The sequence below is a fragment of the Hakea prostrata genome, chromosome 3 (genome assembly GCF_041222555.1).
Source record: "Hakea prostrata isolate BN-2017 chromosome 3, UWA_Hpros_2, whole genome shotgun sequence".
Lineage (NCBI taxonomy): Eukaryota > Viridiplantae > Streptophyta > Magnoliopsida > Proteales > Proteaceae > Hakea > Hakea prostrata.
Window position 1 is genome coordinate 69031217 of NC_142602.1, and position 57694 is coordinate 69088910.

Here is a 57694-nt window from a genome sequence, read left to right on the forward strand (position 1 = left end):
TCCCTTGGGTAACATTTACCCGAGGGGCTTCTGTCACGCCCTCCCAGCCGGTACCCTATCTGGCATACCCGAGAGTGTGATCCACAGCCCGAAGATCAGGTATCGAGTGATCAACCTCCCACATAAACAATAACATAATCATGAACAATCAAAACAAGAGTGCGGAAGATAAATCATAGATCCAATAAAGAAAGAATGAATCATAAATGAATCAGAATAATAGATATAATCAGAGTATCAAACAGATAAGTAAAGTGAGGCAAAAATTCCACTTTACATCCAGCGGAAAAGTAGCTCTAAAGAATAAACTAGACAAAATCTAATCCCAGTAGCAAGTACATTGGGTAACTAAATTGTTCTCCACTTTATAGACAACATCCTTGTAAGTGTAAATCTCATAAATGGCACAAGGACGCTTCCACTCAATGGTCGGACTAAGCATCGTACGGAGCATAACCACTCGTGGGATCTTCGAGTAATTGTGGTAACCGCAATCACCTTCCCGGAGATATGCCTCTTCGCCTTGCGCTTCTTCATAGGGACCGTCATAGTACTCAAGGCAGGATAGTCTAACAACATTGTACAATAAAGGAATGAGTTTCAAAGAAACTCGGTAAGGCGATTAAAAATCCATAATAACATAAATGGCGGGATTCCGGAATAAACATAAATGCAATATGATATGAGACAAACAATGAATGAATGAATCTAACTCTATGTATGCTGGTCTCTATTGGCGGACATGCTTTAAGTCATAGCACCGTACTTCTTTAGGAAAGTCCACTCACATCCTCAACCATTTAAGATATCTTGGATTCTCTCACGGATCATTTCACCGGTCTTGAGCAGCCGATTGGTAATGGGTCCTTCATCCCTCGAGACAAACCTTGGCGGGGGGTTAAGTCAACACACTCTCTCACAACCATTTGGTATAAGTACTGGCGCATGTCGGGGTAAAACCTAGCCAAATGCAAGTCTTCTACTTAGTTACATCAAGTCAGATCCAGATACGTCCATTCCTCATCCCCGACGATCCTTTCCGGTATCCTTCACACTAGAGTCGGCGTATCCTATGGCACCGACCAACTCGGACTACGGACTCATCAACCCTATTGGTTATCCACATATGGTAAACGGGAAGCTCTCACGTCCTCTCACGGGTTGGTTACCGGTCTTAAGCGCCCGTGAGCCCAAGTCTAACCATATGCAACCCTACCAATAAATGGCCCCCACAATGTGATTCCTGTCCTCTCACGGGTTGGTTACCGGTCTTGAGCGCCCATGAATCCCCATTGCTACCACGGGTCGTTCGGTCTCAATACCCCTCCGATTAGGGTCCGACATAACAGGACATCCTAGCCAAACACTACTAGACAAATCCTAGATATGTCATCCAACAGGTTTAGGAAGGTGTCCGAGAGGGCATCTCCGGAAACATCCCATAATATTCCCGTAGTAGTCCAAGGACAGAAGTGTCAAAAGGACACCTCTCCTTTCCAAACCATACTTAAGCATACACATGCATCAAATCATATCATCACATATATGGTAACTTCATATATGGAAAGAAATCAATAATTACAATCACTTGTATAACATTGGTAAGTAAATCATACATGAATCAATTTAATATGAATAAGTAATGCTACTGTAATCAAAGTTATGCAATAGTAGTATATCATTGTAAGAATCTAATTTAGGAATCATATCTATGATATTCAAATATAGAAACTAGATTCATGCTATCTATGTAATTAAGGAAATAACCATCCTTACCTTTTATAACTCGCAAAGGAATCCTAAGAAATCAAGTAAGATCTTGGCAAACTTGAGAAGAAGGTCCTAAACAAGTATATACAACATATTAGGAAAGATCCCTAACAGAAAAGATACCAAAACATTCAACATAGACCAATTCTGGAGTTGCTGTACTCATTGGTCGAGTGGATTGGACGAGTGGTCCAGTCGACCAATCAGTCGACCAATGCAGACAGTAGCCTAAAAAAAAACAGAGTTTTAAGATATGAAATCCGAATTTGGTGGTTCAAAAGGGTACTAATCAAGGGGTAGACTACATCAGTAGTATTCTAACATATAGGGGACCTCAAAACACTAATCCAATCAAGATATCAAGATCCAAATTAGGAAACAAAAGTTACCATAATTAAATCAATCATGGATCTTGATGAATTTGAAATAGAAAACAAAGACAAGAACAATAGGAGGATGGATCATTGCTTTCGGTAATGGTATCATGAAAACATACATAGATCTTCATGGAATAAGGCTTAGAAGCATAAATCTAAATAAGGAAATAAAACCTACCATATATGTAACTACCATGCATCATGAAGAACACATAGTATGGTAGAAGAGAACAACTAGAAATCTATAGATTATGGATCATGGAAAGAAAACACAGTAATTAACTACTAACATGATCAACAAAGAAGATCCAAAGAGATCAGAATTCAGATTAGAAGTTTAATCAAAGATTAGATCATGGTTTGATCATGATTCCTTCAAAAGCTTGCAATGATCATGGTTAAGATCATTGTTCTAGCCTCAAATCCTTAGGATGATCATGAGAACATGTTCAGAGATGTTTGCAACAGAGAATGCAGCATCTCTTCTACTGTCTCAACTCAAAAAGGAAAGAAAAACAAAGATGGAGGAGAAGAAGAGAGAGTAGACATACCTTTTGATGCAAAAAGAAGAGTTTCGACGAAGATCCGTCAAGAAAACACCAAGGATGCAAGAGAGATGACTTGCAGAGGTCTTTGGTCTGTTCCAGAGGGTTTGGAGGCAGCAAATACGAAGTGGACTCGAGATTGGACTTAAATAGAGCAAGAACAACCTAATTGCCAAAGACAAGACTCATTGGTCGAGTGGATTGGTCGATCGGCCCAGCCGACCAATCGACGACCAATGCCGACAAAGAAGACCAAAACAGGGAATTGAAGGTCCAGATCAAATCCAATCCTAAAGGGGTTTTGCACACAAGTCAAGTGACTTACCTAATAGGTAGAAATGCCTTCAAACCAAGATAGAGAGCACTCCAAGTCCATCAACTAATCAGATCTTCATCAGGATTCAATTTCCATAAATAGAACCTCATCATCAACTTTCATGGATTCAAAGCCAGACACCAAGTCCTCTACTAGGATGGCCCAAAGCTGACTTCTTACTTTACTTCGGGTCATCGGACCTACAAATAACAAGGTTTCCGGGTCAAGGTTAGGGCTGGGTTTTACAGCTTCGGAGAAAGGCTTGAACCGAATTGATATAGAAGAAGCATTCCAAACTTTCGAGAAGCCAATTACATGGAATGGGGGGGCTCTGTTGTGGATGGTAGTCAACCCGAGAGCCCCCTCGAGAAGAATCCCTTATACCTCCTTGGGGAGTTGGGGAGACCTTTTGGAAGAATCCCTTACACCCACTCGGGGAGTTGGAGAGCCTTTCAGGAAGAATTTCTTACACCCCCCTTGGGGAGTTGGAGAGCGCCTCGTGAAGATCCACACACACACCCTCGGGGCAACTCGAGAGCCCCTCATGAAGAATCCCTTACACCCCCTTGAGGAGTTGGAGAGCCCCCCGTGAAGAGCCACATACACCCCCTCGAGGTAATGAAAAGTCCCTCAGGAAGAATCACTTACACCCCCCTCAGTGAATATGCAAAGTACTCCCTCGAGAATTTGGAGAACCTCTCCCCTAGAGAATCCCTTGAGAATCACTCGGGATATGCTCAGGCAATGAGAGAACGCCTAATACTAAGTCTAAAGAGGAACGTTGAAGACAACCAAGTCAAAAGGGTCAGTTAGAGAAAACCACCCATCATGCCCACTCCGAACGTGGGGAACTGGATGATGGAATAACAGCGCCATTAGTCCCACTAAGAAAATGAAAGTGCGTCCTAAGGCAACACGCCCCACTCTTCAATCAATGGGCGAAATAGACAGAGGGACCGTGTCACACCCCACCCGTCGGTCTCGGTTACCTGCCCAACAACCCGTGGGAGTGATCCATCACAGGACCCACGATTTCAGTCTATCAATAATAATAAATGCAAGTAAAGACAATCATGAGCAAGAATAAGTTCAATAATTAAATAAAAGGATTACAGGAGTCCAAATACTCCAATAAAATAATCAAGGAAAGAATAAATAATCAAAATGAATACGAGTTCAGTGGAAGCAATCAAAAAGAATTAAATAAGTTTCTTTCTGATTTCTTTCTCTAAAGCTAAAAAACTTAGACTCAAGTTTATCAAGATGAGGGGTTCTCCTATTCATCTCCAGACGATATGCAAACTGTCTGGCAACCTGTCTCCTCCACCCATCAATGGGTGCTATAAGCACATTCCATGCACTCGCAGGAGCTCCCGCACAAGCTATCTCCATTTTCCATTGCCGGTGCCACATCTTCTTCATACGTGAAGGTTCCTTCATGGGAAACCAATCCATCTTCCGGCGTATATCCTCCATCTGTACAAGCTAATAAAACATAGACAAATAAAGGAATGAGTTCTGGAGAACTCAGTAAGAACAAACAATGATTCCCATCCATATGTCAAACCAATCAGAAATGCATATATGATATGTATGAATGCAAAGTATGAATACCACTAAGATCTAACCATGCAAGTCTCTAACAGTTGACATGCTTTAAGATATACATCAGCCCTCCTCTAGGTAGGTCTTGTCACTCTGATCCGGCAAGGACTGATTACCTCTGTAGGGATCTTGGGTAAAATGGATAGTCTACACTTGTCTCTCAAACCATGGCTGGGGTTAAGTCAACACTCTCTCACCACGACCATTGGCATGAGTATTGGCGCATGTCGGGGTTTCTAATCCAATGCAAGTCACTACATGAAGTCCAGATACATCCCCTATGGCACCAACCAACTCGGTTCAATATCCTTCGCAACCTAGGAATGAGAACCCTCACAGACTGGCTACGACTATTGGACTCCATTCCGTAACCCTATGGTCATCCACATATTGTTGGGGCGGAATGCTCCCATGACTCCTCACGACACCCGGTCCGTTCCTTGGACGTCCATGAGCCCAACCCTAACATATGCAACCCTACCATTTATATGACCAACAGTGGACGATCGTCACATCACTGTCATCACGGGTCATCTAGCTTCAATTCCCCTACTGAAAGGCTAGTAGCATGTGGGGTACCTAGCCATGCAACTCTAGACTTTACCTAGGTGTGTCATTCAGTAGTTATGATAGTGCTAGAGACATCAGCGAGCATGTGTCCCATACCATAACCCTCTGATATCCCAAGCTAGGATATCCCAATGGAATACCCCTTCCATCAAAACAACAAACCAATCAACATCAGTAAAACACATTCATGATCAACGAAGTATAAGTAATGACAGTACAAACAACAAGCATATAACAAGATCAGCATGCTAAACAAGGTTACAACAGTATATGAAATGAAAGAACAGTAATAACAAACACTGGACTAGCATGTTTAAGCCATTTCATAAAGATAGGATTGTATGTCCTTACCTGTAATTATGCAGAATTCCTCTAATTTGCAATCCATAAACTATTATAAAACTTTCATTTGAAACAGAGAACACCTATATACAGGGTTACAATAAGGTATAAGTCGAATGAATCAAATCGGATCAAAGCCAAAAGTCATTTGGTCACTGGAAACCAGCCGGTCGCTCGGGCCGGTCGCTTAAGTTGAGCCACCGCCACTAGTGACCGCCCCAAAAACAGAGAGTTTTCAATCCAAAACTCAGGCTTCTGATCATCCAATTTCAATCCGAATTTTGAATGATCATAGTCTGAATCTCAAATCTATCACTCCCATAACCACGGGTGATACTAAACCTAACCAATGACATCAAATTGGTCATCCAGAATCCTCCCTCTTGTTTAGATCAACCCTTTTCACGAAAGCAGGGTTTCATTTTTGGATCTAATCTCACCAAGATCATCAAAAAAGGTAGACAGTGTACTAGAAGGATCAAGAACAACCAAAGGGAAACACTAATCTACTTTTATCATAGCTAAAAGTGAAGTAAGAGTGAATAGGGAATCACTTACCTCAACCAGATCAACTATGAATGACAGTAGAACCTTCTAGGACTCTAACAACACTTCAGATCTGCTTCCAGCACATCTCCACAGCCGTCTAACCTCCAAAAACAGTGATCCCGAATATAATATTCGTAAAATAGGCAAGGGTTACTATTTATAAGAGTCGGGGAGGAAAATAGAGCAAAACCCCGCAACCAGGACCAGGCGGTCGCTTGGTTTAATCAATTGCCACTAATAACCGCCCCCAAGTATATTGCTATACAAGGGTGCTTTGCTCAGGGGGTTGATGTCCAAGTACAACCTAACCCTAATGAACACATGGGGGAGATCTTACCTTCATTCTAGACATCTCCAGACATCACTTGCCTTCCCAAAGTCCAACTACCATGCAAGGCAGGCTCTTCATCAAAAGAAACCAGATCCATGGGTTCGGGGTATGGATCATGGATTTCTATCAGGACACTCCACAAATTTACCTGGCTAGACCTTCGGGTTCTCAGACCTGCAATACGGATTTCGGGTTAGAAATACGGGGGTTGTTACAGGCTGCCCCTAGGTAACCACTATATAAACTCCATCCTAAGATGGACAATGTACAAGACTCTACTCACTATCATTATCTACGCTTTGAGAACCCTCTCAGAGCCTTTTATTGTTGCCTAGACTAACTTGGGCATTGGAGGCGGTCCCCCTGACCTACATAAGGTTAAACCGCTCTAATTTCCTTTGTGAGTGCACAGACATCACACCTACTCGTATCACATTGGAGAAGCCCTCAAGAGATCGTCCAACTACTCGGCTGACGTGAAGAAGGTCTAGACACAACACAACCTTTGTTCGTTAAGCCATGCTTAGTTATCAAATGATTGGTTTGATTCTAGTTTTGCATCATTGTCTCTTCTTGTTAGGGTTGTTGGTCGCCATATGTAGATCATCGGTCTAACCAAGCCAATTATGGTTGGGGGGGGCCCCCCCCTTTGTTTTCCAAGGGGGTTTTAGAAAGGGGGCCCGGTCCCTTTTATATTACAAAGAGTTGTTGGGGGGGGGGGGTAAACGGACCGGATTCGGATCGGATAGTGGTATATCCATATCCGCATCCTATTATATTCGGATGGATTCGGATAATATCCTATCGGTTTTCGGACAGATTCTGTCGGATTCGGATGATAATCGGATAGTTATTTTCTTAAGTAGATTCTTCTAAATGGGCATGAATATAGATTGAATACAAGTTTTCAACTACATATTTACATCTTTACCTTTTTATTTGTGAGGGCTAAGTTTGAAATTTAAGAATTTAACAACTTTGGTAGCTATTTTAGTAGAAACTCTAGAAAAATAGTCACATATCATAGGTAAAATTTATAAAAATAAGAATAATAAATCTAAATAAGTAACTTAATCGGATAATTTTATCGGACGGATAATATTCGGTAAGAAAGGGGTATACCATATCCGCATCCTATTAATAATCGGACGGATTCGGATACCCCTAAATGGATGCGGATGCGAATTCGGAAGCGGATTTCGGTTATCCATTTACACCCCTAATGGTGGGTTTCCCCCTTTAGATGTTCTAGATCTACGACCAACAAAAGTTATGAGGCTGTTGTACCCAAAAAAGTAAGTTTTGAGGCACAAGAGTCGTGGAGATCCTTTAAATCTAAGCCTGTCTCTCAATATACCACTTATATTGTTACATTCATTTAGATTAGTGGGGATTCACATTGTCCTTCTCTGATATGGATAGATTCTGTGAGAGAGGGGCCCACGCTCATGTAAGTCTGTATGTATTGAAGGGCAGGCTTGGTGGAGCAAATCCGAATTTGGCGCAAAAGTCTGATTTTACAGGCGTATACGATCAAAATTATCATCAGACGGTCACTATCACTTTAGCTCAAAAGTCAATATCACTGATGGAATGTACTAACTTCGACGTACACGGAGTTCTTTTCCGGCTCAAACAAGAGTAGAATATTCGGTTTATGCTTCTCCAGCGTCCAGGCTTCAACTGCTAGAGCATCTACATAGCTGGAGCAAAGAGTGGCGGCAATGTTTAATCTGGTTTTGATATGATCCAAGTGCATTAGAGCTTAAACGGTTGGGATTAATGGAGGACTGTAAGTGTAAGCTATGGTCAGCTCTGTTCATGGTTTCTTTCTTCCTGTCAGGTACTCTATTAGTGTTTGTGAAGGCAATCCCAACAACCCTTGAAGGACCATTTGAACCAGTGACTAAACGCTTCGATTCATCTTTGCGTCAAGGGAGCGATGACATACCAATGACTGATTCTCGGTTGTCCAAGAAAGTTAACTCTACCTTCCCTGAACAGATCTCTCTTGCCATTTCCACTCCAACTTCAATGTGGGTTTCTTGGGTAACTGGTAAATTTGAATCCTTTCTTCACTATCCACTGCGTTTTTAACTGTTTCATTCAGGGGTTACACAGGATTGCAGAGATGGGTTTACTAGGTTGCTTGTGAATTTCACAGGTGATGCTCAGATTGGTACCAACATCAAACCTCTTGATCCTTCGACCGTGGCCAGCGAGGTCTGGTATGGAAATAAGAGTGGGAAATATCCATTTGTTCAAAAAGGGACGTCGACGGTGTACAGTCAACTTTATCCATACAAGGGGCTTTTGAACTACACATCAGGCATAATTCACCATGTAAGACTTGAAGGTAAGCGAATCAGATCTCTCGATTACTAGTTAGTGACACTTGTTTCTTTGCAGATAATCATCTACCCGGAAGCTACACTACAAGTTTTTACCTATATTAAAGTGCTACCTAGGTAGGAAACTAGATTTTCAAATCTAGGTAGGGAATTTAGATTTTCAAATCTAATTTGGTGATATCAATTATAGAAAACCCTAGCTGGAGAAGTTCATGTTAATCAACACATTATTGCTAGAAGTCTAATCTATGTTAAATGCCTACAAGCAGATAGATTCTGTCATTTGCTGGAGGAAATTTTTTATCTTTGGTCCTGTATAATCTCTTTAGGGAAAATACAAGTAATACTGTATTCAATTTAAAAGAAAAAAGAAGATTTGTCTTGAATCTTTGCAACTAACGAAATGGCAATGATGGTTCAGAACTGAAAATGCTATCACAAAATAAGGATGGCTTGCTTGTTAAAGATTGTGGTATTCATTCCTTAAATGAGTTTCAGTCTATAGGAATAAGTAAAGTAACACTGATTGTAATAGGAAAAAAGAAGAGGTTGCTTGTCAACTTTTCATAAATGTCGCCTTTTATGTTGACTAGTGATTGATGAGTTACTAATTTTATTTCTTGTAGGTCTTAAACCTGGGGTTCGCTACTACTTCAAGTGTGGGGATAGTTCATTATCGACAATGAGTGAAGAACATACGTTTGAGACCTTTCCATTGCCTGGTCCAAATAGTTATCCTCGTCGAATTGCTGTTGTTGGAGATTTGGGCCTAACAAGCAATACATCAACTACTCTGGCTCATATGATTCAGAATGACCCGTCAATGTTATTAATGGTTGGGGACTTAACTTATGCAAATCAGTACCTTACAACAGGTGGTAAAGGAGCTTCGTGCTATTCCTGTTCTTTTCCAAATGCACCCATCAGAGAGACATATCAACCCCGCTGGGATGGGTGGGGAAGGTAGTTCCCTCTCAGAACTTCTTGTTATCGGTGTTCCCTGAGTAGCTGTGTAGTTTTGACTGGAAATGGCCTTGAAATAGATGACTAATGAAGCTTTATTCAGTTATCTGATTATTGCTGCACATTAGGAAATCCATTTCTCTTCTGCAAAAATGATTCTAATTCATTTTATCTCATGAATTTTTCTTTTTCTATTTCAATATACATGAAATTTTTGGTTTCAGTTTTGGTTCTTTTCTTACTTTGTTATCATGATTGCTGACATATATAAAAGGTATAACTTGGTTTACACTGAGCCATGGAGATAAGTTTCAATGATCCACTATTTGAGACACTTGGTGATTCTCAATGTTGCATAAACATGTATAGGTTTGGATCAGCTCCATTTCAAAATTTAGAACCTATCCAATCAAATACTATTGTGTGTTTTGGCATTCATCCTTGTGTCTTTCACCCATCCATGTATGCCATGCACCCTACCATAGTCCCTTGATTTTAAAAGTTTTATTTATCACTTGGAAATATCTGTTTTGGGGTGAAACTTGGCATGTAGGCAGGGGACATTGGGTCTACCCTCCACAACATTTGGGACTCATCAAGGTTTCCACATGGCAGATATTTGGGCTGTTGAGATAAGTTTTGTCCTACACGAAGTCACTCATTAAAAACATTGAGATAAACTGAACTTCAGGTAGTTTTCTGAAACATTGCTGTAGGCAGGGGTTAAAATATTTATATGTTTCCTTGATGAGAGTCAAATTTATACCCATTTTCCAATGATGCAGAGGTTTCCAATTCAGTACTGTATAGCATCATTCTTATGGGGTTGGGGTTTTTGGGGGTAATAAATTTTTTTTTCGGGGGTGGTCCATTTTTTGGGGGTTTTAAAGAGGGGGGGTTTTTGGGGGTGTTTTTTTGGTTTGGGAAAATGGGCTACTTAACAAGGTGGAATAACTCAAGAAGAAAAAAGGGACTTTGAATAAAAGTTGAATAAGAAACAATACATTCTACCAGCAGTAGGTGATTCCTACGGCTACCCAAGAGCAATAGCTCTCACATAAATTTTCTCAATGCTCAAAACATGTCTCTTCTACTCTTCCTTCCCCCTATTTATAGCAATTACGTTCCTACAGTATTAATTAACAGAATCATCCCAATTCGAATAGGACTCTTCAAAAGTAACCTGAATTCGAATAGGACTCTTCAAAAGTAACCTGAATGTAATATGACTCTTCAATCTAATCCTAAAAAGTAACCTGAATACAATAGGACTCTTCAAATCTGCCAATCGTTTCCTTCCCTAGAATTTAGGGATTTACTTTCCCTGTCGAGTGTAGACTTGTGTTACTAGGGACCTATCAATACTCCCCTCCAACAGTTTCACCTTGTCCTCAAGGTGAAAATCTGAAAATCTCTTCTGCTGGGGTTTAATTGAGTGGGCTTGACCCAAGGGGGTTTCTTTGGGGGTCTAGCGGCCCAGTCTTTGTGTTGGGTTTGTTTGGGCCTTAAGTTTGAGACGAAACATAACTGATTGAGGCCCAAATAACACAATCTTTGGCTCATAGGGATTGGACCAAACCCATGAAGCGGTTTGAGGTGAACCGAACCAACCCCAAAAACCCTAATACTCCATCGTCTTCTTCTTCCTTTCCTGCGACGATTTGCTACAACCCTAGCTGCCGCCTGAGGTTTTCTGTCGGCAGCGACTGAGCTCTTCTTCTTCGATTCAGTGGCAAGAGTCCTTGCAGCCCCGACGTTAACCCGGTAGGCATCGACACCCGAAACTCTCATTCGAATCGACTTGGATTTTTCAACGTGTACTTTCAAATCGACTTCGGCTACGTTTGTCTCAACCACCATACTGTGGTTGTCCAAAGCTGAGATGGATTTCTTATCGCTCTCATCTCTGAACTCCATTCTTAAGGCCTCCGTGAAGTTCGCCCAATCCAGTTTCGGCCAGCGTCTCCGGTAGACCCAATCTAACGCATCATCTTCCAGATGTTCGAGTGCTACTCCAAGCCAGTGTTCTTGCTGAATCTGATGTTGCCAGCAAAGAGCTTGACTTCAATCAACCATTCCTCCGCTCGTTCTTCGCCTGGAAAGATCGACAATGTCATCTCACTTCCCTGGGATCGTGAATGCTCTGATACCATTTGTTAGGTACCTGAATGAGGCTACTTAACAAGGTGGAATAACTCAAGAAGAAAAAAGGGACTTTGAATAAAAGTTGAATAAGAAACAATACATTCTACCAGCAGTAGGTGATTCCTACGGCTACCCAAGAGCAATAGCTCTCACATAAATTTTCTCAATGCTCAAAACATGTCTCTTCTACTCTTCCTTCCCCCTATTTATAGCAATTACGTTCCTACAGTATTAATTAACAGAATCATCCCAATTCGAATAGGACTCTTCAAAAGTAACCTAAATTCGAATAGGACTCTTCAAAAGTAACCTGAATGTAATATGACTCTTCAATCTAATCCTAAAAAGTAACCTGAATACAATAGGACTCTTCAAATCTGCCAATCGTTTCCTTCCCTAGAATTTAGGGATTTACTTTCCCTGTCGAGTGTAGACTTGTGTTACTAGGGACCTATCAAACTGAAAGTCCCTTCAAAAGGGGTTAGAAAATGGGTTCTTGGGGGGGGGGGGGGGGGGGGGGGGTTGGGGAGGAAGGGGGGGGGTGTTTTTGGGGGGAAAATTTAAAATGGGGGGGGGGGGGGGGGGGGGGGGGGGGTGTGGGCGGGCGGGGTGTTATTAATTTTTAATAAAAATTGGGGGGGTGTGTTTTGTTTGTTTGGATAGGAAAGATATGTTTGCCAAAACAACTAAAGTGTTTGTTGAGTTCATTGCTTACAAGATCATTTTGCAGAAACTTAGTAGGGTTTCAACAACTGCTATATCATAGTGGTAATTAGATTTGCAGATGCATGATCATCGGGTTTTGACATTATTTAATTCCCGTCTAGGTTTATGGAGCCACTGATTTCAAAAGTGCCGATGATGGTGATTGAAGGCAACCATGAGATTGAGCCTCAAGCTAATGGCATCACATTTAAATCATACGAGACACGATTCTCTGTTCCTTCACAGGAGTCAGGCTCCAATAGTAGTTTCTACTACTCATTCAATGCAGGGGGAATACATTTTATCATGTTGGGAGGATATATTGACTACAACAGTACTGGTGATTGCTATTATCTCTTTAATTCAATATATATGTAAACTGTAGTTGTATTAGGCTTTTGGGTGCATTTTTAGTTCACCAATTGGTGGAATATTTTAGGTGCCACTGCTCCCAGTTGTAATATTTCCTTTTACAACTCTAAAATAAGTCCTCGTTCGCAGGTGCTCAATATGCTTGGCTAAAGAAAGACTTACATCAGGTAGATCGCAGTGTGACCCCTTGGCTGGTGGCTACTTGGCATCCACCTTGGTACAATAGCTATTCATCACATTATCAAGAATTTGAGTGCATGCGGCAGGAGATGGAAGCACTTCTTTATCAATACAACGTTGATGTTGTCTTCACTGGTCATGTAAGTTTCAGCTTGCTTAAATTCACTAAATATTGATCTTATCTGGTTGTTCAGGCATTGACCAAACTTTTTTCCTATCTGACATTAAACAATAGATGCATAGCATCTGCCATTTTTACTTGTAGCTCTCTCTAATACTGCTATGCAACAGACTCTGTGGTTGATTTGTACTTTTGGCTAACACAAATAGAGATTTTCTAGCATACACCATTGGTGCTGATCTGGTGTAAAAGAATTTTATGTGCCACTGACAGGTTCATGCTTATGAGCGGATGAATAGGGTGTACAACTACACATTGGATCCATGTGGGCCTCTCTACATAACAGTAGGAGATGGTGGTAATATTGAGAAAGTGGATGTTGACTTTGCAGATGACCCTGGAAAGTGTCCTTCACAGGGAGATAACATACCTGAATTTGGAGGGATATGCCATTTGAATTTCTCCTCAGGACCTGCAAAGGGAAAATTTTGTTGGGACAAACAACCAGAGTGGAGTGCTTACCGGGAGAGCAGCTTTGGACATGGAATACTTGAGGTAAGCCCTTCAAATCCACAACTCAATCTACTCTGTTGCACACTTACCAGAGTCTCTTGGGAATATATAAAAGTCAATACTTTGATATAGTAACTTCACTGGCACCGGTGTACTAGTATATATGTGAACACAAATGAGCAACAAATTAAACTTATCTTTGACTAGCCTTAAAAAAATTATTCAATATATTGAAGTCTCCTGCAAGTCTGCTTGATGGTGCATCTATTGGCCTGTATATAGCTCTTATTTTGGTGGATGGATGTTTCCTTTGCAGGTGGTGAACTCCACACATGCCTTGTGGACTTGGCACAGGAATCAGGACAACTACAACGACAGCTTTGGGGATCAAATATACATAGTTCGCCAGCCTCAATTGTGCTTGACAAATACCAGCAACTCAGCCACATCAAGCTCCAAGAATACTAGCACGTCGGCCACATCAAGCGCCGGGAATACCAGAAATCCGGTCACATCGAGTGTTGGTTTTTACGGCCTGAAAGGGGATTTTGCATTTTTTTCCAGATTCATTTCTTCATTATTTTACATTGTAATAACAATTGCATCTTTATTACTTTAAGATAATTACAGCGAGATTCACCTTCCCATTGTGAAACTTTTTGTGGGTTCAACCATTTTTACTTTCCTAACTAATAGCCTAAATCTAACTGTTACTAGTGTATGTAGAAAAGAAAGAAAACCTGCCATTTAAACTAGTTCTAAGGGACTTGAAGTAGTAATTAGATCTAGATTGATTAATTGATGGAATAATGGAGCTGGTGCTGGGCAGATATTATACAACTAGAAGGACAAGAGAACAAAATCCAGGGGGGACAGTTTCGGCTTGGATTGGTGTGGAATGTTTTATACCACTACTTTGTTCATTTCTAGATCTGCTGACATTGCACATCCAAAATAGACCTGAGAAACATGCCTCCCTGTCTAATGTTATCTGTTCCTCTTTCCACGTTATGGGTCTTACCATTTTATCATACATTCAAGCTAGACCTTCAGACATGTCTGACACCTCTGTGTAATATTATCTTCTAAAAAAAACAATAAAAACAAAGAAGACTTTTCATTCCTCATATCATTGTGAGCTGGGTAGAGGCCCATAAAGCCCACCATAACAAAACGGCTCCATTGTGTGGTTGGAGTCTTACAGAACCTGACCAAACACTTTTAAGGCATACAGAAAACTGAAAATCATTTAAGTTTCCAGTTATGGCTCCTTTATCTTTTAAAGTAAATGCTAATATCTCTGGTTCAAACTGTTTTGAGCATTAGCAATAGAAAGTCAAATCCAAATTAGAGAAAAAAATACAGTGAAGAAGTCTCCAACTGCTGAAGAAATATTCATTCATTTCTAACTCTTCTTCTTCACGAGTCTCTGTTTCTCCAATGTTTATAAATGCAAAGTCAGATCAAGCTTCTTTTCATCATCCTTATCACCCATCTCAAGGCTTTGGTTCTCATTATCTGCTAAAGAATTGGATGAGACACCGACATTGAATGGGCGTTTTTGAAAGTTCCTCTGCCACGTAAGGATGCTGCTATCTTTATCCTCCTTATATGGGTAAGAAGAAGAAGATGAAGAGCCACCTCCATTACAGACCACAGGACCAAATCTTGGTGCACCATTGGGTCCAAACTGATCAGAGTAACGATGACCGGGGAAATAGCCAATGCTTCCTGCATGTGCAGCGACGTACATGGAAGGGTTAAAGAAGCCAACATGAGGGTTTGGAGCCAAAATTAATGCCGGTGACAAAGGTAGGTGAGGTTGGGGAGATGAAGCCAAACTGCATAGTCTGTACTCTGCAGCCCTCTGAGCCTTTCTTGCTGCTGTTCTCTCTTTCTTGTGGGCATTTTGATGGCCTCCCAAAGCTTGAGAACTGCAAAATTTTCTGGAACAAAAGAGGCAAGGGAACATTTTTGTTGAGACCTCATCGTCACAACTGCCTTGCATGGACATGTCTGCTTCACCTTGTATTCCTTTCTCTTCATCTCCCATCTCTGTTATCATGTAAACAACACTTCCAGATTAACAAAACAACAAAACCCATTTGATAAAAAAAGGAAACCCATATGAGAAAGCCATCGGACTTAACTGTTGTTCACAGTTCAAGGAGAACTCCTTTCCAAGAGTTGTGTCTGCGAAGGCTAAACAGATGCCGCTAAGCTTGGAGTAAAAACTGAGGAAGAGAGGAAAAGGAAGAACATGGAGGAAGAGAGAATGGAAAGAAACAAAAGATAGCGAGAGTAAGTTTCGTGCAAAACGTTTTGCATGAGAAGTGAAGGGATTGATGGGAAGAGATGTGGCGGTGAAGTGAAATGGGCACCTTCTTCTTGGAAACATTTATTGGTTCAATGGAAACTTTGGGTTTCCCCTTTGCAGGCGTTTTGGTTTTTCTGTCTCTCTGTCTCTTTGTCTCTCTTTCTTACTTTCTTTCTTTGTTTACTTGGTTAAGTAATTGAATTAAATTTAATTCTGGTTAGTAACAGTTATTATGACTTGTGAGGGGTTGGTGTGCATGGATGACAGAGCTTCAGCAGCTGCTCCTGCACACAGAGAGAGAGAGAGATGACAGGTTCATTATCTCCATGGCCAATGTGGAAGGATTAGCTGACTTAAAAGCCAGCCCAAAGACAGTCCCCCCACCCCCCACCCCCCTCACTCCCATCGCCCACTCCCCATTTGGGACCAAGTGGTTGGCTCCTTATTCCTCTTTCTGTCTCTCTCTGTTTCTGTCTCTCTCTCTCTTACTATGTGTCTGCATGTAATGGCTCTGGCAATCTGCCTTCTCCACCGCCAATCCAAGCAATTGGCTGTTTGTCAATGCATTCTATCTTGCTTTGCATGCACTGAACCTCATGACCTTATAAATAGTCCAGAATCACTTTACAGTGGACCTATACTAGTACAATACACGCTCTTCAAACAACCCCTGACACCTGCATTGGTCTCTTCTCTGTATGAACGTGTCAAGGTCTGATTGAAGCCCAAGATGGATACGACTCCCATCTCAGAAGTGAACATCGAAAATTTGATCAACACGGCTTCCTCTCCTCTCCCCTCCCCAATAATCCATTCCCATTTCCATCCAACTGTTCAGAATGAATATAGTATATTAAATTCTTCAAATATTTTCAAATTTTCTTATAAGGAAGTAGCAGAGGATTTAATTCTTTTAATAATAGGTGAGGTAATCAAAGCAAGCGCCAAGCGGTATGGGTGATGCATCAGTGAAATGCTATACAACATTATAATGAAATACAAAAGATGGATAACTCAAGAATCTTTATTATTACCTTCAATTTTTTTTTTTAAACCCGGAATAAAACTTCCTTGATTTATCCCCCTTATCCACTAGGACTACAATAGGGTTGGGCTGGGTCAGGCTTTTGCAATCCTAAACCCAGCCTTATATATTTTAATCTAAGGCCATTCCTATCCTGACCTTCATTCAAGGTCAATGATTATCATCCCTGACCTTAAGCCCTATAGGACCAAGCCAAATCCATTTTCGCCCTAATTGACCATGTCCCTGCCTTGATTGGTCCCTAACCTTGATTGGCCCTATCCCTAATTGGCCCTATACTTGGCACTGTCCCTAGCCCTAATTGACCCTCTCATTGGCCCTAGCCCTGATTGACCCTATACTTGACCCTGTCCCTAGCCCTAATTGACCCCACCCTTGTCCCTATTCCTAATTTATTGAGATCAAGTATCAGAGACAAAATTAGGGTCAAGATTAGAGTCAAAATTAAGATCAGTGTCAGGGCAAAAAATCATGAATGAGCAGAGACAGGCCTGGTGGGCCAAAGAGTAATCTCAAACCTACCCTTGGCCTAGTCAGGTCCAAGAATATTTTGACCCTAACCCGCCCTCAAGGCCAAAATCTTGAGCCCAAGCCCAATTCGGGCTTAGGGTGGGCTTTGGGCTGTTAGGGTCAAACTTGCACCGCTATTATCCACTATCTTGATATATCATCTTTTTTCCTTTCTAAATGTTTCTTCATCCTCTTTTTGATATATTCTTTTTGATATATCCACCTTTAATTTAGTGTTTTATTAGAAGTAGGAGTGTCAATTTGTAGCCCGAACCTTTAAAACCGAACCACACTGGCCGTTATAGTCCAAACTGGCCCAAACCAAACCTTAATGGGCTGTAATTGGGCTGAGGGTGGTGGAGCCTGCACCAACCCGAAACCAAACCGCAACCCGTTTTGTAATTTTACATTAAATAATATTTGAATTGTTATATTATCATTAGGTAGTTGGTATAGACAATTAAAAAAAATTAAGCATGAATTCAAAGATCAAATAGTCATTTTACTACTTAAGATTTAGGTTCTTGATTTCTATAGAATGGGTGGATTTTTTTAATGGAAATTGACCAATAGCAACTTTGCTTTTCATATAGTTTTCGCTTTTGTTGTAGGATACTCAATTGTTTCTTCTTGTTCTTTTTCTTACATACGATAAAGCGTTAAGTCAACCCGAGTTTTAACCGTTAACCAAAACCGTTAGTTAGCCCAAACCCAAACCGCACCAAACCGAAACTGGCCCGAAACCGTTATTTTGCTAATAGACAGTGTTTGGGCTAGGTGTTTTTCAGTCCGAAATCGCTCCAAACCGCACTATTGACACCCCTAATTAAAAAGAAGGAATAAAAGCCCCTTCACACATGCAAGTTTGACCCTAGTGATCTTGATTAGTTCCACATCGAAAGAGAATTTGGGCTTTAAGATTTTAACCATTAGATAGATAAGGGTCAAAGTATTCTAGCCCTGAATCAAGGCCAAGGCAAAGCATGGAATTAGTATTTGTCCCACCTGACCCATCACAACCTATCCTTAATCTTTCAACCCTAATTTTGATCAGGATCCCAAATGAACGTGAAAGCAACTTGCAAGGGATCGAGAAATGTATCATTGCTAACATATTAAAGATTAATGCTACCTAGATTTGTAAGTTCTTATGCGTTCAAACAGATGATTTTTCATATCAAATTTATTAGGCCTCGTGTCAAGGCCAAGGTCAAGAAGAAGACTAATCAACAATAAGGATACCAACAGAACCAATCAAGGACAAGGTAATTATGACAAGGAATATGCTAAAAGCAGGTCGCATTGGCGTACTATGACCACAACAAATCAACAAACATACACTCCACAACTTGCTCAGAACGATTTGACTCTTTACCATTGGCTATTATTGTAGCAAGATTTGTACAAGAGAATACTGACAAACCAATCCCATTCCCACACAACACCAACTCCACAAAACCCCCCACTCCCACAACCATACTCTGAGAGTGTGTGTGTGAGAGAGAGACCCTCATGAACAGAACTAGAGCAATTCCATTGCTTCCAACCCCAAAAAGCACAATATTTAGAGAGGCAATGATCCCAGTTGCTTGTTTACGACCAAACAGCTTCAATACAGTTTTGTGTTTTCCTGTATGAAATACCAACCACATGACAATGCTACTAATATTTTGCAGATTCTAGAATAGTAGAATCCAATCTCACTAGTTTAGAAGGGGAGGGGGAAATCAAGAAAAGAAAATAAAAAATAAGCCTTGGTTAGCAAGTGAGTTTGCTCTCAAATGTCTTACCTGGAATATGAGAGAGCCATATCTATAACACTATACATGCTGAGTAGATGATCATCAAGATGCATGCAGCTTGTCTGTTATCAGTTCAATAAAGGGGGATCCCATGTCTCATCTGGAAATAGTTCTAGTGATAAAAGCCAACAATTAATCAAGTTATTTTGCATCCCTTGAATGGCATGCTGCTACTGTGATGCAGGTAGAAGTCTTTAGCCTTTTGGACAAGGATCAAGAACCCTATTTCAAGGCCAGTTTCAACCAGCCTGCAACAAAAATGACTGAGCTGTCCAGAAACCCGTTCAGAATCAAGGATTTTTTTTTCACCATAATCTCAAGATGGTGCCTTCCACATCTAATTTATTCACTTATTTTCTTTTGACGTTTGGATGCTTTTTATGACCACAAGAAATTTTCTCTAGAAAATCACTCAAAATAATAATGTTGAACCAACACAAAGAGTAAATAAGTACAACAATGTAGATACAAAATTGAACCACGCAAACCTAAACCAAAGAAGCAAAAGAAATGATCCTCAATCCACCTTAGAATGCTCTTTGCTGCACCTAATAGGGAAGAGATAGAGGATTTCTAAGCACCATGACTCTGACATATTTCACCACTGGTTCAGTTCGTAGATAACAAGGAATCCCTATTACCAAAAAAGTAATACCAGTGAACTCATTATCAATGTTCAATTAAAACAAAATTTCTTGAATGACTTCGTCGATTTAACCACTTCAAAAACAACAGTTCATGGACACATTTCCTACCAATTCTACAAAAACTACTTGGAGCATCACCCTTTTTGCCTTCAAAATCCTTTGGAAGAGCAAGTCAGTCAACGCTAGATTGCTGCAGATAAAATCGGCAGAATTTATTGTTCGAAATGCTTCATCTACTCATCGGTCACACAGCCCCTCGAAGCTGGTTGCACATTCTTGATATACTGACAAAGACAATTTTCTTTCAATAAAATATGTACATACATAATGACAAAATAAATGTTGCTCAAAGAAATACAAGTCCTTACAGACCTTGTGGAGAACTCCTCTGGTGGCTTTGTATGCTGGTGGAGTCCATTTTTTCCTTCTATTGGCCATCTCCTCATCTGTTAACTGAACATCCATTCTTCTCTTCAAAACATCAATAGTGATGATATCTCCATTTTCAACCAGGCCAATTGGACCACCTTCCTGAAAACACATTATAATCCATTTCGTTAAAATTTTCTCAAAAGATGTGATCGGCCTGAATTTTTTGTTGTGTTGTTATTCTCCAACATGGACTCCCTCATTCAACAAAATTAACATAATGCATCCAACAGAGACACAAAAGAAATCCTTGATATTTAAATACACTCCCTCTTCAAGAATATGAGAGCTTGTAATAAGCCAAAATGCAAAGCATTTACAAGGACAGCCTAAATGGAGCACTAAGAGGACTCTGTGTATGAGAAAGATCATCCAGATTAACACAGGAATGAAAGGCATCCAACATCGAAACAGAGTTGATTTTTAATGTCCACCAAGCAATTATGGATTTCATTTCCAGACAGATCTAGAATAATTGGACCAGATTTCCATTCAAAGGCTCTTTGAAGTTCATTTCATCAAATGTTCTGCTTCTATGTGTCATGTTACTATGTAATATACCAAGCTGGGTACAGTTAGCTGATGTGATTAAATCTTGTAACCATACACAGCTAGGGCCTAGGGCCCATGCTTGTAACCCTTTCTTTACCAGTGCCCACTTAAAACCAAACAAATGTCACAAACTAACAAAGGTACAGAAGAACCCTGTTTTATCCAGCAATCTGGTAGACAGCCAGATCTCCAACCAACCCCATGAACACCTTGCCAAACTACTACTACCAAATACCCGTGCAAGAGGTTATCCAAATGTGGTTGTATAGGAAGGATAAATACCAAGATATGGAGGCTCTACAGGTTTTTGCAAAAGAGGTGACAGTTTTATCTGTGTAATTTCTCATAAGATTTCAGAGAAAACTGAATTTCTCCCCACAGGACTTCAATGCCGTCCCTCATTTCAGTAGAATCAGTACAACTTGTCCAATTGAAAGCCAAAGTGAAGAAATCAGAAGCAGATGAAGGATACAATTCATACTGATAATAAGGAACAATTAACCAGCAACGGTCACCAGTGAAGTAGAACAGTTGCCAAGTTCAATTCATAGTCCATGCAGAGAATCATCCCAGTCGGTTACTGAAAGTCTACCCACCTCATTATATGCCTTTGATGAATACTCTTGGGTAATACCACACAGCTTGTTTGTTATATGTTGGTTTCTCATTAAGTTATTAATAGCACAGTTGTATCATGTTGCACTGATATGACTTCCATACAGAATTGCCAGACAACGCTTGGTCAGCTAGATGCCCCTCTGATGCCTTGGTTTGCCTCATCATCCTGACAACTCTAATTCCCATCTCCAAGTGAGAGGACATGGATAGGGTTGAAAGTACAAAGCAAGTCTTGGTTTGCCTCGTCACCCTGACAACTGTAATTCCATCTCTAAATGAGAGGATATAGATAGGGTTGAAATTATAAAGAAAGTCTAAAGTCTTCATCTCTCATCAGTGTCATTGTGAAGTGTCCCCGAAGCAGTTAAAGTAGTATAACTCAACACAAGCCGTAGATATGGGCAAAAAAGATGAAGCAGAGAATATTTTAAATCAGAAAAGGTAAAGAACCTGTGCTTCAGGGCATATGTGGCCAACAACATATCCATGTGACCCCCCTGAAAATCTACCATCTGTCAGTAAAGCAACATCCTGCATGGTTAAATTTAAAAAGTAGACAAGATGTCAGAACCTCAAATGAAACAAGAATTGCACCACTGACTAAACAAAGAAAACACTCTCCAGCACAAGAATTAAGAAATATGCAATGACACCCATGACCACTGAGTTCCACTTCCACATAAGAGTATTTGAGTGCTTCCACATATACAAAAAGGTATTATTCAATCACAAGTTATTCAACAGTAAGTCATTAAGGAATCCAAATGAAAAATTCTTGAATTACTTCTATAACAACAATAACAACAACCAACCAACCCAACCCCTCCCCTCCCCCCCCCCAAAAAAAAAAAAAAAAACCTTCCTCTTTTTGTTTTCATTTTCAAGTTTCATACTTCACTTGTATAAAACCAAAAAGGGTCTCCTTGATTTTATGCAAAGAAGATCCACAACAAACTATTTAGTTATTAGGAGACTCATGGAAAGGTTTAGAGGCAGTAAGAAGAATCTTCATATGGTCTTTGTTGACATAGATCAATAGGTCCCTAGAGGGTTAATTTGGGAAAGTACCAGAAAAAAAAATGTTTCAAGTAAATAAGTGGACATGGATAAAGGCATGCATGATTAGAATGTAATGACAAGTGTAACAACAGTTCCATTTTCTTTTTCTTGCTTTATTTATTTACTTTTTTTTTTATTCTTTTTTTCCTTTTTTTTTTTTTTTTAAGGGGGGGGGGGGGGGGGGGTCGATGTTGCCCCACGTTGAATAGGATTAAGTAGGGGCCAGCCTCCCAGGATCTCAATTCAAAGTAAGGGCTTAGGGTTATGATTTTCAGGCGTCGATTGGAAGCACAAGAACATAGGTCCTGTTGATTGGATAACCCTAGAGAAACAGGTGTATGATGGATGTGGCAGGTTCTTGAGATATGGGATGACAATGATTGGAGGTTCTTTTTTTTGTTTGGGGGGGGGGGGGGTTGAAACTTGTAGATGAGTAATGATATATAGTGATTTCAAAAGTTTGGGATAGTTCTAATTGTCACTTTTTGGGCATGCAAAATTAGAAATAAAGAAGAACATTTAGGGCTTGGGAATTTAAAAGGTTAAAAGAAGGATTGTGGATGAGCATGACTCAACTTACAGTTTCAGACAGAGAACAGTAGGTTAAATTGCTGATAAAAAAAATTACTCTTGTTAGAAGAAATTCAAGTAACAAGGAGAAGAAACTGCATGAGAGAGAGAGATAGAGAAGAACATGTGTAGGTGCTATATCATTGTACCCAAGAATGAATGGCTGACCTATTCACAAAGGGGCTAAAAGAGTGAATTATATTTGTAACAAGCTGGGAATGTTTAATATTTATTCTCCAGCTTGAGGGGGAGTGTTGAAGATAATTTTGGAAAGAGAAAAAGGGCTCGAGAGTTAGCGGCTTAGCGCCATGTAGGACTCTTTACTAAGAGTTTCCATACGATTGTACTTCCTATTAATTTTCTTATAAATAAAAGAGTCTCTTCATGGAGTTTCTCATACCAATAATGAGAACTCTATGTTAGGGGTCATCTTCTTACTTATCATTGACAAAGGTACTATCTTAAGAAGGTTCAGATATCACCTAAAAACACTTGTGAGATGCAAGAACTAAGAAGCAAGAACACCATATTCTAAGAGAAAGTAGCCAAAAAGACACCATAACCAGCAGATTAACTAGTCGTCAACAATCTTATGGGCATGCAACACATTATGGATGGCCAAGATCATCTTTAATAATTTCTTCTATAATGAAAATTATGAAACTACTCAAAATTAACTAGCGTCAATACATAATAGCAATATATTTTTTTCAGGATTTTTAGCTTTACATTTTCCACCAAGCACTCTAATGTTTTTCCAGTTTGATTTGTTTTATTTTAATTGTTTAAATCAAAACAGCCTCTCAGAAAAAGTTGCCAGGCAAGGCTGCAATAACAACTACTTTCCCATTAATTCTACATCAAAATAGTTCTCTTTAAGCAAAGAAAGCAACAAGTGTACCTTTCCAAGACCTGCCCCCATTATTGCACTGGTTGGTGTTAACATCTCAGGCATGCCTGGTCCCCCTTTGGGTCCCTCTCCTCTAATAACAACTACTTTCCCCTGCAAAATAGTTAAATAATATAAGCAATAACTCAGTAATTTCTATAAACGGAATCCCTGAACTGCATAAAACAAGGGATACATCGCTTGTGAGTTGTGACATAATGGCTTATGGTTAAGATCTTGATGAAAAAGATTTCACAGGTAAAAAGGATGACTATATACAGAATCTTGATGAAGGGGGACCACATACAACATCAAAACAAGCAAGTGAAATATGTGCATAAATGAAGGTCGAAGAAGAAACTAATTAAGACTGGAGAATTTTAATAGCAGGAGGAGAAGTCATGTGCTCCTGATTGAAGGAGCCAAAAAAGCATTATGGGCAGGGATCCACATAGCAGACCCCACTGAATTGAGAAAATCCAACTTTGAAGGGCTGATCTTCTCTCCTCTTACTTTCATCTCTCTCATTCATTTTTCTTCTATTTTCCATCTTGCAGTTGTTACTTTCTTTTGTGCCTTGATCTTCTTTTATTTCCCCTGGACCCATATAGGAGACACCATTTACTTGGGATCAGGCAGAGATTGTTTCTGTTGGAGCATCCTCATGGCAAAAACCCCAAATGGAACCTTAACAGGAATTACAGTTAGCCTCAAATTCCTGGCCCCAGTTAACATCTTAAAAGAAAGCAACAAGAAATCACTCATGATGCTTTATCATTACCAGTAGAAAACTCCCAGTAGCTGGCTTTGACATCAAAATGTTAGCATATTGAAATCCACGACTTCGTTTCTCTTAACCGATTCACTTCTTGACAGAAATAATCTGTCAGATATGGTAAGATTGTCTATTAGCATTGTTTGTTTGTAAATTAGTGGTTTTATCTGCCATTTTGAATCCTCAGTAGTCCAGCATTCTAGGAAACTCCAATCTGGTAGATTGACTCCCTATAACTTTTGCAATTCCTATATTGAAGACAATGTGCTGCCAAGTTTGATTATGCAAGACAGTGCTCAAATAATGCTTCAGTTTTAGAGCACCCGACCCCACAATGTCCATGGTTTTAGGAGTTTTGAAATAATTTTTCACACATGCCAGTGACAACTTATTGACGAAAAATAAGCATTCCTCATTCTTACCTTAAAACTCATAGGATTCTCTGAAATGGCTGCTATCATAGATTCTTCACCTTCAAAAACAAGAGCAGGACCTGCCAAACACATAGATCTAAATTTGAGAGCATTGCACATGTAAACATACAAACAATTATGGAGGAAAAAAGAATTCAGAAATTATGTAGAAAACAACACCAGAGAAATATAGCCCTTCTTTTCCAGTAATTTTTGCTACAGAACCCTCGGGTGCTAGATTGCCATACAATATCTGTAAGTGACCAGTTTGCTTGATGGGATTTTCTAGCGGTCTTATAATTTTCTGGAGAAAAAGAGGTGAAAAAGATAAAAGTTAGAATCTTGTATTTACTCAAGAAGAACCGCATGAAAGAAAGAAATTATTATGCTTTTACTATTTTTACCTGCCCTTCAGCCAAAGAAGGGAATAGTTTTGCATTTTCTGCCAGTGTCTTCCCAGTTACTAGACAAAAGAGATATTTTAAGTCAATATTACAGTCGGGAAGAGCTGAACCCCCCATCTTAAGATGTACTTACCAGTCACGCAGTCCCCATCTAACAGCCCTTGATCCAAAAGGTAGCGTATAACTGCTGGTGTCCCCCCAACCTGTACAAACAAATATTAATTTCAACCATCAAACAATTTCTTTCTTTCAGATTTTGTTTTTTCTTTTCTTTTTTTTTTTTGGGCGGAGGTGGATGGGTGAGGGTGATGCAAGGAGTAGATGTTTATATTTATTTAAAACAGCAATCAAAGTTCATACTTAAAACCAGCACAATAACAGAAAAATATTCTCCCTTACTCAACCAAGCAATTGCATGAGTTCCTCAAGTAAACTTATAAATGAAACCAGATTATGTCCGTAGACCATTTCCATTCAGCGCACCTTGTGTAAATCCTCCATGACATACTTGCCACTTGGCTTAAGATCAGCAAGGAAGGGAACCTTATCACTGACCTTCTGAAAATCATCAAGAGTCAACTGCAGACCAACGGACCTGCCAAGGAAGGTTCAGTACTTCAAGATGCAATTACTGGTACATATGAGAAATGGCAAAACATGTTCCCTCACCTAGCTATAGCAATCAGATGTAAGACAGCATTGGTTGAGCCACCAAGAGCCATAACAATAACCATTGCATTGCGTAATGATTTGGGAGTGATAATATCTCGTGGTTTCAGGTCCATTCTGATTAAATCCAAAAGATACTTTCCAGCTAAACGGCACTCGTCCAACTTCAGTGGATCTTCTGCTGGTGTGGAAGAGCTTTGCCAGATATACAGAAAAAAGGATCAATTGAAAGATAGGTAGTAGCAGAAAATGACAGTCTCAAGTGGAGGGGCCGGAAAGCAACAATTTTCTACTTCTTGAACTTTTTTGCATGAGGAACCAATTTCTACCTGTATGGCAGTGACATGCCCATTGTCTCAATAGCAGAAGCCATGGTATTTGCCGTATACATTCCCCCACAAGCACCTGCTCCTGGGCATGAATTGCGGATGACATTCATTCTCTGGTCATCAGAGATGGAGCCACTAACATACTCCCCATAACACTACAAAAAGCATAAATAGTGGCAGGAAGGATAAGTTGTGTAGCTCTAGAATATTGCAATTATGCAATAAAAAAAAAATTAAACAGGAAGGCTTAAGCAGCAAATTACAAAGACGTCGGAAAAATCATAATTGTATATAGACAATGAGCATATATGTATGCAACCAGAGGTCCAGAAGCACTAGGTAACACACCCCACCATGGTGTTATGAAGTTGAAAAACAACTGAGCAAAACTGAAGAGATATATGGTAGGGAGCAGTAAGAGCTCACGGCATTCAGCAAAGAAAGAACACGAGGAATAAGAGTATTGAGCACATCAGCTGTGAAGTAAGTCAATGGAAAAGCACTAAATAACTACTCTATGCAAGTGGAAAACCAGTAATAGAAAATAATCAAGTATACCTGAAAAGCAGATATTATATCATAAGTATTGTCCTGAAAATGACCAGGCTGCACAAAAATGACAAAAAACAAGTAAGTGATTGCAAAAATATGTAAATATATCAACCAATGAACACCATGAAATCACTTAAAAGTGTGGAACTTGTAAATCTAAATCATTTAAAAAACTTGCACGCTCATGATTGTTCTATGAATAGGAGAAACATAAACCTCCTAACAAAAGAGACGCAATGAGTCTGACAGAATAATACAAATTGAATTAGTAACAGATTCAAAAACATTCTGAACTTCAGAACAATTAATAACCATATTGGAAGAGATAAACAAGGATTAGGACAAGTAATTAAATTAATAAACGGAATGAAAACAAAACGTGATTTCAATTGAGAGCAAGAATCCCTTCATAAAATCCAAGAACTTCTGAATAACGGACCGTTCTGTCCTTACATGTAAATTATGCAAGTATCGTATTCAACCTCATGAAACACTCCCAAGCAGAAAATCCTCCCATATTTTAACTGCATGATTCTAATTGTTGCCGATAGAACAGAATGCCTCTTGCTTGGTCTCTTCCTTGCCACTATCATTTCAATCCGCTACTTCCATGATCAATGTGGCAGGGTAAGCTTCCTTGATCAGTAGTATAGCTTGCTTTGCTCACTCACAAGGGCTGGAGGGTGGGAGTGGAATGGTATAGTAAGACCCATGGCTAGGTATGCTTTCTCACTGATGCTAGGGAGAAGTAGTTGGATGCAGTGACAGAGCAATCAGGATCCGTACTTGTTTAAGTTTTCTTAATGAATCTATAGACTGGAATGGTTGGGGTGTGCAGAATCCTCCTGACAGATTCGCCGATCTGCATGTGGTATTTCAATTCCTATAGGATTTGGACAACATCCTTAGAGTGTTCTCTGGTGGTGCTTCTAAATTGAAGAAGAGTCACACTGGTACTTGACTTGATCAATGCAAGTAGCCTTCCAGTTCTCAATTGGATCTAATAAAAGCCAGCGACCGACAAAGAGTGCCTTATTCACTTTCGGGTATGACCAGTACATGTCTTGTCTGGCAGACTAGGGTCACCCACCCTCTGAACCATGGCAATCCTTCAGTAGCCTTCCCCATGCTCTACAGAGCTGTTTCTTCTGACTGATTCCTTTTCATAACCAGACTACATCAACTACACAGAAAAATGGATTAGGAGGAGCAAGAGTCATATTCTGCTTCATACAAGTGATCAATAAGTGCATCACCTGAGGTATGGGAGGTCCGGAGCTCTTCTCATGAGATCAATCCAAGGAGTAAACAAACTTAAGAAACCAATTAGCCAAGTGGCTATGCCAGACCAGCGTCAAAAGCAGCCTGGCTGGACCAACATAATCCACTTTGGTGACCCAAATCAAGGATAGGTCCTAAACTGGTTTCTGGTCTGGCAAGGGCTGGTAGTCTGCTTATTTAGGATGCAATATCTCATTTATATTCTTTTGGGAAGATTACAGTAGTTCTAATTTCTTAGCATCAATTTTGCTAGTTTCCTATTTCAGTTGGTTCCTATTTTAGACACATTTCCATTTCAATACAAGGCAAATTCCTCTTTATTCATTGATAACATAGGAGTGACCTCAGTTATGGAGCTTTAATTATTGAGATTTTGGTACTCTGTGTGAGTGTGTGGAAATGTGAGTTTTCCCTTTCCCATTATTCTTCATTTTATCCGCATTTCTCTCTGTAAAGGCCACAATAGCAGATCACCTCCGATGCCTGTGCCACTAACTCAAGTGGAACCCAACCCAGCTGAACTCTGACCTTAGTTGGTTCTCAACTGAAAATCCTTTAGAAGTCCAACCAACAATTACATGAGTTCACAACCTGGAAGTTAAGTAAGATTTTCTGAAACAAAACTTAATACGAGAGCATGACCAAGCTTTGACCCAGAGGTAAGGACTAGTTCTCTCAGAGAAATTGCTTCCTGGTCCTGAATTCACTATTAGATTTGCACCTTAATTTATAACAACTCTACAGAATCTCAAGTTGAAAGATTAATTTATAAGGGAAACCACACTAATTTAGTGGCTGCCATGACTACCAGCAGCAGGGTACAACAGATAAAATTTTGAAATTATAACTATGAAAAAGGAAAAGACAAATAAATCAGTAAAACAAGAGTAAGAAGCAAGTACAATAGACAAGAGGACAGTTTGAAAAGCAAACCAGGAATGGAAGATAGTTATGCTCAAAGAGAGGAAGTGGCACTTCCTTTGTCAGCCAACAGTACCAGACTCCAAAGTCACAGAAATTATTTTAAAAAGAAAAAATCCAATGCAATCTGAATATGCAACGGTTTGCATACATGCGTTTAAGATCTGTACAGAAACTAACCTATTCAAATACGATGACTGAAGTAGAAATAAACACAATCTACAAGCCATACCATGACATCTATCAACATTAATAAGACAATAAAATGAATTTACACAAACAACCCATAATTAACACAGTGAATCACTGCATCAGATAGACTTCTGACTGGCGGAGAACCAAAATGAAGATCTTCAAATGAAAGCAAAAGAAAAATCTATTCCCAGTAACAGGGCAGTGTGCAATGTAAATGTTCAAAAATTCTGACGATGAAAAATAATGAAAGTCAGTTCCAATAACCAAGCAAACTGATGTCTGACCTTGATTGTTCCACCATAAACCATGATACTTGGGCGATTAAGTCGGCCCATTGCCATAATTGTACCAGGCATCTGTGAACAGAATCATCGTTAGTTTCAAAATAAATGAACTAACATTAACATAAAAGTCAAATACTACAGAATTCCGTATCAGCATACAAGATGCAGATTAGTGATGATATTGCAGTCAATTAACTACTTAATACTTTAACAGTAGCTAATTACTGGCATAGTTCAACATGGTCTAGCCACTTGAAACCATTACCTTACCACACCAATAAAGTCTTTCCTGTTCTTCTAATCACTCATTTCTTCAAATTTCAATTTCTGTAAATAGACAGCTAAAGAATAACGACCTCTAACTGAAAAATGAAGTATAGGACATGAAGTACCTCAAGATTTTTGGACAGTCACAGATGATTTAGAAATGTATAAATCCACCAATAAAGTCTTTCCTGTTCTTCTAATCCAGACCTTGAATTCTTGGACTTAAGCTTATCCAGCTTTAAACAGTTGAATTAAACTTCTAAAAGCAATATTAAAAAGCAAAAAACGAAGATAAACTTGATTTTCTACCAACATCATACACAAAGGCTGCTTTAACGTTGAAAGCTGAAGTCTGATCACCATCCACATAAAGAAAACTGAGAATAAATAAACACCAAAGAAAATGCTGAAACAAAAACCATAACTTTACGATTTATCAATAAACCCGTAAATAAGAACTCACATTCTTGTCACATCCAGGAATTGAGATGTTCCCATCGTACCACTGCGCAGCCATAACAGTTTCGATGCTATCAGCAATCAGGTCCCGAGACTGCAGACTATAACACATTCCTCGAGTACCCATCGAAATAGCATCACTGACACCGATGGTGTTAAACCTAAAACCAACCATCCCAGCCTCCCAAACGCCTTCTCTGACAGCTTCGGCGAGGCGAAGAAGGTGCATATTACATGTATTTCCTTCATACCAAACCGAAGAGATACCCACCTGAGGCTTTTTCAGGTCGTCATCGGAGAGGCCAACGCCGTAGAGGACAGCCTGTGCACCTCCCTGGGACTTGGGTTCGGTGATATGGGAACTGTACTTGTTGAGCTTGAGTTGTTGAACAGGGGATGATTCTGAGGTTGAGGTCGCAGATTGAGGTGGCACTGTTTCGGTGGAAGCACGGACAGTGCAGAGGCGATAATTTTGGCGCAGAGGTTGTTGGGTTTTGAATGATGGGGCGGCGGCGATGGTCGCCCGAGGCTGAGATACGAAAGCGGCCTGCATCGATTCTGAAATGGCTTTTGCTGGTGGCTGCCGAAGACTGAACTGTGCTGAGCCTGAGAGGTTTTAAGAGTTAAAATCACAAGCGTAGTGACACCCATGGACATTTGGGCCATCTGGGCATTTTGATAAAAATATTGGGGCATTTGGGCATTTTGAGAAGTGCGATTTTGTTTTCATTTGGAATACCCCAGCGTTGAAATGTCGGGTAGATTCGCATTACGTCGTACTCAATCGATTCTAGGCCTGGCATTGGTATTTGGTATATCCAAATTCTACATGTTCAAAAAGTTCGAAAAATTTTATGAGTAGTTGTGCATGTGTCTCAGGTATATTAGTGGCAACCTTTCATGTCCAGATAATAAAACCAAGAAACTTTTGGTTTCAATCTCCTTTTCTTTGAGTCTCTCTACCTTTTGTTTATCCTCAGGGCCTACCTCTTTATGACTTATGATAAAAATTATGAAAGATCCAATGATGAAAAGAAAATTACAAAATTAATTGTTACTTTTTATTTTTTGGAAAAGGTGATTAATAGTTATGAAGTGTTTAAAAATTTCACGTTCATTATTTTAGGGCTTGTTTGGTTAGCTTGAATCTTTGGAATGGAATCTATATATTCATCTTGAAAAAACATCTATGGAATCATGGTTCAAATATTCAACGCTTATATGGTAGGGGTAGATTTCACCTCATACCCATAAATCTACAAATTCACGTTTTTAGTGTAAAAAGGTGAATTTTTAAATTTCATGAATCCATGGATTCACACAACCAAACGGATAAAAATCTCCTATTTATGAATCCAGAGATTTCAAATCTCTGGATTCACGTAACCAAATAGGCTAGAGATTTGAAATCTCTGAGTAAAAATCTCCCATTTTGAGTTTGGGGTTTACCAAAACAGTGGCCAACCTTGCTTAACTTTCTTTTTAACATTTTACCCCTCTTTTCTTTTGATTGTATCACCTCCATGTGCCACTATCTCTATACATCTTCTACATCCCTACAATTAGGCTTTTCGACAAGAAAGATAGATGTTAACAACAAAAAAGAATCCCTCTATTCCAAGGCTGCTTCACCCTAATCTTATTTAGCACCAACTTTGACTTTAGGTTAGAAGTTTCAAGCCTAACTCTCCCAAGGTCATTCTTTCTCAGCCCAGGCCTTCATCTAGGATTAACCAAGTGTTGCATCTAGACCTTCTTCACATCAGCCGGGTAGTTGGACGACCTCTTGAAGGCTTTTCCAACTCGATATGAGTAGGTGTAATGCCTGCACTCACAACGGAAATTAGAACGGCCTGACCTGATGATGGTCAAGAGACCACCTCCAACGCCCAAGTTAGTCTAGGAAACAATAGAAGGCTTTGAGATGGTTCTCAAAGTGTAGAGAATGATAGTGAGAAAAATCTCATACATTGCCCATATTAAGATGGAGGTTATATAGTGGTTACCTAGGGGCGGCCCTTCCGTTGATTTCGCCCATTTAGTTGAGGACTGGGACAAGTTGCCTTAGGAAGCAAGTTCCTTCTCTTAGTGGGATTAATGGAGTCGTTACTCTATCATCCACTTCCCCACGTTTAGGAGTGGGTATGATGGGTGGTTATCTCTAACTAATCCTTTTGACTTTGTCGTCTTCAACGTTCCTCTTCGAACTTAGCATTGGGCATTCTGTCATTGCTCGAGCCTATCTTGAGTGAATCTCAAGGATCCCTTAGAGAAAGGCTCTTCAACTCCCTGAGGGGGTGTTTGTGGTTATTCACGAGGTGTTCTTCAACTCCCCAAGGGGGTGTAAATGATTCTTCCCAAAGGGTTCTCCAACTCCCTGAGGGGGTGTGTGTGGTTCTCCACGAGGGGCTCTCGGGCTGCTAGGGGTGCAAGTTTGGCCCTGGCGGCCCTGACCCGCCCTAAGCCCGCCCTGAGCCCGAATAGGGCTTGGGCTAAAGATTTTGGCCCTAAGAGGCGGGTTAGGGCCAAAATATTTTGGCCCTGAACTAGGGCCAAGGGCGGGCATGGGATTACTCTTTGGCCCGCCCAGCCCATCCCAGCCCTGCCCTGATTTTGGCCCTGATCTTGACCCTGATTCTAGCCCTGATTTTGGCCCTGATTCTGATCCTGATCTTGGCCCTAATCCTAGCCCTGTTATTGGCCCTAATCTTGGCTTTAATCTAGGCCCATGATTTGGCCCTGAACTAGGCCCATGATTTTGGCCCTAATTTGAGTCTGGACCCTCCACCCATATGGAGAAGAATTAATTATAATCCACATGGGTGAATATTTGACACCTGTCAAATTTTAAAAACATGATCATATTTTGTAAAAAAATTAATTATATATTCATTACCAATGTAGTAAACATTCACCTGATTTTGGCCCAATCCTAACCCTAATTTTGGCTCTATTCTTAATGTTAATTTGACCCTGATCATGTATTAGATTTATTAATCTTCACATTAACAATGATATAATTATAAGTATTGACTTTGACCTTCAGTCATTTTGATAATATTAGACTATGAGTTCATTTTTTATATTATTTTTAAGATAATTTTTATTTTTCGAATTAAGTCATTTTTAGTTCCAAAAAATCATTGATTTTTTTTTTTGACGAAGGCGAGATAATATATTATAAATAATAAAAGCCAGTATATAGAGAATTAATATCTAACAAATATACACCCCGACTTTTCATCATGAATATTGACAATTTTCTTTTGCCTCCAATGTGTTATTTCAGAGAAAAAAAGGAGAAAAAAAAAAAAAACCCTATTAAGGACAGATAGCTATGTTTGTAACTAAAATATAATTTTCTTTAACTACGAAAAAAAATCAATACTAAATTATCGTTGATTTACTTGTTAACAAAGTTTTGAATATGATTTTTTTTTTGTTGAATAAGGATATCAATGGTAGGGGTTTTCAATTTCCATCACCAAAGTAATGGGAGAGGTTTTTAATTTTCATCGTCAAATTTTGTTGAGAGACTTTCAGAGATCAATATAGAATTATGGAGTATGAATTTATTTATATTTAAAGCAGCACTATCAATTTATTGACAATTTTATCATTTTGTATGAGCTTGAATCATCTTATATTTCTATGAATTTTATTTTTAGTTTACTTATGATACTTTTATTATTATTATTATTATTATTATTATTATTATTATTATTATTATTATTATTATTATTATTATTATTATTATTATTATTATTATTATTATTATTATTATTATTATTATTATTTTATGAATTAACATTTGTTATTTTAGGTCCAATAATATGACCAATTAAGGCTAGGGCCAAGATAGGATCAATCAATGCAAGAGACCAGGCTAATTAGGGTCAGGGCCAATTAGGGCCAGGGACAGGGTCAATCAGGGCTAATCAGCGCCGATCAGGGCTAGGGACAGGGCCAATCAGGGTCAAGGCCAGGGACAGGGCCAATTAGGGCCAATCAGGGCCAACCCATCCCGACCCGGCCCAATTAGGGCCAATCAGGGCGGGAATGGGATTGGCTTGGCCCTGTAGGGCTTAGGGCCAGGGACAATAATCTTTGGCCCTGAAATAGGGTCAGGGCGGGAATGGCTCAGATTAAAACATATAGGGCTGGGCTTGGGATTGCAAAAGCCCGACCCAGCCCGGCCCTGTTGCAGCCCTACGGGCTGCATACCCTCCACAACAGAGCCCCCCATACCATGCGATCGGCTTCTCGAATGTGTGGAATGCTTCTCTTACATCAATTTTGATACAAGCTTTTATCCAGAGACTCTCAGGTAAATGTTACCTATGAGACCCAAAGGTCCTTTCTCCAAAAGCCATCTTCAAACGTTACAATTGTTAATTCTCAACCGTTACATCGATTCATCATAACGTTTCTTCGTTACAACTCCTTGTAGAGGAAAGGTTGTTTGATCTCAATCGTCGCATCCCTTGATCCTTAGCCATTACATCACGACCTTTCTTCTTCTTGCCTCCACTATAAATAGAGGTGTTAGTAGCTGTCATTTTCATTTGAAACATTTGTTGCTCCGAGTCTCTTCAATTGCCTGATTAACTTCATTCTCTATAACTAGCTCACCAATTAGTAAATCTTCTTTCCTTCCTTCTTTGATTTCCTTTCTCTTAGATTTGTTTCAATTCCAATTGTCTCTAGACTATCTCATCGAGTCGAGAAGCCCCCAGCTGGGTTCTCCGAGAGATGCTATTGCCTCTATTAAGGGTGCCATGCACTTTGAGCCGTTCCACCCACTTGACCCTCAACTGTACCGAGCCTTTTGAAGAAGAAGAAACTGGAGATATCTTTGAGAAGAAGACTTCAATAGTTCGGGAGACTCCAAAAATTGAGCGAGACACAAACGTGATTGAGGTGATCCTTCGTCTTCCCGAGAACCAAGATCCTCCTCAAAATTCGACTTCTTCAATATCCATGTCTTCTTCTCCTTTTTTTTTTTTTTTTTTTTTTTTTTTGTAATTGGTGTCATCATGCCCACATGCTTATGCCTTAGTTTCCCATGTTCAAATGCTTCACCTAATTAAAGACTAGGGGTGTCAACGGTGCGGTTTGGGGCAGTTTCGGGCTGGTTTCGGTTTGGGTTCAGGTTAACTAACGGTTTGGGCTAACAGCTTAGATTCGGGTTGACTAACGGTGTATGGTGTGTAAGAAAAGAAAACAAGAATAAAAAATTGAGCATCCTACAACAAAAGTGAAAATTATATGGAAAGCAAAGTTGCTATTGGTCAATTTCCATTAAAAAAAACCCACCCATTATATAGAAATCAAGAACCTAGATATTAAGTAGTAAAATGACTATTTGATCTTTGAATTCATGCTTAATTTTTTTAATTGTCTATACCAACTACCTAATGGTAATATAATGATTCAAATACCATTTAATGTAAAATTACAAAACGGGTTATAACAGGTTACGGTTCAGTTTCGGGTTGGTGCGGGCTCCACAACCCTCAGCCCAATTACGGCCCATTACGGTTCGGTTCGGGCTATAAATCGACACCCCTATTAAAGACTTTAACACTTATGTTCTTCGGCCTCTTGAAGAGGTGGTTAGGAAGAACTCTATTGGGTTCTTTGTCCTCTTGAAGAGATGTTAAGGAAGAATTCTCTTGGGTTCAAGAACTCTTTTGGGTTCTTCGCTCTCTTGAAGAGGCGTTAAGGAAGAACTCTCTCAAGTTCAAGGACTCTCTTGAGTTCTTCAATCTCTTGAAGAGGCGTTAAGGAAGAACTCTCTTGGATTCAAGAAGTCTCTCGAGTACGAGAACTCTCTCAAGTTCGAAAACTCTCTTGGGTTCTTCAATCTTTTGAGAGGCGTTAAGGAAGAACTCTCTTGGGTTCTTCACTCTCTTGAAGAGGTGTTAAGGAAGAACTCTCTTGGGTTCTTCGATCTCTTGAGGAGGCATTAAGGAAGAACACTTTTGAAGAGGCGTTAAGGAAGAACTCTCTAGGGTTCAAGAACTATCTTGAGTTCGAGAACTCTCTTGGGGTTCTTCGCTCTCTTAAAGAGGTGTCAAGGAAGAACTCTCTTAGGGTCAAAATCTCTCTCGAGTTTAAGAACTCTCTTGGGTTCTTCGATCTCTTGAAGAGGCGTTAAGGAAGAACTCTCTTGGGTTCAAGATGTCACACCCCACCCGCCGGTCTCAGTTATACCCAACAACCCGTGGGTGTGATCCGTCATAGGATCCACGATCTTACCATCAATAATAATAAATGCAATAAATAAATAATCAAGAGCAAGAGCAAGTTTAAATAATTAATCAAAAGAATTACAGGAATCCAAATATTCTAAAGAATGAAAATGAAAGTAATCAAGTTAAAAAACTAATGAGTTCAGCGGAAGTAATCAAATAAACTAAATGAGTTTCTTTCTGGTAGACTTCTCTAAAGCTATAGTCTTCTCTTCTAAAACAATAAGATAGGGAGTTCTTCAGTTCTTCTCCAAGGACTTCTCAAAATGTTTGATGATCTGCCTTCTTCGGCTATCAATGGGTGCTATAAGCGCACTCCAAGCATTCGTAGGAGGCTTTGTGGACCACATCTCCATCTCCCACTAACGGTGCCACATCCTCTTCATATATGTAGTAACACTCACGCGGTACATCTCCGGTTTTCGACGTGCTACCATCTGTACAGTATAATATAACATGCAAAGAAAGGAATGAGTTCTGACGAACTCAGTAAGGATACACATTTCTCATACATATGTCGACATATCCAGCAATGCATATATGAAATGAATGATATGCAATATTATGAATGCTACTAAGATCTAACTATGCAAGTCTCTAGACAGTTTACATGCTTTAAGATATAACACCAACCCTCCTCTGGGTAGGTCTAGTCACTCTGATCCCTCACCGACTAGTTACCTCTGTTAGAATCCCGGGTAAAGGGGTTAAGTCCTCATCAGTCATCCATAGCTGGGGTTTAAGTCAAAACTCTCTTACCACGACCATTGGCATGAGTACTGGCACATGTTGGGGTTTCTAATCCAATGCAAGGTCATACAGTAACATACTACATGAAGTCCAGATACTTCCCCTATGGCACCAACCAACTCGGTTCCGTATTCTTCTCAACCTAGGAATGAGAACCCTCACGGACTGGCTACCGTTGTTGGACTCCATTACCTAACCCTATGGTCATCCACATATTGTTGGGGCAGATGCTCTCATGACCCCTCAAGACTCTCTGGCCACTCCTTGGATGTCCACAAGCCCAAACCTTAACATATGCAACCCTACCATTGTATGATCAACAGTGGACTACTGAGTCTCGGCACGGATTGGTTACCACTGTGAAATCCCCCGGATTTCTACCCTTTTAACCCGTGGCTTCAAGACTGAGAAAATCGGGCCTCGAGTTGATGACAAATGTGGGCCATTCAAGTGGAGCCCGAAGGGTTGGAAATGAATCCAATATTGGTGGATGACCATTGTGATGACTCATCAACTCTCCTAGAGTTTAAGTGATGAGAAAAGATTAATCGCGATGGTGTAAAAAGGGTGATTTTGGAACGTCCATATATCAGCGATGGAGAATCCAATTGACGCGAATAAGGTATCAAATCGAAGATCATCGAAAGACTTTTCCAACAAGCCAAAAATCATCAAAATCGAAGTCCATTTGAGGGGTCAACCAGGGGCCGGTTGAACTGCCTGTCAACCGCCCCAACCCCCCACCCATTTTCCAGCTTCGGGGCAGAATCGGATTTTTCATGTTTAAAACCCTATTTTGAGTTTCTAACCTCTCATACTCACATTTTAGAAGGCTAGTATGAGGCTGAGGCTAAAGGAGGAAGATAAACCAAGGGAAAGGAAGGTTTCTAACCTTTCGGAAGCGTGCCAGCACCCGGATCTTTGCGGATTTGTTAGGAAAGGTAAGATTCATCAAACCCTCTTCTTTGGGCTTGGTTTTAGGAGTAGTTCTTCGCAATAAATGTTGGATTTGGGTAGTTGTTGCATGTTAGGTCTATTAAATGCTTGCAAATAGTTTTATTTATGTTTCTCTTTAGTTTGTGAGTGGTTTGTGCGGATTGTTGCAAACGATTTCACGTTTTGACTCTCAGAGACGCTCCGGGGCAACTCGCGAGAGCCAAATTTGGGCCTTTTTGATCCAGAACGAATTGGATCAAATTGAAGGTACCCTTAGGACCCTATTGCTTCCGATTAGACATTCCCAAAGTTTCGTTTCGACTTTGAATCGATAGTGAAATATTGATTTTCGCCGAAACTAGGTTGAGAACGGTGGGTTCAAACCTAGTTGGCAGATTAGGCTTTTGGTGGGTGATTATGGGAACTCTATTAAAACCCAATTGAATTCTAATTTATGTCTATTGATCTTCTTACATGATTAGGTTTATTTTGATTATAATCACCAACTCGTAAGTTTAACTTTTGTGGAACCTTGGAGAGCTTATGCTAACTAGAAAGGTGAGGAATATACTTAACCTTATCTTGCATGTTTAATCATGTTAATTAAATTTCATTATTGATATCTTGCCTTGCTTTAGTATTTATTTTCTTGTGTTTATGTGTGGAACTTTGCACGAATGAAAGGTAAGAAAGTATGTTTGCTTCAATTTTCAATATTCTTTGAAAATAATATGAGAATGTATAAGATGGATGAGATTGAATGGAGTGAGTTTTTCTTTTATTTTCAAGTCCTAAATTATTGATGTGAAGATATATGGATGATGTTGGATTAAATTACTCTTTTTATTTTATGTTTCAAACTAGGTGTTGGGAAATGCCATGTCAGCATTTGCCACATCAGCCTCTATTGGTTTTGATGATAATAAGCATGAATTACTAATGGCTATATTGAGTTATGATGTTTTAGTTCAAGATGAGAACAAGTGGACCAACTCCAAGTCAAAGCCATATGCAAGTCAAAGCCAAGATCATGCCAAGATAGACATGAAGTCTAAGTCAAGATGACCATGCCAAGATGGACATGAAGACTGTTGCACAAAATCAAGTCGAAGATCAAGACTTAGGTTGAATTAGGGCTTAGGACACTCTCGCATACACATTCATGTAAATGCATCAATTATATGTAATTCATATTACTAGAGTGACCTAGGACATGTTAGTGAGGTGTACAATGCTTAGGGTTGACCAAAAAGTCCAAAAACCCAAGCAATGTCCCACCCCAACTTAAGTCGGCAAAATAGAGTTCGACGGATAGCCGTGCGAGCGGACGGATGTCCGTCTGTACTCGATAACTCTGTTTCTCGGAAAACAATAGAAGGTCGACGGAAATTTCCGTCTGAGCGGCGGTCCGGCCAGACGGATGTCCGTCCGGCCCAGATTTGACTATAACGGCTAGTTTAAAGAGAATATCCTCTCACTGTTTGCAACGGATACTTTTGAGACGGATGACCGTCGACCGGACGGACGTCCGGGCTGAAAAACGGGACAAAAATGTGTCCGTTTTCTATCCGTTGGGGATTGGGTTTTTGCACTTAAAGGTGCTCTATATAAACCCAATTCACCTCATTTGAGAGTAACAACACTCACACTTGATCACCCACTCCCCAAGTGATCCTAAAGCTCTCAAATTGCTAGAAAGCCTTGTGCTTTGCCTTTCACCTTCTCCCCAACCTTGAAGAACATACCAAGGTGTTAAAGTAAGCTTGTGGAAGTCAAGCTTGAGGTGATTGAAGGCTTTGGTGGTGCATGCATTTCATATCTTGAGCATACAACTCTTATTGCATCACACACACACAAGAGGTAAAGTGTCACACCTCTTGTTAAGGTAACATCCTTCTCTTGTAACTGTTTTCAATTCTAGTCTAGGTAGATTAGAATTGGTTTTGGGTACTCTTGCCCGTGAACAAAGATTGGTTGGGTGCTCTTGCCCGTGAACAAAGATTGAAGAGGGTGCTCTTGCCCTAAGATAAACAAAGATTGTAAAGGGTGCTCTTGCCCCCTAACAAAGATTGTAAAGGGTTTGATCTCTACCCATTGTATTGAAAGAGAATCACTAGTGGAATATTCTCTTAAGGCCAAGAGAGGAGTGGACGTAGACTTGTAAAGTCGAACCACTATAAATCTTGTGTTGTGATTGCTTGTCATTGTTTAAATTCATTTGAATTCTCAATTAACCTTGTATTTCCGCACAAACCGAAAAATTGGGACAATCCACTAGTTGCAACCTAATCACTTCCCCTCTAGGTTGCACCAACAATTGGTATCAGAGCGGGAGCTCAAATTAAGATTGAAATCAATCTTTAAAAGAGTCAAAGATCATGGCCTTTCCTTTTTATGAAGTTCCTTCAAGAACCGAAGGTCTTAACACTGCTAGACCTCCATACTTTAATGGAGAAGACTTTGCCTATTGGAAAAATAGGTTTGAAGACTTTGTGTGTGCACATGATTTCGATGTGTGGAACGTCATAACATGTGGACCAAATGAGGTTCTCAAAACAGATGAACATGGCCATAAGGTACCCAAACTTAGAACCGAGTGGACTTCGATCGACAAGGTCAAAATTCAATTAAACCACAAAGCAAAAATGTTTTTGCAATGTGCGTTAAGTGAAAAAGTCTACAATAGATGTGGCATTTGCAAAAGTGCCAAAGAAATTTTTGATAAGTTGGTAGTCACATATGAAGGGACTGATCATATCAAAAGGATGAACCTAGACATCTACATGCTTCAATATGAAGAGTTTAAAATGTTAGATTATGAGGATATTACTTCTTTATTTAGTAGATTTACTAACATTATGAACAAGTTGTATAGCCTAGGAAAAGAATTGGCAAATGAGGACATAACTAGAAGAATTCTGAGAGCTCTTCCACCCTCATGGAGACCCAAAAGGACAGCAATTCAAGAAGCGGGGAATCTGTCTAAAATTACCATTGATGAGCTAATGGGATCTTTGCTAGCTCATGAAGCGGAGCTTGAAGAAGACAAGCAAGCAAGCGTGCAGCAGGATCGAAGGAAGAGGTCCATAGCTCTAAAGAGTGCCACCAAGGAAGAAGAAGAAAGTGAGAGTGAAGAAGAAGACTTGGACAGTGAGCTCTACCAAATCGCCAAAGAGTTCAAGAGACTTCTCAAAAAGAAAAGAGGGAAGTATCTTCACAAAGGAGAATCCTCTAAGGAGCACAAAGGTAAAGATCCTTCTAAGAAAAAAGGTTATGTTTCTAATGTCACTTGTAACAAGTGTAGGAAACTGGGCCACATCAAGTCCGAGTGCCCGTATATGGCTAACATATCCTACAACACAAGTGAGGAAGAAGAAGAGGAGGAGTCCAAGGAAGAAAGAATCAACTTGGCTCTAATGGCAAAGTCCATGGAAGAACAAGAAGACCTTGAGGTAAATTCTTCCCATAATCCTAATTCCATTAGCAATAATGATAACGGATTAATAGATGACATTGATAGGGACAACTCATTTGGAGTATTGTTCAAAATCATTAAGGACCCAGAAAAAGGGTATTAAGAAAGAGTATGTCATTCTCTTTCCTTTTATGCATTCATGTAGGGGGAGAGTGCATATGTGAGGGAGAGAAGTTGTTAACTTATGCATTAATTAGGGGGAGCATAAGTTAAGAAGGGAGAATTATTTGAGGGGAGCACTCATGCTCTTCATGCTTGTGTCAATGACAAAGGGAGAGTTAATTGAGGGAGAGCATTTCATGCATTATTTTTGTTGATAACAAAGGGGGAGAGTTATTTGCGGAGAAGCATCTCCTATATTTTGTTGATAACAAAAAGGGTAGAAAAATTATATAAATTATATAATTTTGAATTAGATAATTCATTAGCTCCTATATTGTTTGTTGATGACAAAAGGGGGAGAAAACCGCATAAATGAATTAGATAATAATTCATGGGGAAAACATGTCATAACATGCATATGAATGAGCATCGACTGCTATTAATGATCATTCATATTTTCCCTCATTCATGTGTTTATCATCATCAAAAGGGGGAGATTGTTGGAAAATGCCATGTCAGCATTTTGCCACATCGGCCTCCATTGATTTTGATGATAACAAACATGAAACTTGAATTCACCATGTTTTGATGATAACAAACATGAATTAGAATTCACCATGGAAAAACATGAAAATAACATGCATATGAATGAGTGTTTATTTGCTATTAATTATCATTCATATATTCCAATCATTCATGTGTTTATCATCATCAAAAAGGGGGAGATTGTTGGGAAATGCCATGTCAGCATTTGCCACATCAGCCTCTATTGGTTTTGATGATAATAAGCATGAATTACTAATGGTTATATTGAGTTATGATGTTTTAGTTCAAGATGAGAACAAGTGGACCAACTCCAAGTCAAAGCCATATGCAAGTCAAAGCCAAGATCATGCCAAGATAGACATGAAGTCTAAGTCAAGATGACCATGCCAAGATGGACATGAAAACCGTTGCACAAAATCAAGTCGAAGATCAAGTCGAAGATCAAGACTTAGGTTGAATTAGGGCTTAGGACACTCTCGCATACACATTCATGTAAATGCATCAATTATATGTAATTCATATTACTAGAGTGACCTAGGACATGTTAGTGAGGTGTACAATGCTTAGGGTTGACCAAAAAGTCCAAAAACCCAAGTCATGTCCCAGCCCCAACTTAAGTCAGCAAAATAGAGGTCAGACTGATAGCCGTCTGAGCAGACGGATGTCCGTCTGTACTGATAACTATGTTTCTCAGAAAACAACGGAAGGCCGGACGGAATTTCCGTCTGGCAGTCGGATGTCCGTCTGAGCCAGTCCAGGCCAGACGGATGACCGTCTGGGCAGACGGATGTCCGTCTGAGCCAGTCCAGGCCAGACGGATGTCCGTCTGGGCAGACGGACGTCTGTCTAGCCCAGATTTGACTATAACGGCTAGTTTAAAGAGAATATCCTCTACAGCTGTTTGCAATGGATACTTTTGAGACGGATGACCGTCTGACCAGAAGGACGTCCGTCTGGGCTGAAAAACAGGACAAAAATGTGTCCGTTTTCTATCTGTTGGGGATTGAGTTTTGGCACTCAAAGGTGCTCTATATAAACCCAATTCAGAGTAACAACACTCACACTTGATCACCCACTCCCCAAGTGATCCTAAAGCTCTCAAATTGTTAGAAAGCCTTGTGCTTTGCCTTTCACCTTCTCCCCAACCTTGAAGAACATACCAAGGTGTTAAAGTAAGCTTGTGGAAGTCAAGCTTGAGGTGATTGAAGGCTTTGGTGGTGCATGCATTTCATATCTTGAGCATACAACTCTTATTGCATCACACACACACAAGAGGTAAAGTGTCACACCTCTTGTTAAGGTAACATCCTTCTCTTGTAACTGTTTTCAATTCTAGTCTAGGTAGATTAGAATTAGTTTTGGGTACTCTTGCCCGTGAACAAAGATTGGTTGGGTGCTCTTGCCCGTGAACAAAGATTGAAGAGGGTGCTCTTGCCCTAAGATAAACAAAGATTGTAAAGGGTGCTCTTGCCCCGTAACAAAGATTGTAAAGGGTTTGATCTCTACCCATTGTATTGAAAGAGAATCACTAGTGGAATACTCTCTTAAGGCCAAGAGAGGAGTGGACGTAGACTTGTAAAGTCGAACCACTATAAATCTTGTGTTGTAATTGCTTGTCATTGTTTAAATTCATTTGAATTCTCAATTTACCTTGTATTTCCGCACAAACCGAAAAATTGGGACAATCCACTAGTTGCAACCTAATCACTTCCCCTCTAGGTTGCACCAACACTAGGGTTGTGGGTTCGCCCATTACCCTAGTGAACTTACATGAATATGCATCTAGAGCTAAGTACATGAATGCTAAGTGTCTAAAAGTGTTTGGCTAGGTAACCTCATGAGTACTACTACCCTTCCGGCAGGGGTATTGAAGTCGGTTAACCCGTGATGTTAGTGGCTGGGTCCTGAGTGTCAAGCAAGCCCACTATCATCATAGAGAGGTAAGGTTGCATATAATAGATAAGGGCTCCTGGGCGCTCAAGACCGGTGAAATGATCCGTGAGAGGACATGGAGAGCATCCTGCCCATTATATATGGATGACCACTAGGTTAAGGAATGGGATCCAACAGTTGCCTCCCGTTGAGGATTCCATTCATAGGTGGGAAGGTATCGAACCAAAAGGGCACTAGGCATGAGGGGAGATATCCGAACCATATGTAGTACGAGACCGTATGACTTTGCATTGGGCTAAGATTATCCTTGACACGTGCCAATCTCATACCAAACGGTGATGTGAGAGAGTGGTGACCTTGTTGAAAGAAACGATTGTAGTAGAATGGCTTATTGATCAATGATCTCAAGCCCTCTATTTATAATTAAGTGGAAAGTAGACTATTACAAGGAATAGAAGTTTACATGAATGCAAACTCTAATTTAACTCCTATTCAAACTCTTATTAGATTCCTAATAGAATCCAACACTCCCCCTCAAGTTGAGGCGTGGATATCACACATGTTTAACTTGACCAAAAGAGTATAAAACATCTGTCCAAGTAAACATCTGCAATTTGATCTTCAAACTTATAGATTACGTCTGCCTTATAGACTTCCATTTGCTTTGTCCTCATCTATACTGCAACTTTATGTCTCCAAAGAAGAACGCCCAAGAAAAAAGGTAGAATCTTCAAATGTTGAGAAGACTAAATTTCTGCGCAAATCTGAGGGAAAATATACTTTTGGGGTAACAATTGCTAGGGTAAAATAGCCAAAGTGAAACTTTTGATTTGTAGCAATGTAAGATCTTTAAAGAAAAAGTTTGCCAAGGGACAATCTCCAAAGGTAGGGGAAAATTTGTCAAGATAAGTGACAATCTCCAAAGGTAATAGAGATCAAGTTCTGCAAAGGTCAAACGACAAATCTTTTACAAGGTTAGATCTCCGAAGGGAAGATGTCAAGTTTAGGGGCAAATCTCCAGGGTTAACAGAGATCAAGTTCTGCACAGTCAAAAAGATAGCTCTATAGCAATGTTAGATCTCCAAAGTAGAAGATTGTGAAGGTAAGGGACAAACTTTCAAAGGTAACAAAGATCAAATTCTACATAAGGAAGTCTACATGAAAGGCATTGAATTGTAGACATCTTCAATCTCCCCCTGGCACGTGTAGCTTTACACGTGGGAAAACAATAACAAAGGAAACGAAGAAATTGTAATGGTAAGATGAAAGTATCAGGAAAACAAATCTAGAGAAAATGACAAAATTTGAAAGGGGGATGACCTAGCCTATGGTGCCACTGAGGAAGGTCGGATTACAATGAATGGGACCGGATTGGAAGATGTAGTCAAAGCAGAAGCCCGATCGCCCTCTTGAGCAAATAAAGTCCATTTACCATGTCCAATCTCCTTCCCCAAGAGGACCGATCCTGCCGGAAGTAGCATGGAGGGGTAGGGGTAGTAGAGGAAGCAGTGGTCGAGGTGGGCCAGAGAAGGCAGAAGTCGCGGAACTCCGCGTGAAAACCAACGGAGAGGGTGTGGTGGGTGGGGAGCGGTCTCGAGAAAGATTAGCCTTTGGTTTTACCTGTCTTTGTGCTCGTTTTTGCTCAAAATCAGCAGGCTTCCCATGCAGTTTCCAACAATTTTCCTTGGTGTGATATGGTTTGTGACAGTACTCATACTTGACAATCTCCTTAGCCGGATTAGATTTAGTGCGAACAGGCTGTAAAGTTGATTTCTCCATAATAGGAGTATGAAGCATGACTAATCGACGACTTTCCTCACATTGAACAAGAGCATAAGACTGTTCTAGTGTAGGAAAGGGAGAACGACTTAAGACTTTCACTCTGATCTGATCGTACTCCACGTTCAAACCTGCTAAGAAGTCATATACTCGAATCTTATCAATGTACTTCTTATATGTCGCCACATCATCTAGATTAGTGGGGTGATAATCCCCATAATGATCCAACTCTTGCCAAAGAGATCGCAACTCAGCATAATAGTGGGCCACAGTTAGTTCCTTTTGGGTAGTCTCATGAAGCTTCTTTCATAGCTCATAAACATATGCATCATTCCCCAACTGTCCATATGTTTCAGTAGTAGCCTTCCAGATTTGGGCTGCAGTATCAAGTAATAGGTAACCCCGAGCAATATTTGGATGCATGGAATTCAAAAGGAATGACATAATAAGAGAGTCATTTGATATCCATTTATCCTATAAAACACCTGCGGTAGTGGGTTTGATAGTGGTGCCCGTAATGTATCCAACTAGTCCTCTTCCAGCAATAGTCAGGTAAGCAGATCGAGACCAGATCAAGTAATTTGTGCCGTCAAATCTTACCGAAAGAGAATGAAGAGTGGCTATGTTGAAAAAATTGTCTGCAGTTCTTCAGTCTCCACCTTTTGAAAAAAAAACTAAAACGTCGCAGAATGCAATAGCCAAACAATGATATGATCAAATCTCCTTTTTCCCCCCTTTTTTTTTTTTGAATTAGAGAAAGAATCTGGTCTGGTCTAATAGAACCAGGGACAAAAAAGAAGGAAAATTTTGGTTCTGGTCTAGTCTATTTTGGACAATGAACCAAGAATTGAACCAATCAATGAACTAAAAAACCAAACCAGAAGTTGAACCCAAAAACCAATCAAATAAATCAATTACAATAGATATCTTCTTCCACACACCTGAAAAATCGAAGATTTGTGTTGCACACGATTGGGAAGATGATGATGCAGCGAAGCTAAGGTGAAGGCGATGGCGATGGTGGCTTCTCTTCTTCTTTCCTTTTCTTCTTGGTCGAGCCCATTGTAGTGCAGAGAAAGAAATTGGTTGCGATGGATTTGCGAGGGTTTGCGATTGATGCAATCTCTAGCTAAAGCAGCAGCAGCAGCCACCTGTGATTCTGTTTTCCTAATCGCAAGAAGCAGGCAGCAAGCACCTGCGATTCTGCTTTCCTAATCGCAAGAAGCAGCAAGCCAGGTTGTGGCCTGCGATTCTGTTTTCCTAATCACAAGAAGCAGCAGCAGGTTGTGGCCTGCGATTCTGTTTTCCTAATCGCAAGAAGCAGCAGCAGGTTATGGTTCTTCTTCTCTTCTTCTTTCCCCTTTTTTTTCTTCTCTTGTCTTCGAGGTGGAACTGAAACAATAGTGCAGCGGTGCAATGAGTTTGAAAAGTGAAAAAATTTCTGCCAAACGATGGTTGCAGAATTAGGTTGTAGAATAACAAGAAAAAAACTGCGAAGGGTTTTGGAGAAAAAGAAAAAAATTGAAGAACATCCTAATCGAACTTAGGCTCTGATGCCATGTTGAAAGAAACGATTGTAGTAGAATGGCTTATTGATCAATGATCTCAAGCCCTCTATTTATAATTAAGTGGAAAGTTGACTATTACAAGGAATAGAAGTTTACATGAATGCAAACTCTAGTTTAACTCCTATACAAACTCTTATTAGAATCCTAATAGAATCCAACAGACCTATACCCCAACCATGGCTTGACAGGACTTTACCCAACAATTGCAGAGAACCCAATAAACGTCTCTTGTTGAGGGAGAATGACTGAGATTGCCCAAAGGAGATTGGTGTTTAAACTTAATGCGTGTCTACCATAGAGACCTCATGATAGAGTTAGGACCATAATATCATAATCATTCATATATCATGTCATTATCATTAATTATATTGTCGATACTCATGCTATATGTGTGGTGTGGAATCTTATGAATGAATGCACGGTATGATGTGGAAATCTTGTGGACGAATGCATGATATGATGTTGAGTTGACCTCACTGAGTTTTGTTGAACTCATTCTTCTTTATATGTCTGTTTCTATTAGAATATATTGCAAGTTATAAGGACTCCTTTCAAGTGGAGGATTCTTCGTCGACAGACTTTCTTGAAAGAGTGATTGAAGAAGATGTAGGTTCGCATGGAGCTTCATGCCCATGCAAGTGCTGTTCTTATGAGGTTGGATTCCATTAGGGAATCAATTTAGTTTAAATTCTGCTACAATAAAATATTCTTCCTTCAAACTCTGATGTCCATTTTGATTAACTTTAGATAATGGATGACTGTAACCTTTTGATAATTCAGATTTGATAACTTTATACTTGAACTTGATTTATTCTTGTCCTTTTAATTATGATATATCATGTGTTGTATGGAATTGTCACTGAACCTAGGTCTTACGGTGTATCACCCCCACGGGTATTAGGGTATGACCGGATCTAGTTAGGTGGGGGTGTGACAACCACTATAGGATGAAATAGAGTCACATCACCATTATCACAGGTCATCCGGTTTCAATTCCCCTACCGAAAGAGTAGTAGCATGTAAATGTTTCTAACCATGCATTCTAGACTTCCTAGGTATGTCATTCAACAGTCATGATAGTGCTAGAGGCATCAATGAGCATGTGTCTCATACCACAATCTTTTGATATCTCAAGCAATGGTTACCCAATTGGATACCCTTTCATCACAACTACATCACATCATCCAACATTATATCATAACCAGTCATTCAATATCATAAAGTGATAAAGTATACAGAAGCATCATGTACAACATACTTTCAACAGTAATACAATGATTCATACAACTACAACAAATCATATGATCAATGGAGAATGTAAAAAATATACCATTTTTCATATAGCATGTCATTACATATAAATAAGAAAGTATGTCCTTACCTGTAATTATGTAAAAGCTTACTAGAATGCAATTAAATCTCAATCTCAACAGTTCTAGCAAATGCAAAGAACACTTAAACATAAGGTTACAAGAATACATTAAAGACATGAGTCAAATCAGAGCAAAGACAAACCTCACATGGCTACTGTGACTCAGCCAATCATTTTGGCCGGTCAGGTCAAGTGACCGCCCCTATTACATATAGTTTGTAAAGTCCGAAATTCTGACATTCAATCATCCAATTTCAATCCTATTTCGGGATGATTTTAGTCCAAATTTCATTCTTAATAAGTCTATAACAAAGGTGCGAATCAGCAACCTAAAATTATAAAGATTCATAATTCAATTCATCTCCCTCGATTAGATCCATCCTTTATTCGAATGTAGAGATTCGTTTTCGGACAAGATCTTCTCAAAATCATTGATAAAGAATAGAACTAACACAATTTGGTTACTACCTACACAAAAAGAGATGGATCTACACCATTCCAAAATTTGAGGGAAGAGAATGGAGTGAATGGAGATCACTTACCTCTTTAAGATTCGCAAAACAGACGGGGGAAAGGTTCCACTTCACAATCTACGCTTCTCTCACCTTCCAGCACGTGTTCTCTACCTCCTAACAGTCCATAACAACAATCCCGAATATAATAATGAGTTAAAAGGTCGGGGTTTGCTATTTATAGAGAACAGGAGGCAAATTAGGGCAAAATCTCACAAGCAGACCGTGGCAGTCACTTGGGGCGGTTGATTGGCCAATCAACCACTTTAAGCAACTGCCTCCTAGTACTTTTTAGTACTTGGGTGCTTTGCTCAAGGGGTTGGTCCCCAACTCAAACTTAACCCTAAACAACATGTGGGGGAGGTCTTACCTTCAATCCGAACATCTTCAAACACCTTTTGACTCTGATTGGAAATCCACTTTCCCAACAAAGCAGGTTCTTCATCAAGAGAATCCAAATCCATGGACTTAGGACATGGATCATGGACTTCAATCTGGATATTCCACAACTTTTTTCGGCTTGACCTTCGAGTTATCGGACCTATAATACGGATTCCAGGTTAGAAATACGGGGGTTTTTATAGAAGAACTCTCTCGAGTTCAAGAACTCTCTTGGGTTATTTGCTCTCTTGAGGAGGTGTTAAGGAAGAACTCTTTTGGGTTCTTTGATCTCTTGAAGAGGCATTAAGGAAGAACACTCTTGGGTTCGGGAACTCTCTTGGGTTCTTCACTCTCTTGAAGAGGCGTTAAGGAAGAACTCTCTTGGGTTCTTCGATCTCTTGAAGAAGCATTAAGGAAGAACACTCTTGGGTTCAAGAACTCTCTCGAGTTTGAGAACTCTCTTGAAGAGGTGTTAAGGAAGAACTCTCTTGGGTTCAAGAACTCTCTTGGGTTCTTCGATCTCTTGAAGAGGCGTTAAGGAAGAACTCTCTTGGGTTCAAAAACTCTCTCGAGTTCAAGAACTCTCTTGGGTTCTTCGATCTCTTGAAGAGGTGTTAAGGAAGAACTCTACTGGGTTCAAGAACTCTCTTGGGTTCTTCGCTTTCTTGAAGAGGCGTTAAGGAAGAACTCTCTTGGGTTCAAGAGCTCTCTCGAGTTCAAGAACTCTCTTGGGTTTTTTGATCTCTTGAAGAGGTGTTAAGGAAGAACTCTCTGGATTCTTCGCTCTCTTGAAGAGGTGTTAAGGAAGAACTCCCTTGGGTTCTTCAATCTCTTGAAGAGGCGTTAAGGAAGAACTCTCTTGGGTTCTTTGCCCTCTTGAAGAGGTGTAAGGAAGAACTCTCTTGGGTTCTTTGACCTCTTGAAGAGGCGTTAAGAAGGAACTCTCTTGGGTTCTTCAATCTTTTTAAGAGGCGTTAAGGAAGAACTTTCTCAAGTTCAAGAAATCTTTTGGGTTCTTCGATCTCTTGAAGAGCCGTTAAGGAATAACTCTCTTGGGTTCTTCGGCCTCTTGTAGAGGTGTTAAGGAAGAATTCTCTTGGGTTCTTTGGCCTCTTGAAGAGACGTTAAGGAAGAACTCTCTTGGGTTCTTTGGCCTCTTGAAGAGACGTTAAGGAAGAACTCTCTTGGGTTCTTCGTCCTCTCGAAGAGGTGCTAAGGAAGAATTCTCTTGGGTTCTTCATCCTCTTAGGGAAGCGTTAAAGAAGAACTTCTTGTAAATATCCTTGTGAAGAGATGTTAAAAGACACCAACATTTGGTCATCTAAAAATGATACTTCATTGAAACTGAGATGGAATAGTTACATAAGAGTTCGATCTAGGCTTCTTGATCTCTGCCTCTTTTTGGCGGAGGACTTCTCCGGGAACTATTCCGTTCTTCGAACATACTTCTTGAGGTGACCTTCTTGGATAAGCTTCTCAATTTCTACCTTGAGGTTCCTACAATCATTCGTATAATGGTCGTAATCTTTATGGAAACGATAGTACTTAATCATATCCTTATCCTTTAGTCAAGAATGTAGCTTACCTGACCACTTCAAGAGGTTCTTGTCTTGGATTTGGATTAGGATCTCTGATCTCTTGGTATTTAAGGGAGAGAAGGTATCTTCACTACCCTTGGTGATCTCTTGTTGAGCTTCAATAACCTCTGAGACTGTGGTATACTTTTGACATTTCTTGAGAAGGGCCCCCATAAGTCTTGGGCTTGTCTTGGAGTAAAACCTTTAGCAACTGTTGTTGACTTATCCCACTTCATAACGCACTATACGCCACCGTATCATCGAGCTATTCGATCTCAATGGCTACTTCGTCAAATCTCAAGAGATAGTCTTGAATGGACTCATTTCGTCCTTGTTTGATGGCGAAGAGGCTATCAACCATCTTTTTACTCCCAATGCTACTTCGAAATTGAGCAATAAACTTCCTCCCAAGTTCTCTAAAGTTTTGGATGGATCTTGGCCTTAGGCTAGTAAACCACTTTATTGTTGGGCCCTTGAGAGAGGTCGGGAAGGTTCAGCAAAGCAACTCATCCTCTCTCACGATCACAACCATGATTGACTTGAAATAACTAATGTGTTCTCGAGGATTGGACTTACCCTCAAAAGGAATGAACATTGGCATAATGAAATTAGGTGGAAGAGGTGCTCTCATGACTTCTTCAGAAAAGGGCTCTCCATCGACCACATCATAGTCGTCATCTTGATCCCGATTGTCAAGCTTCCTCTCCAACTTGTCTAATCTCCTTCCGAGACCATTTGCATCCTGATGTCCTTCTTGTGGAGATCCGATTCTCTCACAATCAAAATAATGAGAAAGAGGTAGGGTTGAAGATTGAGCTCTATTTGTCACATCCACCCAGCCGGTATCCTATCTGGCATACCCGGGATGTGATCCACAGCCCGAAGATCCAGATCGAGTGGCCATGCCTCCCACATACACGATAACATAATCTTGAACAATATAATCAATGTTTAAAATAAGCAATAAACAAATCAAATGAATAAGAAAAGATAATCAATCAGAGTGCGGAAATATCAAGTATCAACTTCTCATAAAAGTGGTCTCCAGGGGAAGGAGTGATCAGAAGTCACCCCTTCAAAATAGCAGAAAGGTGGTTAATTAAACTAAATTACAAATCCGAATCGAGAGTAAATCCCTAAGAGTTAAAGACAATATATCCATAAGTTTTACAGTCATCCAAGGAAATGGGGCACTACGCAAAGGTTTCTTCAATCCTAATGATTGTTTCTTCGTAAGTATGGATGAAGTGGACCCAGCGCGGCCGCTCCCTCACTAAGGTGGGGCTAACCCTGGTACGAACCATAATCCTCCTTGGCACAATAATCCTGACTCTCATTGTAGCCATCACCCAAAGGGTAGTATGCGGTATCATAGCTCGGGTCGTAGTGTGCGCCATCAAAGGCTTCTGTACCTGCAAAATAATCTAACAAATTGCACGAAAGGAATTAGTTCAAAAGAACTCAGCAAGGCAAGTCGTTTCATAATACACAGTTCATCCAATACAAATCATGGTATGATGCAATATGATATGAGACAATGATGATATATGATTCTAATCCTAAGTATGCTAGTCTCTAAGGTAGACATGCTTTAAGCCATAGCACCATACTTCTTTGGGTCGTCTCTCACTCCTCCTCAATCATATAGATATCTTGGGTCTGCCGTGGTAATTGGGTAAAGTCCTCATCAAACCATGGTTGGGGATTCAGTCACCACTCTCTCACATCACCATTGGTATAAGTATTGGCGCATGTCACGGCGAAGCCTAGCCCAATGCAAGTCATCTACTCAGTCGTATCATGTCAGATCCGGATACTTTCCCTATGGCACCGACCAACTCGGTTCCGTATCCTTCACACTAGAGTCAGCGTATCCTATGGCACCGACCAACTCGGACAACGGACTCATCAACCCTATTGGTCATCCACAAATGGTAAACGGGAAGCTCTCACGTCCTCTCACGGGTTGGTTACCGGTCTTGAGCGCCCCTGAGCCCAGGTCTATCCATTTGCAACCTACCAATAAATGACCCCTTTCGGGTATCCGCAGTATGGTTTAAGTCCTCTCACGGAGTGGATACCGGTCTTGAGCGCCCATCAACCATACTCTACCACGGGTCGTTCGGTCTCAATACCCTTCCGATTCGGGTTTGATACGACAAGGAAAAATCCTAACCATACACCTAGACAATCCTATGTATGTCATCCAATAACCCGGGAAAGCGTCGATGGACACCTTCGGAGAATATCCCATACTACTCCCTCCGATGTCCAAGGACAGAAGTGTCGGAAGGACACTTCCCAATCCCAAGTCATACGTAGTCAATCACAAGTTCAATCTCATCATATCATACTTACTCAATGATTCATCATAAAAACAAAGGCATATCATAACATGGTTAATCATATATAAAATCATAAGGTGCAATTAAACATGATATTCCAATTGATATGTAACATACTACTACTGATAAGAATGCATAGAATAGTCATGTATGATAAAGAAATACACATAGGAATATAACCATTGAGTTCTCAAAGTATAAGCATGTTTACATAATTAACATACTTGAATTAACGACCTTCCTTACCTTAATTGAGTCGTAAATAAAATCAATGATCACCAAGAATAGTCTTAGAAATCAGTGCTTGTACCCTAGACAACATACAAGTAACATCAGAGAATAAAACATTCGAATCGGAGGTCAAACGAATCAATTCGGCCAAGTACAAGGGTGATCTCATATCTTGGTTGACTGGTTTGGTCGACTGAAGCAGTCGACCAAGACTTGTTAACCACTAGGCAGAATTGGAAACTTGGTCAGAAACTGACCTTCCGGTGCTCCGATCGACACGAAATCTGGAGAGCATGTTTATAACAGTAAGAGGAAACTACACACTAAATTTCATGACAATCCAACGGTCCAATTAAAAATGCCCAAATCAAAGCCTTATGGTCTATATGATAAATATCAAGAATCAAATTGGGATTGATTGAAATTGTAAAGAATGATAGGAATCAATCAAGTGAATGTTAAGAATCAAGTTAGAATCATGAATTCATAATAATCTAGGCTTAACATGCATATACATATCAATTTTGGATCAAGAATAGGTTGAATTGAAAGGAATCAAAGTAATGAAGTGCAAGTAATCTTAATGGAATCATAACATAGCAAGGATGGGGTGATGATCATGTAATTGAAAGGGGAAAACTCATGGTTAAGTGTTTGGAAGGTTGTAGCACTTCAACCATAGTTTTAAGATCATAAATTGATAGAATAAAGAATAGATTAGAAGAAGAATAGAATGAATCATATGTTGAGTTGATGATTAATGTGTAATACTAATGATTGGAGTCAAAGATCCTCCATAACATCAAGAAAAGCCCAAGAGAGAGTCCAACTTCGTGCTCTGGAGTGCAAATGATTAGCTTAGGTCCTCATTCACGAGTTCCAAAAAGGTAGGGGCAAAATGGGGAGTGATTTTGTAAAAAAACGAATTCCATTAGTGATGGTCGATTGTCAGTCGACCAAGCAGTCGACCAAGGCATGACAGCAACTTCAAGAGTGGATTTGGAAGGCCAGACAGATCTGAATTGAGTTGGGTTTTCTCCTACAAGTCAATCAACAAGTCTAGTTTCAAGAAATACCTTTGGATAGATCATAGGGGTCCAATAAGTGCTTCAACTAATTCAATCTTCATCGATGCGCAGATTTTCACTCAACACTGACAATGTACTTAGGTAAGGGGCATCATTGCAATGTCCATAGGCTCATGATCAAGCATTGAATCTTCAACTAAGAGGGCCCACAAGTCTCTTATCCCACTACTTCGGGTCTTCAGACCTGCAACAATATAAAATCCGGGCCGGGTCAAGGTTAGGATAGGGCCGGATTTTACACTATTGGCCGCCCCTCTTAGGTTTCCCGACCCTACCACGCCTTGGCTTTCTCCATGGCTTTCCCCTAGTAAAATCACCCAGATTTCTAACCCGTTAACCTATGATTCTAGGACCAAGAACTTGGGCCTCGAGTCGGCGACAACTGTGGGCCATTCGAGTCGAGCCCAAAAGTTCGGAAGTGGACCTAATGATTATGGATGACCCTACTAATGACTCGACATCTATCCTAGAGTTTAAGAGGAGAGAGAAGGTCAATCACAATGGTGTTAAAAGATGATTTTCGCACGTCCGTAGACCGGCGATGGAGAGTCAAATTGATGAGGTAAATATACCCAAATGAAGATAGTTGAAAGACATTTCATTCAAGCCAAAAATCACGGAAGTTGGATTCTGGATGGGGGTCCAAACATGGACCGATTGAGTGGCCGGTTGGGTGACCCAACCCCCCGCCCCTTCCCAGTTATGGGATAGAATCGAGATTTTGGGTTTTAAAACTCTATTTTATGTTTTAACTCACCTCTAAAAGCATTTTCTAATGCTAGAGTGGGGCTGAGGCTTTAGGAAGAGAAAAAACCAAGGAGAAGAGTATATCTCATCCAACCAAAGGTGCTTTGTGACTCATCGTTGCGGGAACGTTGAAAGAGGTGAGAATCCTTAAACCCTTTTCTCTAAACACAGTTTTGTGGGGGGGGGGGGTTTCCTCACTTTTTGTGGGATTGCCGTAGTGGAAGAATGTTAGGTTTATTGAATGATCTTTAATTATTGTATTAATGCTTCCCTTTAGTATGAGAGTTGTTAGTGCGAATCCTTGCAGAAGATTTCGCATTTTGACTCTCTAAGACGCTCGCAAGCGATTTAAAGAGCCAAATTTAGGGCTTTTTGATCTAGAATGAATTGGATTAAATTGAAGGTACTCTTAGGACCCTATTGCTACAAATTAGACTCTACCGAATTTTTTTTTATTCGACCTCAAATTGGTGGCAAAATAGTGAATTTCGCCGAAACTAGGTTGAGAGCGGCGGGTTTGAACCTAGTTGTCAGATTGGGATTTTGTAGGGTGATTTTGGGAACTCTTTTGAAACCCAATTGAATTCTAATTTGTGTTTATTAGTCTTCTTGTATGATTAAGAAATTTTGTGAGTTTATCGTTGACTCTTGTGAGCCAAAATTGTGAAATTGAGGAAAGAAATCTAGTTTGAAAGGTGAGGAATGACTAACCATGTTTTGTACTATTAAATGTTGTTATTTTTATTCGATTGGTGAGATAAATAGCTTTAAATTGATATCTATCGTGATATGCTTGTATGTGACTTTGCACGAACAGAAGGTAAGGTTTAATGTTTGGGTATTACTCTTTTATTTTGAATCTTGTATTGTTGATATGAAAATGATATGACAATGTATGAGATGAACAATATTGAATGAGATTATTCATTTTACCCTAGTTGATAGCTTGCCCATTACCCTAGTGACCTTATGTGATTGCATTTAGACAAACTACTTGAATTATAAGTGTTTAGAAGTGTTGGGCTAGGAATCCTTATGAGTACTACTACCCTTCTAGTAGGGGTATTGAAGCCAGTAGATGCTAGTGGTTGGGTTCTGTGTGTCAAGCAGGCCCACTGTCATCATAGTTTGGGAGAATTGCATATAATAGATAAGGGGCTTATGGGCACTCAAGACCAGTAACCAACCCGTGAGAGGACATGGAGAGCATCTTGTCTATTATATGTGGATGACCATAGGGTTAAGAAATATGATCCAACAAATGCCTCCCGTTGAGGACTCCATTCATAGGTGGGATAATATCGAACCAAAGGGGCACTAGGCATGAGGGGAGATATCCGGACCATATGTAGTGCAAGACTATAGGACCTTGCATTGGGCCTAAGTATAACCTTGA

At 40.0% G+C, this 57694-nt stretch overlaps 4 protein-coding genes across 5 annotated transcripts; 2 read left to right on the top strand and 2 right to left on the bottom strand.

The window, feature by feature from the left end:
• The first annotated feature begins 8000 nt into the window (after nt 1-8000).
• PAP23 (purple acid phosphatase 23) lies at nt 8001-14518 on the top strand. The gene is made up of 7 exons (XM_089150774.1): nt 8001-8461; nt 8570-8761; nt 9383-9719; nt 12692-12909; nt 13071-13261; nt 13516-13797; nt 14072-14518. The coding sequence occupies exons 1-7, from the start codon at nt 8188-8190 to the stop codon at nt 14372-14374; spliced, it is 1797 nt and encodes a 598-aa protein (XP_089006900.1). The 5' UTR covers nt 8001-8187; the 3' UTR covers nt 14375-14518.
• Nucleotides 14519-14808: 290 nt separating this feature from the next.
• On the bottom strand, nt 14809-15820 carry LOC149022891 (uncharacterized). The gene has a single exon (XM_089150775.1). The coding sequence runs from the start codon at nt 15818-15820 to the stop codon at nt 15200-15202; it is 621 nt and encodes a 206-aa protein (XP_089006901.1). The 3' UTR covers nt 14809-15199.
• A 3911-nt stretch (nt 15821-19731) lies between these two features.
• LOC149022892 (dehydratase family) lies at nt 19732-31386 on the bottom strand. Of its 2 annotated transcripts, XR_016172477.1 has the most exons (15): nt 30747-31386; nt 30017-30088; nt 27342-27389; nt 26784-26938; nt 26455-26649; nt 26269-26380; nt 25919-25988; nt 25786-25844; nt 25562-25685; nt 25391-25461; nt 24206-24307; nt 22126-22206; nt 20449-20607; nt 20185-20360; nt 19732-20063 (listed from the first exon to the last, which is right to left on the bottom strand). XR_016172477.1 is itself a non-coding variant. In XM_089150777.1 (14 exons), the coding sequence occupies exons 1-14, from the start codon at nt 31293-31295 to the stop codon at nt 20310-20312; spliced, it is 1848 nt and encodes a 615-aa protein (XP_089006903.1). In that variant the 5' UTR covers nt 31296-31386; the 3' UTR covers nt 19732-20309. The 2 variants fall into 2 exon arrangements, 1 of the variants encoding a protein (XP_089006903.1); XM_089150777.1 differs by having other exon boundaries at nt 19732-20360.
• Nucleotides 31387-41060: 9674 nt separating this feature from the next.
• On the top strand, nt 41061-42260 carry LOC149022893 (uncharacterized). The gene has a single exon (XM_089147727.1). It carries the CDS (start codon nt 41061-41063, stop codon nt 42258-42260), a length of 1200 nt encoding a protein of 399 aa, XP_089003853.1.
• Nucleotides 42261-57694: the final 15434 nt, after the last annotated feature.

What these genes read in the sequence shown, in the direction of transcription:
- PAP23 (XM_089150774.1), top strand. Translation starts at nt 8,188, where the DNA reads ATGGAGGACTGTAAGTGTAAGCTATGGTCAGCTCTGTTCATGGTTTCT. An exon ending in TCACCATGTAAGACTTGAAG is followed by an intron (nt 8,762 to 9,382) that starts GTAAGCGAATCA and finishes TATTTCTTGTAG; the next exon opens with GTCTTAAACCTGGGGTTCGC. An exon ending in TTGGACATGGAATACTTGAG is followed by an intron (nt 13,798 to 14,071) that starts GTAAGCCCTTCA and finishes TTTCCTTTGCAG; the next exon opens with GTGGTGAACTCCACACATGC.
- LOC149022891 (XM_089150775.1), bottom strand. Translation starts at nt 15,820, where the DNA reads ATGATAACAGAGATGGGAGATGAAGAGAAAGGAATACAAGGTGAAGCA.
- LOC149022892 (XM_089150777.1), bottom strand. Translation starts at nt 31,295, where the DNA reads ATGCAGGCCGCTTTCGTATCTCAGCCTCGGGCGACCATCGCCGCCGCC. An exon ending in TCATGGAGGATTTACACAAG is followed by an intron (nt 25,989 to 26,268) that starts GTGCGCTGAATG and finishes TTGTTTGTACAG; the next exon opens with GTTGGGGGGACACCAGCAGT. An exon ending in ACATATGCCCTGAAGCACAG is followed by an intron (nt 20,608 to 22,125) that starts GTTCTTTACCTT and finishes ATGTGTTTTCAG; the next exon opens with GAAGGTGGTCCAATTGGCCT.
- LOC149022893 (XM_089147727.1), top strand. Translation starts at nt 41,061, where the DNA reads ATGGCCTTTCCTTTTTATGAAGTTCCTTCAAGAACCGAAGGTCTTAAC.